At 49.1% G+C, this 71,093-nt stretch overlaps 3 protein-coding genes across 7 annotated transcripts; 1 reads left to right on the top strand and 2 right to left on the bottom strand.

Annotated features, from left to right (window-relative positions):
* Positions 1 to 10,910: 10,910 nt before the first annotated feature.
* LOC112891449 (stress-response A/B barrel domain-containing protein HS1) lies at positions 10,911 to 12,149 on the top strand. The gene is made up of 2 exons (XM_025958312.1): positions 10,911 to 11,116; positions 11,658 to 12,149. Exons 1-2 carry the CDS (start codon positions 10,971 to 10,973, stop codon positions 11,842 to 11,844), a joined length of 333 nt encoding a protein of 110 aa, XP_025814097.1. The 5' UTR covers positions 10,911 to 10,970; the 3' UTR covers positions 11,845 to 12,149.
* Positions 12,150 to 13,267: 1,118 nt separating this feature from the next.
* On the bottom strand, positions 13,268 to 23,317 carry LOC112895630 (UDP-N-acetylglucosamine--N-acetylmuramyl-(pentapeptide) pyrophosphoryl-undecaprenol N-acetylglucosamine transferase). 5 transcript variants are annotated; one of them, XR_003229240.1, is made up of 6 exons: positions 22,296 to 23,317; positions 21,420 to 21,528; positions 20,407 to 20,542; positions 14,397 to 14,689; positions 13,999 to 14,056; positions 13,268 to 13,918 (listed from the first exon to the last, which is right to left on the bottom strand). XR_003229240.1 is itself a non-coding variant. In XM_025963608.1 (4 exons), exons 1-4 carry the CDS (start codon positions 23,246 to 23,248, stop codon positions 14,571 to 14,573), a joined length of 1,317 nt encoding a protein of 438 aa, XP_025819393.1. In that variant the 5' UTR covers positions 23,249 to 23,317; the 3' UTR covers positions 14,206 to 14,570. The 5 variants fall into 5 exon arrangements, 1 of the variants encoding a protein (XP_025819393.1); XR_003229242.1 differs by adding an exon at positions 21,232 to 21,299 and having other exon boundaries at positions 13,268 to 14,056; XR_003229241.1 differs by lacking the exon at positions 13,999 to 14,056.
* A 2,822-nt stretch (positions 23,318 to 26,139) lies between these two features.
* LOC112893634 (ABC transporter G family member 53-like) lies at positions 26,140 to 34,895 on the bottom strand. The gene is given in 20 exon segments (XM_025961064.1): positions 26,140 to 26,748; positions 26,820 to 27,010; positions 27,173 to 27,264; positions 27,428 to 27,655; positions 28,105 to 28,139; positions 28,141 to 28,239; positions 28,337 to 28,420; positions 28,505 to 28,795; positions 29,021 to 29,108; positions 29,110 to 29,351; positions 29,466 to 29,674; positions 29,761 to 29,917; positions 29,992 to 30,095; positions 30,178 to 30,338; positions 31,079 to 31,389; positions 32,020 to 32,301; positions 32,385 to 32,686; positions 33,016 to 33,106; positions 33,311 to 33,366; positions 34,556 to 34,895. Coding segments are annotated over 19 exon segments (3,231 nt in total). The 5' UTR covers positions 33,317 to 33,366; positions 34,556 to 34,895; the 3' UTR covers positions 26,140 to 26,490.
* Between the last annotated feature and the right edge of the window lie 36,198 nt (positions 34,896 to 71,093).

Below are 71,093 nucleotides of genomic sequence, written 5' to 3' on the forward strand. Positions count from 1 at the left end.
GCCATATGCAGAGTTTTCATATAACAACAGTTATCAAGCCAGTCTGAAGAAGTCTCCTTTCGAGGCCTTGTACGGTCGAAAGTGCAGGACTCCGCTGTATTGGGATCAGATTGGCGAGAGATAGGTATTTGGCCCAGACATTGTTGACGAGGCCGAACAGCTGGTGCAGCAGGTGCGCGAGAACCTGAGGGTCGCACAGACTCGTCAGAAGAGCTATGCGGATGTTCGTCGCCGAGATTTGACCTTCGCAGTGGGTGACCATGTGTACCTGAAGGTCTCGCCGATGAGAGGAATCCGCAGGTTTAACGTAAGAGGAAAGTTGGCTCCTCGATACGTTGGTCCGTTCAAAGTGTTGGAACGGAAAGGTGAAGTGGCATACCGTTTGGAGTTGCCTCCCAATCACTCGGGAGTGCACGATGTGTTTCACGTGTCCCAGCTGAAGAAGTGCTTGAGGGTGCCAGAAGAGCAAGCACCGTTAGAAGGGTTGGATGTACAGGAAGATCTGACTTACATCGAGCATCCGGTGAAAATTCTGGAGACGTTCGAGAGAGTTACCAGGAACAAGAAGATCAAGATGTGCCGTGTTCAGTGGAGTCATCACACGGAAGACGAGGCTACTTGGGAGCGAGAAGATGAGTTGAGAAAGACATACCCCGATCTCTTTGCTAGCTAGCCTATTCGAATCTCGGGACGAGATTCCTGTAAGGGGGGTAGGTTTGTAACACCCTAAGGTAATTTCCTTAAATTTTAAGGAATTTGTTTGGGCTTAAATAAATTTTCCAGGGTTTTCTCTAATTTTTGTGGCATTTAAAGCAAATTATAACACAAGAAAATAAAATTAATTATAAGGTCAACATGTTTGTGCATTCATGCTGGAGCATTGTTTTTCTTGTGTTGAGTTTATAGGATCTGAATTCAAACTTATTTGAATTCACATAGTTTTGTTTGAATGTTTGAGTGTAGAAAAGAAAAGGAAAGAAGAAAAGGAAAAGAAAGGGCAGCCCATTTCCTTCTCTCAGCCCGGCCCACCTCCTTTCCCTCTTCTTCTCCCGCATGGGCCACCCGAGGCCCAGCACCCCTCTTCTCTCCCCTCCCAGCGTGGGCCGCGCCCCGGCCCCGTTTCCCCCAGCCCCGTGCCTCTCTCTTCTCTCTCTTTTCCCTCAGCCCAGCACGCACCAAACCATTCCCCTCTGCTCCCCCGCCCGAGCGCCCTCTACTCCCTTCTCCCTCTGCCAGGCCGGTCCCACCGGTCAGACGCTCCTTCCTCCCAGCGCCCGATTCCCCCTCCCCTGTTTCTTCCCCGCCGGCCGGCCGCTCGGCCACTGGCCGTGGCCCCGTCCCCGCCGAGCCTCTGGGCCCCCTTTCCGAGCCGTACGCCGGACCCACCCCCACTGGACCCTTCTAGAAGCCCGGCCGCGATGGGATGTGGACGAGCCGCAACGGCCGCGGGAGGTACGGGATCCGTTGCCAGCGACCCGCACGCCAAGGCCGCTTCACCCCTTTTTCTTAGCCGCGTCCGCTCTCTCGTGTTCTCGCCCAGCCGCCACTGCTCATCCCAATCTTCCCCGTGCCCTGGCGCTCGCCGGATTTGGGCCCGAACCGTCGCCGCCGGTGAGTCGCCTCCGAGCAATTGCCGGCCACCGGTGTCCCTCGAGCCGTGCTGACCTCCCCATCCCCTCCGCAGGACCTTTCCGAGCAGCACCGTGGAGTCAGGAGCCTTGGGCCGCTCCCAGCGACCTTCTTCCCCGACGCCGTCCGTGCGCCGTCGCGCGTCTTCGACTCCGGCCGTCCTGCGCCACTTCTCCGGCCTATTCGAGCCTGGGTGAGCAACAGCTCGGACCCCTCCTTCTTTTGTGTTAGAAGTCGTGCACTTTGGTCGATCCCGAGGCTGGGACGCCGCTCGCCGGTGGGCCGAGCCGTGCGGAACCGCCGTCGCCCGTGGACTAGCCACACAGAGCCCCGACGAGCCCGGCTGAAACCCTAGGTGGGTTACTCGTGTTGAGCCGCGCCGCCCTGCCCCCTTTCCCGCCCGGATTCCAGCCCGGAGGGCCGAGATTGGCCAGCTCCGGCGAGCTGCCGCCGCGGGAGCGGCACTTCCGGTGACCTCCGCTGCCGGCCGCTGCCCGATCGCCCGTAGACGTCCGATCCAAAGTGGGCGGCCGAGATTAGATCATGCTGGGCACGAGTCAGAGCCACTGGATCGTGATCCGGTGGACGGAATTCACGCGTACCCCTTCGCCCTGCGATTGAATCTGAGCCGTCCATCTTCGATCCAGTGCACCGTATTAGATCCAAGGGAAGTGAGAGTCGGGAGCGTAGGATCGAGATCCAACTGGTGAGAACCGCGCGTACCCTTTCGTGTAATAGATCTAATCTGAGCCGTTAGATGGAGATCCAAAGGCTCAGATTTGGAGATACCCCTTCAGCCGTTCCTTTTTGCTAAAGAGCCCCTGCCCTTTTGAGGAATCAACCCGCGGTCCACCCTTAGTTCAAAAGTATTTGCAGTCAAGTCCTATTTTACTCGTTTAGACCCCTGAGCTTTCCAGTTATTGAACTCGCCGTCCATGCCGTGAGTTTTAGCGCGTTAGACCCCGAGTCTATGCTTTAATTACGTTTAGGTCCCTGGTTTTGCCCAGAACCCCCTGTAGTCCAGTTTTTCTCGCAGATAGGTCCCTGGATCTTGTTTCAAGCGTAGATTTCGCATCTTAGCTCCGTTTTAGGTGTTCTTTATATCCACGCGATCGTTGTGACGCGTAGAATAGTTCTAGGCCAGTTTTGTGTGCTGTTCTATTGTATTGGTGTACTGTTTTCTTATAGTTTGCTATGGTTTGTGCATGTGTGTATGTGTGGACTATGCTTGATGATCGTGAGTAGACGCGGAGCCTTTGGACGAGTACCAGGAGCAGCCATCTTCCGAGCAGTTCGAGCAGCAGCCGGGAGAGTACGAGGAAGGCAAGTATAACATGAATCTCCTATCACTTTTAATACAATTTCATACTGCATTTCAATACTGTACGCCTATAAGGACTTCCCTAGCCACTTTATATCCTATATATATCCTTTGGGTTGCATTTTGAGTTAGTCGTGCTAGCTTGCTGCACTATAACAAATTTGGTCCTTTTTAATTAATTTGATTAATGGTATATGCAACTTGATTCTGAGAGTGGCCCTCTGTGCTGTGTGCTTGAGTGGCTCACGTCTCCTTAAAAGATGTTTCGTTAGAAACATGGTTTAGGGGGCCAGTACGGTGCTTAGTGCTTGGTTGGCTACTCTCCATAAGGACCGGTTCATAGAGCGACAACCTGGGACAACCGCGCAACCACAAGACTGGAATGGGACGGTCTTGACTTACTAATTAGGTCGTGTTGGTTCGGGAGTAACTTACCTGCGTGGGCAAGAGGGGTGGTAAGTTTCAATGGTCCCTGCTCCTCCGGCTTGGTCTGTGCTGTGTGTCTTGTATCCCCGGAGGTGGGCCCCATCGTTGCTGATCCAGAATCCTTAGCGGTTACACCTTACCAACGTGATCCTTTGTAACGGTCTCGTAGTGTGCTTGCTAGCCATCTCACCTAAGGAAGTGTGATGAACAACTAGCGTAGCTCACGACTTGTGGGTAAAGTTGTGCAACCTCTCGAGAGTGTAAAACTGATATATCAGCTGTGCTCACAGTCATGAGCGGCCTAGATACTCCTTTTGATTAGTGGGGTTATCAACCTTTGATTAGGGAGATTTCCCCGGGTGGTTTTGGTTTGGTTGGTTTCTCAGTAGTTCTTAATTAATATTGATTAATTTCTTATGCAATATGGGTTTATGGTAATTCATCCACTTATAGTAAATAGTTTTAATAAAATTTGCCAAGATTAAAAGCTACTGCAGTTGAGTCAGCTAACCTAGAGCCTCATAGTTTGTGTTATACTTGTTGAGTACTAGTTTGTACTCACACTTGCCTCTCTACTCTTCTGTTCTCTTGGATATCTTGGACTGCTGCTCAGTGCCCGGCAACGTGGAGGACTACGTCAGTGGCTTCGACGACTTCTAGGCGTTTGTCTCCCAGTCGACGTCCCTGTGGCGCCCTACTCTTCATGTATTTATTTTACGCTTCCGCATTCCTTGAACTGATTCTTGATTCAGTTGTAATAAGAACATTCCTTTTATAATTTATACGCTTTTATTCGTGACATGTGTTGTGATATCTTGATAATCTGTTGTATATATGCGTGACTTGATTCTGGCGCATATATGATTGCTCGATTTACGTTGTTATAAATCGGGTGTGACACTTTGTATCCAAATTATCAGTATTCTACTTATAATACAGAGTTGATTCATGGTTATCTTACTATCCTAATAGTATGCTATACCATGTCTTATGCTCCCTCAAGTTATATAACTATGTTTAGTTTAGTTTTAAGTCTCAGCATCGGTTGGTGTGCTTTCGGGCTTGATCTAGTTCTATGCCTGTCGATCATCATGGTCAGGGTTCCAGAGGGGCTAGAGTAGTGATCATGTGCACGGGCGTGGTGCCTAGGGCACGTAGGATCCATCGAATATGACTGCATCCCATGGTTTGTCGGGGTAGGTGGCAGGTGGTGATAACCCTGTCCGCCCCTTGTAGTCCCCCCCACTTTCAGATGTGGTGTATGAGTCTAAAGTGCTATTCCAGGTTGCTGGCAGACCAGTACTAGGTAGTCTCCCCGTAATATTGAACGCTTAATGCTAGTCCCTAACCATATGTTGTATAACCCTTGCTAACTTGAGTAGGTATCACTAGGACAACCTTGTATGCGTATGCTCCCACTAACCTTTAGTTTATTTGTTATTCTTTATTCATGAGATTGGCTTGTGTGTGTATCACATTACACTTATACATCATTTATCATAACTTAACCCTGTTTGAAATACAGTCTCTAGCTTAATCATATTGTCCGAATTATGTACCTTGTAAACTCTTTTACACCATGCCTTTGGGAAAATATAAATAACGACACCCTAATATCTCCAGGTGAAATGCTACAACGGTATATCCGAGCACTTGTGGGTTTATCTATGAACGTTAAAAAATACCAACAGGTACTCGGAAGAAACATTCTAGGTAGTAGAACTTGAAGATGACTTCAGAAGTACTCGGAAGCCTACCGCTATTCGGCCACAAAGAGTTCAGGGGCTTACCAGATCTGGGGCCACAGGATAGCTTACATGGCACAGATCTGAACGGAATAAGGGATGGGGCATGTCCCATACCCTAACTCCTAACCTGTTGTAATGTACTCGGATCCGAGTAGAACTAGTCGGTACGGAGGGAAACTATTCGGATAGTGTCCGAATAGGACTCCTAGGCTCGTATCAGGCTACGATTCTATATAACCCTATCTCCAAGACTATATAAGGGCAGGCAGGGACTCCTCCAAAGCATAACCGATCTCAGGCAATACAAACCACCAAACAGAACGTAGGGTATTATGCAACTCGTGACCCCAACGTGTCTAAACCTTGTGTTGCTCGCCTGATCTCGGCAACACCCTACCTACAAATCAACCACCTCGGGATATCCTTGATGGGCTTGGCGGTAAAACACCGACAAATCCATCTCCAATATATACTCAGACTTTAAGTTTGGATGGATATGGTTCCTTATAATGTAGAAGGCACCATACTCGACTATATTCAGTATAGGCGGATCACCCATAATGGGTCCTAAAGGGTGTTGCCAGGAAAAATCCATGGGTCAACAAACTCACTTTGATGTTCGTAGCCCATTGCGGAAAATTATGCCCATCAAGAGCGAGAACCTTGAACTCTTTGGCGGCCATTTCTCCCACAAATTTAGACGCCAAATATGAATAATTTGGCAATAGACAATGCTTGTTGTATGTGAATTCAATAAACTTAAACTCTAGCAATAAATTCTCAATGCGAATTTAATAAACTTGAATTTCATCAATAAATTCTTAATGCGAATTCAATAAATATGAACTCTAGCAATAAATTCTCAATTAAATTGGAACAATTATGAAGGCAATCATCAAAATAAACTAGACCTTATAATTCAAAATTTAAGATTGGATGCACACGTTGAGGATAGTCACTGTATAACATAGTGTATAGTGTAGATCCCACAGTAGTATAAGAATACTACCTTACTTGTGAACAAATTGAAAATGAATCAAGGTAATCTCTAACATGATGTAGGCTCGTACGAATTTAAAATTTGAGATTGGATATGCACGTTGAGAATAATCATGGTATATGACACCGTGTAGATTCCACAGTGATATAGGAATATCACCCTGTGCATGATCAATATGAAAAATTGAACTCCTGGTAGTCACCAGAAATAGTGTAGCCCTTAGTCCAAATTCTGAGTTGGATAAGCACCCAGAAATAATCACTATATGAAAACATAGTGTAGATTCCGTAGAAGTATGTAAAATACTCGTGTATGACCAACGTCCAAGAAAATGGAACAAATCATTCCAAAATAGAGAATAAGTGAATTGCGCTAAATACTTACCAAACTTGAGTACAAACATATTTTTATAATAACGGATGACATCAGAGGTCATAATGTAAGAATATATGGACTCAGAACTCACTGATGAATTAGCAGTATAAAATAATGTAAAGCACAGGGGCTAAATTGTAAAAAATACTGCTAGAATTGTAAATAAACAAAAATGATAAATATAACTGGGTGGCGGGCCGGAAAATTTCGGATTTCGGCCCACCACCGCTCGGCCGCCAGCCCACAGAAGGGTACTGGACCGACCAGCAGAGCCAAGCCGCACCGGGCCGTCTTCACAGCGTCGGTCCGCGAGCGCCAGGCCGTGAGAGCAGCGACGACCCGCGAGCGCGCCAGGCTTGCGTGAGCGCCGGCATCCAGCTTCGGCCGCGCGCCAGCCCACGAGCGTGCTGGAAAGGGGGCAGGCGCCGGCCTGCTGCTTCGGCCAGCGAGCGCGGCACCGGCCTGCGGCCGCGCCAGCCCGCGAGGGGTAATGGCGGAGGTTTCGACCCGGCCAGCAACCGCATATACGGCCTGGTCGGGTGGGCAGTTATGCCTCACCCTCCCCCGGCCGCAGGAAACCACCGCCGCCCGAGCCGCTTCCCCTGTCGCCGCCGCTCCGCTTGCTCACCGTCACCCTCCAAATCAACCACTGCAGCAGCCCCACCTGTCCTCCCGAAGTCCGGCGGCCGGACCTCCCCTCCCCCCGACCAGATCCGCTCCCCCTTTCCCCCACCTCCAGAACCACTTCCTCGCTGCTTGCGACGCACGGGGGCTGGTGCCAGAACCGGCGCGGGTGGTGAAAATATGGAGGGTTCGGGTTTGTAGGATCCGGGCGAAAAATGCCCCGGTGTATGAAACCAAGAGGCGTCAAGGACGCTGCTCGACCGCCCCAAAACGACGGTGTGTCCGCGAAAACGGGCACAAATGCAGGGCGACGAATAAAATAGCAGAGCACGCCGGAGCCGAGAAAAATGAAGAATAAAGCCCACAATAGCATCAAGTGACGGTGAGCATCACGGCATTCTACCTCACATGGGGTGGAAGCCGATTTCCCATTGATGTAGAGTGACTCGTCCTGTTCTTCTCCACTGATTCTTCTCAATCGTCAAGAACAAGTGCTCCAATGGTTCTCGACTCCATCATGTGTGTGCGTGGGGTGAGGCCGTGAGGCAGAAATTGCCTTCGTCTTCACGCTCGGTGGTGAGCGAATATCAGTCCTGTGGCCGAACTCAATCAGAAATTTCGGTATTCGATATTGGATTCGCATACCTCATAAGCCTCAGTTCGCAGGCCTTTCAAAATATAATATTGAGCATTTGAATTCTTTCAATTTGAGGATTTCATCTCTATTTCTCTTATTTTCCTTTTCCTTTTCCTTTTCATTTCACATGCCTGGGGAATGTACGACTTTACCCTTGGCCTTATCCTTTTGCGAACGCCACCGTCTGTCCGTCAGGACCGTCACGACATACGCGCCCGCCGCTGGCGCCAACCTTGGCCAGTCGGCCTGGACTTCGACTTCCTCGAATGCGTCGTCGCCGACGTCTCCCTCTCCCTTGGCGATACCACCACCGCAACCCTCGACCCCGCCACCGTCTTCATCGCATCCGTCACCTCCCCGTCCCGCTCCCACCTTGCCGCCCGCCTGTCCAAGGACCCGCTCCGCAACTGCGCCAGCGTCGCCGCCACTGTCGCAGTCCGCGCACTCGGCGTCAACTCCCACGCTGTCTCCATCCAATTCACCAAGGGTCTGCCGCTCGGCTCAAGCCTTGGCTCCGCTGCAGCCTCCCCTGCCAATCCCGTTGACGCCCTCTTCGACTCGCTCACCGGCCTCGAATCCGAGAAGGCCACAGTGACTTCCACGCCGATAGCCCCATCCCGCTCGACTTCCTGCCCGCCCCCAGCCTCCACTTCATCCTCGTCACCCCGACTTCGAGGCGCCTATCAGCAAAATACGCTTCGCGCTGCTCAAGAGGTGGCCGTCCACCAGCACGTGCCCAGCTCCAGCACACAGCCCTTCCCGGCGAGCGCCTTCCCGGCGGCGCAGAGGATCTCGAGCACGGGGAGCATCTCCAGAGCGCCCCACAGCCTAGGATTGGTGAGCAATGTCTGAGGCGGCAGTCCAGGCCTTGCATTCTCGCGGTGAGAGATGAGAGAATGGATAAGCGAGAGACCCTGAAAGGAACGAGCAAGATAAGACCGATGGGATCTAGTCAGCAATTAGTGCAAAAGGATAAGATTAGGGGTAAAATCGTCCATTTACCAGGCCAGTAATATGAAAAGGAAAAATAAAGTAAGCGAAATAGAGAAAAGGAGATGAAATTTTCAAATTGAAAGAATTCGCACGCTTACACTCAGTATCATATTTTGAAAGGTCTCTAAATTAAGGGGTTAAAAGAAGTGAGGCATGAGAATTCGATGTCAAATATCAAAATTTCTCGAACACCATGTGTTCAAGCAAAACGTGGTTCAATGAGACACAAATGATAAGAGTGGAATCAATCCCTATATTGATTGTCTGTGCATATATATACATAAGGAAGGGGTGCAATAAAGGGATACCGGTAGAGAGACACGGGATACCAGTAAAGAGACACCGTGTGGATGAAATCACATCAGTTATTTCTAATAGCGGATACCCTAATGTTACCGAGACCGAGTTGTTACAAAGCGGGGGTGGCCGAGAGGCCAAGCTGAGCAATAGAACAAAGCAAACAAGTGTTCCTACCAACCACGACCGAATCGATAGGAGAGTATATAGTTGGTCATCCGGCCTGAAACCCATATGCCGGCCCACAGCACGACCTTTTGGCCCAGCATGGCACGAAGTTAATCAGCCCAGGCCCGGCCCAGCACGGGCCTCGTGCCGTGCCTGGGCTGACGCCTCGGTACGTGGGCAGACCCGGCACGGCACAGATAAGTTCGGGCCCGACCAGGTACCACAGGCTGGCCCGAGCATGGGAGGCCCGATTAACATCCGGCCTAAATAAAAAAAAGCACCCACACTAGCCCACATATATATACTTCAATTCCTCCAAACCCTAGCGGCTACCTCTCCCTGCGCCGCCGCCACTCCATCCTTCTCTCCTCACGCGACAGCTGATGTCGTACCTCCACCACGCCGCGGTCGCTGGTCCCCTCCCCTCGGAGCCGCGCGGCGAAGAGCGTCGCCCCCTTGTCCGCACCGCCGCCCGTGGCTCCCTTCTCCCTCCCTGCTTCAGGCTCCCAACTTGCAGCGCGTGAGCACAGACCGGCGGCGAGGCGCGGCCTGGCATGCGGAGGACGGTGATGAGGCGCGGCCGCGCGCGGGCGGAGGATGGCGGCAAGGTGCACCACGCGGGTGGAGGATGGCGCCGCGGCACGACCGAGCTAGACGGGCTGTCCAAACGAGCCGTCACGGCACGCACAAAGCACATTCGAGCCATGCCGGGGCCGACAGGTCAGCCCGTGGGCTGGCACGGCACGCCCGTTTAGGAACCGTGCCTTAGCGGGCCTGTGCCGGGCCGCCTGTTTGGCCATCTATAGGAGAGCGGAATCCTATACATCTTTCGGAAGATTTTTTCTTCCCCACCTTCCACTGTTTGAGATTCGTGCAAACATGTACAACCATTGGATCAACATACTCGAACCCTAACCCTCACACTCTCTCACCTACACCTTCCTCCCGTGCCCGGGCCACCGCCCCAACGCGGGCCGACGCTGCCGCCATGCCGCACCACTGCCAGCCCTCCCCTACCCGCGTTGCCACCGCGGCTACCACGCCGCCGCACCGCACCACCTCCGGCCCTCCCCTGCCCGCGCTGCTGCTCCCGCGGCCTGCCGGCGCGCCCCGTAGTGCCGCCGCCGTCCGTGCCGGCCCTGCACGCCACCGCCTGTGCCGGCCCCATGCCACCTGCCGACGCCGGAGAAGAAGGTGGGGAAAAAATGTTGAGATTCAACATTTTGTGTTGGTTCAACATTTTTTTCAGTAAAATGTTGAATAAGGGCCTGTTTAGTTCGGCGCCTGTAAACGCAAAAAAATTTTGCGCAAAGGAATCTTACCAATTTGAAGTACTAAATGAAGTCTATTTACAAAACTTTTTGCATGGATGGGTTGTAAATCGCGAGACGAATCTAATGATGCTAATTAATCCATGATTAAGCAATAATTAGCGGATGGTTACTGTAGCATCACTGTTGCAAAATATGGATTAAGTAGGCTCATTAGATTCGTCTCGCGATTTACAGCCTATCCATGCAAAAAATTTTGTAAATAGACTTCATTTAGTACTTTAAATTAGCAAGTTTCTTTCAAAAATTTTGCGTTTACATCTTTTTTGCGTTTTTGCGCTGGGAACTGAACAGGGCCTAAGCCATCAGATGGGCGTTGGTGGGTTTCATAGGTGAGTTACTTAACCATGCGCCACAAGAGATATATAGGAGCCCCATAGGAGAGTAGGTGGGGGCGTCGGCAGAGAAGCAGCGAGGAAGGATGGCGGCTGGCGGCGGCGGCGGCGTGGTGAAACACATCCTGCTGGCGCGCTTCAAGGAGGAGGTGACGCCGGAGCGCCTGGACCAGCTCATCCGGGGCTACGCGGCGCTCGTCGACGCCGTCCCCTCCATGAAGGTCTTCCACTGGTAACGCCCGCAGCTACTAGCCTACTAGCTAGACTTTGATAAGATTCGAATCCATGCCAACTGTTGCCTATGCCTCCTTGCCTGTGCGGGACTGGTAGCTACCTGATCAGGTGTCGTCTCCGTGCTGTGAGTGAGGACGGTGATGACGCGCCCCAGATGCTCGACGAATTGGGTGCCGGGCTTTTGGATTGGGTTCCCCGTGTCCCATCACTGACCAGGATTGTTAGCCTTGTGATTTCTCTTAGATTTCGGATCCAGGATCCACAGCGGATTTAAGAGAACTATGTAACTGCTACCACTATTTCTCTTTTAGGACACAGTACATGATCTTGGAGCATAAGGCATGGTCGATGTGTTCTAGGGTGATTTTCCCAGCAGCCTTAAATGTATCCGTTCGTCAAATCCTAGAAATTTTAGTGCATCGGCAAGATCATGTGAAACCGTCAAAAAGTTTCAGTAGTGCTTTTTCTGTCAAATCTTTGATGCAAAGTTTCTACTTGTTTCTGACTGTCGGTTTCTTTATGTGTCCATCGATCTGCAGGGGAACTGATGTGAGCATCGAAAACATGCATCAAGGGTTCACCCATGTGTTTGAGTCCACATTTGAAAGCACAGAAGGAGTCAAGGAGTACATCGAGCACCCAGCGCATGTTGAATTCGCAAATGTATTCTTGCCTCTATCAGAAAAGGTCCTCATAATCGACTACAAACCGACTTCTGTCAATTGAATACGAAGGACCTGATGGATCTTTCCTCAGTTCTCATGGCCAATAATTGTTCCTACTGTTTGTTGGAGAATTTCGTTTTCAGTTATCCTATGTAAGCTTTGTGCTGAATAAATTCTGATGCTAGGTTTGGTTGTTGGGCATTAACTTTGGGTTCTCTGTAACTGCAGTTGTAGTAACTCTGCACCTCTTTTGTTGGTATCAGAATTGCGTTCCCAAAGTCTGCTTTGCTCTCCATACAAGTTCTGTTGCAAATATGTGTTTTCTTTTTATCCTTTGAGAATCATGATTGATATAAAGAGTGCTAATTATAATTTCTGAAATAGAATGCTACTCCCTCCATCCCAAATTGTTAGTTGTTTTGGTCTTTTTAAATTTATAGGTTTTGCTATGCATCTACATATATAATTTGGGCTATGTAGGCAAAATACTAGATGCATAGCAAAATCTATGAATCTAGAAAAAATCCAAAACGACTAATAATTTAGAACGGAGAGAGTACTTGTGTAAGAATCCTCCATGATTATTCTCATCAGCTTGATCTGGATCATAATAATTTGTTGTGTACATCATTATTGAATTATGTCTCTATTTACTTATGCCAGTTTCAGTGCACAGTCTTAGGGGTACAGGGTGATTGTTAAATTCTAGAGAATCCAGAGCACAAAGTAAGCGTCAGGGAAGTATTGTATGGTCATCATATACTGTGTCCACGCCACTGTCAAATGGATTACTGCTGAATAACCATGGATCATATTCTACCATCTATCAGTGTTGCTGCAAAACAGGTCCTTTGTAAATATTCTATCTTAGATAAACTGTATCCAACAGGAAATGTATACACTGTTAAGCATCACAACATAAATCAGTGATGATGTGTTTGGGACATTGTATATGATACAGAATTAGCTTTATAACTTTGGTGCCTCGTTGAACTGTTTGATTGTTGAACAAGTGCATTTCTGAAGTATATATGTCTGCACAATGATCAGCAACCTCAATTTGTTGACACCTTCATGATTTGTTTATGTCACAACTTGTGAGGTCTCAAAATAGGAAAACTTTCATGGTACCACCCTCTGGCCTTTGCATGCCATTTATCAAGAAAACTAAATTTTACAATAACCAATCAACAGCAATAGCTCAACATTGTTGCTAAAGTAAACATGATCATTTCACAGCCAAAAAGAAATAAGCAAACATCATAATTTGCATCGCCGTTTTGTAGCTCAAACTTATTATCTTTGTAGCTCAAACTTGTTTGGAAAAGTTATTTATCAATGACTATAACATTGTCAAGTTGTACGCTTTCATGCTGGTTAGCAAGGACCATATTTCATACGATGCCACTACCGAGACATCAATTTGGGAAACATAAATTTAATACATGATTTAAAGATTCCTGCAGGCATAACTCATGTGACACTACTTCAAAAAATACCACCTTTCCATATTTATACTCTTTTTTTCTCAAACACGCAGTAGAGCTGCGTATCAATATATTAAGAAGAGAAAAGGTGTAAAGAAACCCAAAAGTACAGCACAGGTTTTTGTTTTGGGTAAACCTGTACAAAAATCCCCTATACTATCAGAAATATAAGCCTTTTTCTAAAGCACCAAGACCTAAAACTAGACCAAGGACTCCAACTGCTCTTGTGAGGGCACTAGGACGAGGAGATAAGAAATTCCTCGAGCCCCGGCTAAATTCCATAAACGCAGCTCCTCTCTGATCACATTAGAAACTCCATTCAAGTAAGGTGGACCTCCATCGAATACACAACGGTTGTGATGGTTCCAAACTGACCATGCCCCTAGAATGATGACAGAATTTAGCCCTTTTCTGACCTGTCCTGATACTCTCTCACTCACCTTTTCCCACCAATCATCAAAGGAAGTTTCGTCAGGTTGCGGGGCTAGAATCTGCAAGCCCACACTTTGTAGCAACCTGAACCAAACTTGCCGGGTGAAGACGCAAGAAACGAGCAAGTGATAAATTGTTTCATCCATTTGGTCGCAAAGAGGGCAGCGTTCCGGATGTGGGAGACCCCTTCTGTTAAGTCCATCGGCTGTCCAACACCTGTTGCGTGCAACCAACCACATGAAGAATTTGCACTCCAACCACATGCAATTCTGTCAATAATTGGTTGTATTTGGGACCTTGTAAGCTTGCGTAAGGAGAGTGGCACTCCAAGATATTTGCAAGGAAATCCAGCAGCTGACAGGGGAGATGTTCATTTATTACTTCCTTGTCTTCCTCTAAACATTGAATAGGTAAAACACTACTCTTTTGAACATTTTATACTCAAGCTAATTCAACCTAACTTTAGGAAATAGTTGTTCTGTTTCAGAGTGGAGGAACTTACATTGAGGAAAATGCAAAAGATCTTAAGTTGATCATTTATTCAGCAAAAGTATCGGAGTATACAAAGGGATCATTCAGGACCAAGATCATTTTGAAAGTTGGCAGGAGGCAGCTTCTGCCTTCTAGCACTCATTTATGAAACCTTTACGTAAATAAAAAAGAATATTGTAGATCAGAGACAGGAGAAAGCTACCTGAGGCACTATTTCCCGATCTTTTTGGGCCCAAATCACTTTGTCATCATTCAAGTGAATTATGAAATGTATCACATCTTCATTTCCACATCAAGAACAAGATGCCATTCTGCTGTGTCTCAACCAACAATACAGAATGTAGTCATGGCATGAATTGTAGTGTCTAAATAAGTTTCATGTTGGGTATGGTGCACCAATCAGGGAACAGATGTGACGAATTATATCAGCCGAAGCATTTGGTCGGGCTGCAGTTAGTGCCTTCTGAGACATGTCGGCCATCAATTTCTCATCACCTGTAAAATGGAATTGGATCAGGAATAACTTACAGAAGTGAGAGAGATGATAGCCAGGATGAGCGCATTTATAAGAACAAAAACAAGAACAGGATTCATATAAACCAGAAAAAGGTAACAGGATTCATATAAACCAGAAAAAGGTAACAGCAATCTACTTAGTCATGGTCCCATCATGGTATTCCAATATAAACTCAATTATTAGCTAGATTCTCAAGTAGTTCTATTACATAAGCTCTCTTTCAGTTGCATTATTAGCTATGAATTTAACTTCAAGTAAGGCATATTTCTTACTAGCTGTAATGTACGGGCATACGTACACGAGGCGTCGCAGAGCGCGTGATGTGCGGCGTGCGGCCGAGCGTGCAGCGCGCACAGCACCGACGCAAGAAGAGTCCAAGATTGTGACTGATTAGGAATCAGGGAATAGCTTTCTATTTTTATTCCTCAATTATAGGATCTAGTGCTCTGGGGTTGTTGCATGGCCAAGGGCCTTATATTCCCTGTAACAGCACGTTGATGGGTTAAGCAAGAATTATTCCGTCTAATCTCCTACCCTCTCTCTCTCAAACCACGAGCCAGGGGGCATAACCCGGCGAGTGCGTCGCGACGTAGGGGAACAACCTCGCCGTAGCTATCACGGAGCGCGGCTACGAGCTCCGTAGTCGAGGTCCGGCGACCTTGCCGCACACGGCCCTTGACAACCTGGTATCTCAGTCACGTCGATCTTCCGCTTCCGCTGCTTCATCTGCCGCCGCATCAACCTCTACTGCGCCGCCACAAGCCTCCCCACCACCCTCCCCACCATCCACCAGCTCCTCCACCTCACCCATGTCTGATCCAACCAACGCAGAGATTGCCAAGATGAACGGCGATCTGGCCAAGGCCATCGAGGGGCTCACGAGCTCGGTGGCGGCCCTCCAGGCTGACGTCGCCTCGCTGAGGCGGGAGAAGTCTGCCTCCTCGGGGAGCTCCGGCGGCGGGGATGGTCAACACCACAGCGACCGCCCTCCCCGGTTTCAGAAGATGGATTTCCCGCGCTATGACGGCAAGTCCGATCCGCTGATCTTCATCAACCGATGCGAGTCGTACTTCCGTCAGCAGCGGGTCATGGAGGAGGAAAAGGTATGGATGGCTTCGTATAATTTGGAGGAGGGCGCCCAGATGTGGTATATCCAGGTCCAGGATGATGAGGGCACCCCGCGCTGGAGCCGCTTCAAGGATCTCCTCCACCTTCGCTTCGGTCCGCCCCTGCGCTCCGCCCCGCTGTTCGAACTCGCTGCGTGCAGGCGCACGGGCTCCGTCGAGGAGTACCAAGATCGCTTTCAAGCTCTCCTCCCACGCGCCGGGCCTCTGGATGAGCACCAGCGGGTTCAGCTTTTCACGGGGGGGCTCCTTCCGCCGCTCAGCCACGCCGTCCGGATCCACAACCCCGGGTCCCTGGCGGCCGCCATGAGTCTGGCACGGCAGCTAGAGCTGATGGAGCTCGACAAGCCTGCCCCACCGACGGCTCGCCCAGCCGCCCGCATTGGGCCTCCACCGCCCGCTCGGCCGGCACTGCCAGCCCAACCTCCGGTCCTCCCCCTTCCCGCGCCGCCACGTCCTCCGGGGGCCCCAGCAGAGGCGCGTCTCCCACGGCGGCTCACGCCGGCCGAGATGGCGGAGCGCCGGCAGCAGGGCAAGTGCTACAACTGCGAGGAGCAGTACTCGCGGGGGCACAACCGCGTCTGCAAACGCATCTTCTTCATCGATGGCGTGGTGTTCGACGATGATGCCGTGGCCGACGAGGACGCCCCGGTGTTCTCGCTCCACGCGGTGACTGGAATTCCGGCCGGCAACACGCTCCAGCTCCGGGTCTCCGTGGGTGCTGCCTCCTCCGTCGCTCTCGTCGACACCGGCTCCACCCACAACTTCATCGGTGAGGCGGGGGCACAGCGGACGGGTTTGCCCATTGAACCACGCCCCGGGCTCTCGGCAACGGTGGCCAACGGCGAGCGGGTGGCTTGTCCAGGGGTCATCCGCCAAGCCCCGGTGATCATCGACGGCATCACGTTCCACGTCGACCTTTACGTGATGCCCCTGGCCGGCTTCGATGTGGTCTTGGGCACCCATTGGATGGCCACGCTGGGGCCCATCATCTGGGACCTTGCTGCTCCGTCCATGTCCTTCCAGCGGGACGGGCGCACCGTGCTGTGGTCCGGCGTGCCTCCACCTCGGTCTCCGCGCCTCCAGGCCACGGTGGCTGGACCAGGGGGTGACCTCCTTGACGGGCTCCTGGGGGCCTTCGTCGACATCTTCGCAGAGCCGACGGGGCTGCCTCCGTCTCGCAGCCACGACCATCGCATCACTCTCAAGCCAGGTGCGGCTCCGGTGGCGGTACGGCCATACAAGTACCCTATGGCGCACAAAGATGAGTTGGAGCGGCAGTGCGCCGCAATGCTCGAGCAAGGCATCATCCGGCGCAGTGACTCCGCGTTCTCGTCCCCGGTCCTCCTCGTCAAGAAGCCGGACGGGTCGTGGCGTTTCTGCGTCGACTACCGGGCGCTCAACGCGCTCACCGTCAAGGACGCGTTCCCCATTCCCGTCGTCGACGAGCTGCTGGACGAGCTCCACGGGGCGCGCTTCTTCACCAAGCTAGACCTCCGTTCGGGCTATCACCAAGTCCGCATGCGCCCGGCAGACATCCACAAGACGGCGTTCAGGACTCATGACGGACTGTACGAGTTCTTGGTCATGGCTTTCGGGCTGTGCAACGCCCCCGCCACGTTCCAAGCACTGATGAACGACGTTCTTCGTCCCTTCTTACGCCGCTTTGTGCTTGTGTTTTTTGACGACATTCTGATTTACAGTCGCTCGTGGACGGATCACCTACGCCACCTGCGTGCCGTGTTCGGGGCGCTCCAACAGCACCAGCTCTTCGTGAAGCGCTCCAAGTGCGCGTTCGCGACGCCCTCCGTCGCGTACCTCGGCCACGTGGTGTCGGCCGCGGGCGTCGCCATGGACCCGGCCAAGGTGCAGGCTGTGCGGGACTGGCCGCAGCCTCGGTCCGCGCGAGCCATGCGCGGCTTCCTGGGACTTGCCGGGTACTATCGGAAGTTCGTGCACAACTACGGCATCCTCGCCGCGCCGCTCACCGCCCTGCTCAAGAAGGAGGGGTTCGCCTGGTCGCCCGACGCGGCAGCTGCTTTCACCGCGCTGAAGGAGGCGGTCACCTCGGCGCCGGTGCTCGCCATGCCGGATTTCTCCAAGACATTCGTTGTCGAGTGCGACGCGTCCTCGCACGGCTTTGGGGCGGTGCTGGTCCAGGACAGCCACCCGGTGGCTTTCTTCAGCCGACCTGTCGCCCCCCGGCACCGCGCTCTCGCCGCGTACGAACGCGAGCTGATCGGCCTCGTCCAGGCCGTGCGCCACTGGCGGCCATACCTATGGGGGCGGCACTTCGAGGTCAAGACGGATCACTACAGCCTTAAGTACTTGTTGGATCAGAGGCTGTCCACGATCCCCCAACATCATTGGGTTGGGAAACTCCTCGGCTTCGATTTTACGGTGGAGTACAAGCCGGGGCATACCAATGCCGTGGCAGACGCTCTGTCGCGCCGCGACACTCCGGCGGAGGGCTTGGTGTTGGTGCTGTCCGGGCCGCGCTTCGACTTCCTCGACCGCCTTCGCCAAGCTCATGCATCCGACCCGGCGCTGGTCGCCCTTCGGGACGCCATCAGCAGCGGTTCCAAGTCGCCGCCATGGGCCCTCACCGACGGGCTGGTCCACTACGGCGGACGGTTGTACCTGCCCCCAGACTCGCCGCTGTTGCCGGAGCTGCTGCGGGCGGTCCATGAGGAGGGCCATGAGGGCGTTCAGCGCACGCTACATCGCCTCCGACGCGATTTCCACTTCCCTAACATGAAAACTGTGGTGCAGGACCTTGTTCGTAAGTGTACAGTGTGCCAGCGCAACAAGCCGGAGCACCTCCACCCGGCAGGACTGTTACTGCCACTTCCGGTGCCACAGGGTGTTTGGTCGGACATAGCCATGGATTTCGTCGAGGCGCTGCCGCGCGTCCGGGGCAAGTCCGTCATCTTGACGGTGGTCGACTGTTTCAGCAAGTACGCGCATTTCATTCCGCTGGCGCACCCGTACTCGGCGGAGTCCGTGGCTCAATCATTCTTCGCCGAGATCGTCCGGCTGCACGGCATGCCGCAGTCCATCGTCTCCGACCGCGACACGGTGTTCACCTCCAACTTCTGGTGCGAGCTGATGCGCTTGAGTGGCACCAAGCTGCAGATGACGACGGCGTTTCACCCTCAGTCGGACGGGCAGTCGGAGGCAGCTAACAAAGTCATCATCATGTACCTTCGTTGCTTGACAGGTGATCGTCCACGCGACTGGCTCCGTTGGCTGCCATGGGCGGAGTACGTCTTCAACACCGCCTTCCAGTCATCGCTGCGCGACACGCCGTTCCGCGTCGTCTACGGCCGCGAGCCGCCTTCCCTGCGCACCTATGCGCACGGTGACTCCCGGGTGCCGGCGGTGGCCCGCACGCTTGCCGAGCGCGCCGAGTTCCTGGAGGATATCAGGCATCGCCTCGAGCAGGCCCAGGCCGTCCAGAAGCACCACTACGACCGTCTTCATCGCGAGGTCACCTTCCAGGCAGGAGACTGGGTCCTGCTGCGACTTCGTCAACGTCCTTCTGCATCCTTGACCCAAGTTTCGGTTGGCAAGCTCAAGCCTCGCTTCTATGGGCCCTACCGCGTCGTCGAACTCATCAACAACGTCGCAGTCCGCCTGGCTCTTCCACCTCACGCTCGCCTCCACGACGTCTTCCATGTTGGGCTGCTCAAGAAGTTCTACGGTGCCCCGCCGCAGGATCCGCCAGCCCTTCCTCCGGTTCGCCATGGCGCGATCGTTCCTGAGCCTCAGCGGGCGGTTAAGTCCCGCATGGCGCGCGGCGTGCGCCAGGTCCTCATTCAGTGGAAGGGGGCGTCGCCAGCGTCCTCCACCTGGGAGGATGTCGACTCGTTCCGCGCCACGTATCCTCAGTTTCAGCTCGAGGACGAGCTGCCTCTCGAGGGGGGGAGAGATGTAATGTACGGGCATATGTACACGAGGCGTCGCAGAGCGCGTGATGTGCGGCGTGCGGCCGAGCGTGCAGCGCGCACAGCACCGACGCAAGAAGAGTCCAAGATTGTGACTGATTAGGAATCAGGGAATAGCTTTCTATTTTTATTCCTCAATTATAGGATCTAGTGCTCTGGGGTTGTTGCATGGCCAAGGGCCTTATATTCCCTGTAACAGCACGTTGATGGGTTAAGCAAGAATTATTCCGTCTAATCTCCTACCCTCTCTCTCTCAAACCACGAGCCAGGGGGCATAACCCGGCGAGTGCGTCGCGACGTAGGGGAACAACCTCGCCGTAGCTATCACGGAGCGCGGCTACGAGCTCCGTAGTCGAGGTCCGGCGACCTTGCCGCACACGGCCCTTGACACTAGCCCAGGATGTAAGTGAGAAACCATGTTCGCAGCATGATGAGCAGGAATGGTCATTGGCAGACAAACATTATTCTGGTAGGAAGTACAAATAAAATGAGACAGTTGAAACATATGCATATATTCGCAACACTCATCTTATATATTCAGTTCAGATCTTGTTGTGTCCGTATAAGCGGTTAATTTGGAATGTCCGCCAATAGCACGAGAAACTGAATTTAGATGAGACATACCAAAAATTTCATCAATTGCAGATGTCAGACTGCTAGAATCAAGTTCATCTTCGGTGATGACCTTTGCTCCCATGATATCAGCCATGATATATGCATTTCTCGTTTGGTGGTGATCCAGAATTGTTGGCAAGGGTATCTGAAAGACATAAAATGGTGAAGAGACTCAGCAAAAAGACCAAAACTTGTATAGAAGGATGACTACTACAAATATTTGCACATAAATCCACTAAATGAATGTTTAAAGAAACGACATGGAAGGGGCAGCCCACCCCCACCCCCTTTATTTAAGAACACAGGTACCAGACAGGAGGTCTTTTATGGTGCACAATACTGGTCTATACTAGTGTTCAAAAAGGACTAGTATAGAAACATATAGATCTCCTCTATACTACATCCCACTAAGTGGTGGTATTGTGTACCATAAAAGACCTCACCACAAAGTACCAGAATGAAAACTTATTTCACAATAATAGCTGATAGATGCTGAAGTTCACTGTGTGAAGGGGCCTATGATAATAAACTTAAGAAATGCTGCAACAGGGATTGCAAGCATCCAACTTAGTATCAGAAGGACTAACAAAAATCAAGTTTGATGGAAATTAAGAGAGCAAAGCTTAGGTGTATGTGGCGTAATGAGTAATGAATCATAGATTGTAACCATGAAACTTGATCCCCTTGCTGACATTTCTTCTATAATGTTTCATTGTGATATTATGATTAAGATTTCTCATAAGGTTAATCCCAATTGAAGTCCTTTACTAATTTTCGAACACAATGAAAAGCTTTTAGTTTCAAAACATTCTAGTTATCATAAGAAGAACATACAGTTTGCACTCTGGACCATTGCAACGGTTTATAAGACCACCTCCTTTTCCAGATAAAAGGTACACAACCTAAGTATGCCATTGAAAACAGGTAGAATTACATCCTCATAAGACCCAATTTTAATCAAGCAAAAAAATCAAATTATTAAATTGGAATGAATGAAAATAGCTCCATGGGATGTATCATACCAGAATTGATGGTTTCCCAGTGGCCAATATCTCAGTGCATGTCATTGCACCAGCTCGAGAAATTACAACATCAGAAGCAGCATATGCCATTTCCAGTTCATGCAAGAATCTTCACAAGAAGATACATTTAAACTGTCAGAATCACTATGGTACACAGAGTATTAAAGAGATGCAATGCAGAAGTACATGGCATTGAGCCATTGACATGCCTCAGAATTGTTTATCATGTTGGAATCATAGCACGAAACCTAGAACATCCAATGCAGACTAGAACAAATTACATGTGGCGTATAATCAATTGAATGTTTCGAGAACAGTATAAAGTTATCAGAATAAACAAAAACTAGAACTATTTGAGACCGGGATAAAGTTATCAGAACAAACAAAAACCAGAACTGTTTGCTCCTTGTACAATGAACAAAGGATGCCATATCTATCTCTTTTCTAACTACCATTCATAAATAGCCCTTCAGGTACAACATTCCTAGTAGCTCACTGAATCCTTCTCATACCTCTACACTAGCTCTCACTCAGAGTGCAGCCTTCTTTCAAGAGTATGCAAAAGCTTTGGGTGCCTGCATCATTAACTAAAATGGAGAAACATGACAGAACTAACTCTCGTGCAACCAGCTAGCCCTGCTGCTGAGCAAACAGCGAACAAGTGAGGGAAAGAAAGTAACAAACAATTATAGTACCAATGAAGTGGGGTCCTAAAAATAAAATGATGAACAATATTAACTGCATTGCTAAGTATCAAAAACTGGCTAGTAGGACAGCCGACAGCATGCCATCAGAAGTTCATGACGATTTCATGAATCCCTATCATCCTTTGCACTTGCAATCAAAAGGAAGGTGAACCGAATGAAGAGAACTCACGGAGTAAGAAAAAGCCGGCGATGGCCCCTGACGAGACTCTCCATCTCGCAGAAAGTCTCCGTCCCCGTCTGCCATATTATGTACCGATCCTTCCTCTTCCTGAGCATCTCATAGTAGACATTGAGCACGGCGACATTGATCTCGGGCGACCCCTCCGCTCCTCCAAGCACGAGCAGGACCTGTGCCTCCTGTTCACTCAACCACCCTGCCCTCGGGAAGAAGCGCGACAACGCCTCGGCCTTGGACACCCGGCACTTGAGGATGGACATGCGGACGGGGTTCCCGTAGACGGCGCACTTGCGCTTGGGGAGGAGGCGCACGGGGGCGTTGAAGGCGAGGAAGACGCGGAGGGCAAAGGGGGCAAGGAGGCGGGTGGCGGGCGCGGGGGATGCGTCCTGGTCCTGGATCACGAAGGGGAGGCCGAGGAGCAGCGCGCCCAGGCAGGCTGGCAGCGCGGGTGCGCCCCCCGTGGCGACAAGGACGTGCGGGCGGAAGCGGCGTAGGTGCAGTGCCGCGGCGAGGATCCCGCGCGGGAGGCAGCGCGGCGGCACGGGCGCGAACGGGTAGGATGCCGCTGCGGCGGCGGAGGATTCGAGGGACGGGGCGGGCGCGCCGAGGATGAGGGAGCGGGAGGACGGCAGCGAGGCGTGGAGCTCGTCGGCGAGCGCGATGGCGGAGTAGACACGGCCGCCCGCGCCAGCGCCGCCGCACGCGAAGGCGAAGCGCAGGGAATCTTCGGGATCGGGGTCCGGGTCGGGGTCGGGGTCGGAGGTGGTGGACCTCGGGGTTGGAGTGGAGTCAATGGAGTGGGAGAGGTGGCAGCGGAGGCGCGCGCGGGTGGGCACCGCGGCGCGTGTGCGGAAGGGGAGGTTTGGGGTCTGGGTGTCGCGGAGGCTGATAAAGCGGATGGTGGAGCGAGCGGGCGAGGCGCGCAGGCCGGCGGTGTCCGCCATTTTTGTTCGCTCTACGGGCGCCGGAGGAACAGGCAGATCGGGGAGGATGGCATTGTCAGACCGCTGCTGATCTCACCCATTGCTGCTTGGTAGTTGGTAGCCAGCTTGGCGCTCCTAGCAAGGACAGTTGACTTTTCAGTTTAAGAGGTTGTCAGTAGTATTTCGTAGATATGAGTATTTTTCGGGTCTGTTTGGATCCATCCAGCTAATTTATTAGCGAATTAGCTGGAATTAACTAAGTTGAACCAGCTAATTGGATAATTGATATTTAGCTTGTTACAAAAGGTTTAGCTATGTATTAGCTGGTTCCGTTTGGATCCATCATAGCTAAAATTAGCTACTTACCAATTACTTGCGCATTAGTAGGTCGATAAAAACCTCAAGATTTTTCAAATTTAAAATTAGTTCCAAAGTCCATCCAACAATTGTATTGGGCCGACAAATTCTGATTCAAATCAGACTAGATAGATTTAGGAGAGAGGAGTGACGTATAAATCAATTTTGCGTATAGTGAATGTGGGTCCACCCACGCATTTTCTCGGAGCTCAATGAGTGTCCCAAACTTCTTCTCCATGAAGACCAAGTGAGAAATTCTCCATCAGCATCGTGGTTACGGTTTCCACACCCATTTCTTAAAGACGACTCTCAATCACCTCACGTAGGGATCCCTTTCTTTCCTCGTTCCACGTCGATCTCCCGCACCATCACTGGCGATGGCAGCCGCATTGCTGCTGCCGGATGACGAGCGCGTGCCCTTGGACGCACGCGATGTGGAGGTCCACTTACAGCCGCGCAACAGTAGCCCCACACGTAGCAGGGCCTGCAAAACGCCGCGCCGCGCAGGCCCCCACCGTGGGCGCCGCCGTCAGGGCGTGGCCCGGGTGCAACGTGCAAGTCGCGGCACGCCGTCTGCGGCAGCCGCAGGTGCAAAGCGAACCCTTAGGACGCGCAGCGGTAGAGGAAAGCGCCAGCGGGGACACCCTCGCGGCATATGTCGCTGCACGAGGCGACGGCGACGGCGCCGGTGCGGGAGAGGCGGAGAGCGTGAGGTTGTGCCACGGGCGCGCGAAGAAAGAGTGCAGCATCTCCGGGTACCTGGCGCAGTCCTCGTGCATGCTGAAGCAGCGGCGGCGGGGTGGGCGAAGTGAGCTACGGACCTTGCTGCCATATGACCGTGGTCAGCGGTTCGCTGTCTGCCACTTGTACTTGTACTTGTTGGGGCTGATCGGTTGCCCGCACGGGGGCCCAGCCAGGCTGCCTGGATGCAGGGAGCCGTGTGTTTGGATGGCTGCGTCAGCTTGAGAGCCAGGCTCAGTAGATGCAAAAGGGAGGTCCGAGCCTGGCTCGCTAGGAACGCAGCGAGCGGCCGTTTCGCACGGGCCTGGTTCGCATGGTGTATTGATTTGCACTGCTAATGATATAATTAGTAGATATTAAGTGATATTAAGGTATGTTAAAGAATATTAAGCTATGATAGAATGAATTAAGGATTATAGGAGTATAATCTTGCAAAATAAATACCATGACGATGATCATTTAATAATTTTTATCCTATGCAATATATCTTCGTGCGGCCAACCAAACAACATCTTCCTTCAACTTGGTTGGAACGAGCCGCAACCAAACAAGCAAATCTTGCATGAGCAGAGCCTGGCCATGGGGAGCCTCGTTCTTTGATGCGAGCCAGGCTCGCTAGGGAAGATAACTAATCACACCCTAATAGATGATAAGTTTTGCTCCTCCGCTTTGACTGTAGTAAGGATCAGGTGAAAATGGCAATTCAATCAACAAAAGCATCTCTAGAAGTTTCAATATAAATATGCAAATTCAAATAATTCAAATATGTAGAGAAACTAATCTTTATCTTTTTTGTTACATATTCCTAAAACATGCAAGTTTCCACCAGAGATCTAGGTTGGTTCCAACATGTATCACCGACGGTGGACCCGAAAGGTATAATAATATCTGAACAACAACACTATATTGCACAAACGGACTCGAATACAATGAAAATATAACAAAATCCGTATTAAAAAATTATCGTAGAAAAAAACTCAGCCGTGACCCACACCTGCCTTTGAACATCTTTGTGCCTAGACCCCATGTGATTCTTTCCCGGCTCCCACTGGCCGCATCACGTGCATGGGTTGGCGATGGCACGGCTAGGGTGCTACATGGCCCTGCTGGGTCTTTAATCAGGGTGTTAGCTCACACGCCGATAACATAACAAGGGTTGATAAGGTGTGTGGTCGTACAATATTTACAATGTATAAGATCTTCGACCGTAGCAACATATGAATATATATATTTGCTAGTGTGTACAAACTTGCGGAATTTCAAGACTTGAAGTCCATTTTGTTGCAACATAATTGGAAAAACATGAATTGAAGACAGAGATAAGATTATCAGGATGTAGTGCACGTTCCATTTCTATCGAAGTCTCTTTTATGGTTTCTAAATTTCGTACCTTATAAAACGAAATTTAATCTGAAGTTGAAATTTATATTGTACGGAGTATGCAAGGGTTGGTGTCAGTCAATAATATCATGGGAAAGAAAAGCTGAACGGCACGCCAAGATTATTGGCAGATGAGAAGGTATGCTTATTCTTACGTAAGCGCATTACAATGGAGGACTGGTGGGTATAATGCACATTACAATGAAATAAATATGTCTACCGCCTGAGTTTTACGACCAAGCTACCATGAGCTAACCGTGGCATCATGGTGAAAAGGGAAGGTTTGTACTTCCTCCGTTTCAATGGTAGGTTGTTTTGACAAATTTAGATACATAGATTTTGCTATGCATCTAGATATATATTATATCTACGTACATAGCAAAATTTATATATATTGATTTGCCAAAACGAACTACAATTTGGAATGAATTTGGAACGAAGTGTGTATGCAACTTGTATTTACTTTGGTCTCAGTTGACCACAACATATTTTCTGTCCCTCATAATATGTGACCGAGCAATGCCACACAACCCTTCCACAATTTACAATTCTTGCTAAAGCAAATACCGGAAACAAGAACGTCAGACTAGCCTTTGGTGGCCTCTCCCAGTATCGTAAAAATTCAACAAATAGATCAGTCGTTCAAACTAAAACCACTACTATCAAACATAAGGGAGACTCGCAGATAACCTAGCAGAGGATCTGTCTTTTTCTAAATTATAAGCCTCAAGGACATGACCCGCCTATCCTTGAGGCGATAACCTTGCCTCCAGGAATTGCCCCCATCATCTCCTTTGGAAGTTGATGTACTTCACAGAAAGGCCAAAAAAGAACGCAAACGCTATAGCGTATGCCATAGTCACCGCAGCAACCACTCCCAAATATTCATGCCTAAAGCCATAGTAGCTCCTCAGAAACTCTGTCACAGTCTCACCAGTTTCCATTTTATCCATGATATCCCCAAACTGCGAGGCACACAGACCATACAAGGTCCAAGCAACGGGGCATATCCAGTAGAACCACCTTGACCAGATAGGAATTCTCTGAATTGAAACAGCAACGTGTAAATGCATAAACATAAATGATCAGTTACTAGAATGCAGAGAAAACTCACATGTAAAGGGATAAGAAATCCGGAGAAAAGGTTCCACAAGCCATAGAAACCGGAGGAGACAATTGCTGCTATACTGCCATCAGGCGCAAGCCCCACAGCCAGCATTCCAAAGAATGTGAAATACAGGAGTGTGAAGTACATAAAGAATAGGTACCAGAAGAATTTGGTTGCTGTCCATTCGAATCCTATCACTGTGTACACCAAAACGCCATAAATCAGAGTCTGAATGAATATGTAAGGGAGTTCAATGGCAACCTGCAATCAATCATAGATAAGATTCCATCAAGTTTTACATTATATAATGCGAAAGTAAATATATTACACAGTGTGTATCATTGACATCGATTAATTACCTGTGCAAATGTGTAAGGTAGAGCTGAATACATTCCAGCAGCTCTCTCCTTGTAGAACACTATCCTTTCCATAGCAACCACCGGATGGATACCTGATGCGTTTTGTATGCCAAGCATTAAAACAGCAGTGTACATTGAACCCATAGAATTGAACAGATCTTGCTGTTTTGTTCTGTAAGGCGTAGGGATACATATTACAATTTGGACCCAGGAAAACAAAAGAATACATTCCTTAATGACAACTGAAAGCTCTACCTTTTCATGCCAAGGTTCCAGAATGCCGTACCAAAGAGCAATGCGATCATTATGGTGATAAAGTATCTACCACCTGTGTAATGAATATTTCTCCAATATGACAGATTTTGCTTCCACAAGCATATTAAGCATTGCTTGAAGAAAGGCTGTGAATATTTATTATCAAAATGGAGATCGGTGGAACCAGTAGGAGGCCTTCTTAGATCTCTTATCACATCTTCGTTCCTCCTGAATCAATGAATACAATTTTGCATGAGTATTACACATTACAATGCAATAATGCAAAACAAAATGATTCAGTTTGGGCAAAGATAGCCTAAGCAGCAGAAAAGCAGCTGAGAACAGTGAATTCCAACATCAAGTTATGACATTCAAGCTATTTATAAGATTTGACAACAATAGTTCAAATTTGAAGTAAGGGTTTGGACCCTAGCCTAATCTCCCAAGTCCCAATTGAAATGGATCCTAAGGGCATGCTTTTGCCTAACCATGCTCAGCAAGGCTAGGAAGGACCAAAGGAGCAAGCATGTTTGGTTCCTTCTGTTGAGGATTTTGCATCACCGGAAAGGTTCCCTTTGCCCACAATTTCCTAATTAGGTCATGTAAAGGAAGTAAACATGCCCTAGGTATAGAAGTTATTGTAATACTCGAAACCTTTCAAACGGTAATGGACTTACTGGTACAGCTCTGAGTGTTTGTATATTTCAGAAAAGACTAATCCCAAGCATCTGCTCTTGTACAGTTGACGTCACCTCCAACATCCATGTCGCAGGGTTATATCCATCTGTTATCTTATTAACACCTTCAATTCCCTGAATACACCGAGTGCAAAGAAAAATTTATTCCATGGGCTTGTCAAACAGAATCTACAGAGCAGTAAAAGTGTTTTTGTACTTTTAGTTGGCCAACCTCAAAGTATTTGATCAGCTTTGAAGCATGGTTTCCTAATGGACCAACATATATCTCTTCCCCTCCTCGATTTAGTAAAAGAAGCTGTAATTCATTGACCATACCATGAGAGAGATACAGACTAAACATTACAGGTTCTCAGAAAAAGTAAAAAAAAGCTTTGTTTACCTCATCGAAAGTTTCGAAATTATCGATGCTTGGCTGGTGAATGGTACATAAAACAGTTTTACCAGTATCCACAAGGTTCCTTACAGTCCTCATCACGATTGCTGCAGCCCGAGCATCAAGCCCTGAGGTTGGTTCGTCCATGAAAATGATGGAAGGATTAGCTACAAGCTCCACTGCAATGGTTAGCCTCTTCCGTTGCTCACATGAGAGGCCATTGACTCCAGTAAGTCCCACATGTGAACCATGCAATGATGTGAGCTCCCAGAGCTCCATCAAATCCTCAACAAACATCTGCATTCAAAAGTTGAGATGGGAATCAACTTTAGTATAGCAATTAGATCACTATTATTATGGGTTCTATAGTATCCAGGAACATACATTCAGATATCAGAGTCCAATGTGAGAAAGCAAAAATATTAAAACTGGAAGATTCTTTATTTGATCTTCCTCTCAATTTTTCACAGAAATCAATACCACGACATATTACTAATCTTTCTTATCTTTTCATCCACTGACCTTTCTTGTTATTGAGTCAATCTCTGAGGGTAAGCGGAGCCATGCAGAGAACAGAAGTGATTCAAGAACAGTCAAATGTTGAGAATGTGTCTGACTGCTCACAATATCCAAATACACGAGAAAATGTTTCTTGCTTCTTTGGGTAGCCTGAGACAGTTATTGTCCCTTCAGTGTAGCCTCCGGTTTTCCTTCCTGCTAACACATCCATGAGTGTTGTCTTGCCAGCACCACTTATGCCCATCAAGGCAGTCAGCACACCAGGCCTGAAGGAACCACTCACACCCTTTAGTATCTCGAAACGATCATTCATCTCACCATGTGATTTCTTTGCCTGAAAATTTATGTCATCTGATAATTAACAAGCAAGTAATTTTGAAGGAAAGGAAACAAACAAACTCTTTTATGCTTAAAATTTGTTCTTATATAAAAAGAGATATGTCTTCACCTTCGGCATATCTACTGAATACCTTATGTTCTCAAAGGTAAGTGAGAGTGGCACAAATGGAAGAGTTGCCCTCCTATTGTTGAGAGTACTTGAAGATTCGTCTGTTACTATTTTCTGATGGAATCTCTTTGATGGAGCATCATTTCTCAACTTCTCTAGTTTTATGTCTTGAGCATTTCTGGGTACAGACGAATAGGTTCTACCAGGTGCTGCATTGCAATTATTCACCTCAGAATGTGTTTGATCATAAACAACTCTACATAGTATGCAGTGCACATGAAAAATGTGAACTCACATTTGAAGTACGCAAATGCTGCTGTGCAGAGGCCATTGAAGAGAAATATATATCCAACCAGTGCACCTAAGCCAATCCAGTACCACTTTGCTTCAAAAAATAGCCCACGAGATTTCAGGACAGTTGTTCCCAGTGATTCTGTTGATCCAGGAACTATCTGAAAAGGCAAATACAAACTTCGTCAACTGTACTCTATTCTAGAAAGTCTGAAATTTTCTGGTTTGCGAGTACTTTATTCCAGCGATGAGCTGTAAACTCAGTTGTCGATATGGCATTTTGTGCATACATAAGTGGTGAGATCCAATAGCCAAGCATCCAAAACTTGTTCAGATTATCTGAAGTAGAAAGAAATGTGATTAGAAAATGAAAATGAGGGAAAATATGAACACTGCAAGTGATTACTAGCTGCATATTTACCGCTTGAAATTATAAATCCACTTAAAAGCACAAGGATAAGCATCAAGAATACTGAAAATACATTCGCTATGAACATGTTTCTTGTGACTCCAGCAATCAAACGGAAGAGGGAAGATGACATCTGACCAACTGCTATCAGCAAAAAGTAATGTTTGAAGAGCCTGAAACGAATCAGGATATTATTTTCTTATTAAGATGTATAAAATGGGCACAAAGTGAACCTGATAAGCATTACATATAGTGAAATTGCAAAGTACATCTCTATGCAGAAATTACCGTTTGATGACATTTAGAAGTGAAACACCATACAATGATGATAGTACCTCTATTCTATTTTACTTGATGTTTTGGACATGACATGGTGTCCAACACATTTCTATGACCACTTTTCCTAAGCAATTTTGGTTGAGATATATTGGAAATATAGTCATTTGAAAATATTAGTTGCAACAATATTCCATGTTAAAAAAATTAATAGTTTTATGTATACTTGTGCCAACATTTATAAAATTTGACTTCGTGCATCCCTAAGTGTCATTTATTTAACTTCAGAAGAATAAACTATTAACTGTAGTATTGTCATTCAGAGATCTAAAGCAAGATGTTTAAGCAAAGAGCAAAACAAAGACAGGTAGGTCTGTAAATTATGTTATGAACATTGAAACATAGCATCAATCTCATTTCCTTCTCTATAAACTATTTAAAGGAAATGAAAGAATGAGATGAGATAATAAAGACCATGATATGATCTCTTCAACATAAATAACAAGCGTCAAAGTTAAAGCTAGTTTTTGGCACCTTCATACAGATATATGAGCATTGCGATTGTATATTCGATTAATGAACTAGGTATATTGTACGTATACTTTAACCAACATGGCTAATCATTTCAAATCCCCACCTGCCAACATTTGGGTCCAATCCAACTGCATAGTATGTCATAGCAACCCAGATTGTAACTCCAATGAATGTGATGGGAATCTTAATAATCCATGTAGACAATGTGTAGGCCCATACTGGATAGAAAACATCTCTTTGCTTGAAGAAAAGTAGCAACTTCATGACAGCAGCACCAAGATCACCTAATGAACTGAACATGGTTTCACTCACAGAGAAGAACAAGCCCAGGTATATCCCTCCATCAGTAACTGAATCATGGCGCATCTTGCTATGCCAGAAAATGCTTGATGCAACGAACGCTTTCACAATCATCTGTCACAAGCGAATAAGAATTATAAAGGGTGGTTATTTCATACAATTCATCTGTGAACAGTATGCCCTACAGGTCTGTACAGTTTTATGGTATCTAAAAGAAGTGTTGCAAAGTTTCAAATTACACAAATAAGCCATGATTTTATTGTCTTCTCACATATTTCCTTTGCACACAAATATAAGTCTGTATGGACATTGACACAGTTTCCAATGTATGACTTTGAGCCTTTGACTGCTAATATTTATAAAAATATATTATATTGAATATAAAGAGTTAAATATTATGAAATGTTTTTCATAATGAATCTATATCAACCTTATATTGTCAATCTATAAGAGTTTTTATACATTACCACATTTGTGGTCAAAACTGTAAAAATTTGTCTAAGGATAACCCTAGATGGACTTATATTTGTGATCCTAGGAAGAGAAAATGGTGGTACATGTGCACTAGTGGGGTTACCAGTGATCTTGATGGTAGGAAACTGTGTACAGTTCCCCTCCCATGTTTGCAGCTCGAATTCAGGTATCTTTTTTTTTCTAATACAGTGATACCTTGTTGCTTTTAGGCATTCTTGTTGTTTAGGTTGCAGAGATTTCTTGAACTATACAAAAGGTGTACCAACTCACATGTGTAAAATTAACTATGTTGCGGGATGGGCTCCTCCACATAAACAGGACTTCTCTAGCAAATACGGCTTTGAACAACTCCCTTTTCCTCAAACCATGTTTTGAAGTGGTAAGAGCAGCAATGGAAGTCAGGTTCTGGTCAAATGGCACTTCAAGAACCTTCTTAACGATTTGGCCAGCACGAAATGTTGGAAAGGCATCTGAAAATTGCTCAACTGTGAAGTACTGATAAGGTTCACAATCCCATGACCAATACTGCTTCTGATCTTTCCTTGAAGTCACCTTTTAATAAAGACATGCTAGTGTGAAACTCATGCCACTGTTAAGAAATTTCATAATATATCTGAAGCAAAGAGTTAACCTACTTCTAACAAGAAGTCAGCAATAGCTTTTCTGTGAGGACAGTTGAAGCCTAGTGACTCAAAGAACTCAACCACTTCCTCTTTGGGGCCTTGGTACATGACATGACCCTCTGAGAGGAGGAGGACATCGTCGAAAAGGACATATGTCTCCGGTGCTGGTTGCAGCAGAGAGATGAGAGCAGTCCCCCCAAGCACATGGAGTAACTGCCTCAGATAATTCACAATCTGGAATGCAGTTGAGCTATCAAGACCATTTGAAATCTCATCCATTAATAGAACTTTTGCGGGACAAACAAGCATTTCTCCTGTAACAAGTAAGATATGCTAAAATAGATATCTGGTCTGTTACTATCAAATATCATAGATACAACCTCGCAAAAAAAAAACAATAGATACAAAGCTACCAATTGGACAGGAGATTGTTTGGAAGATGGCAAAAGTTTTTCAGAGTCTGAATAATAAATCATTGCTTGTAAACTGACAAAAACATTTAAGTAGTTTTAACCATAATGATCCATGTTCTGAATAATAATCATTGCTTGTAAACTGACAATAACATTTAAGTAGTTTTAACCATAATGATCCATGTTCTTAGAAGTTTGAATATGGTCAGAGCTCTATGTAACAGGCATACCTATAGTGACACGCTTCCTTTGCCCACCAGATATGCCTCTTGCCATATCATTTCCGACCATTGTATCTGCACAGAGCTGAAGTCCTAGGATCTGCAGTGACGGTAGACTTACAAGTAGTTGAAGGTGTTCTTAACACGCATAATGAAAGTTTACTTGTGATATTTCCAAGAACTGTGCTCAAACCAAAAGTGCAAGAATCAAACATGCATCAGCTGTGTTCTTAACATGCATAATTAAAGTTTAATTGTGACATTTCAAAGAACTGTGCTCAAACCAAAATTGCAAGAATCAAACCTGCATCACATAGTTTGTAACTACATCTCTCCTGCCACCATTTGCAAGAATCAAACCTGCAAGATTGAAACTACCGGTTTAATAAACATGACAACAGTTGAACTGTTTTCACAATACCGAAGCATTATTAGTGTGTGGGACTGACATTATGCCAGATGCCCCCACAGGCCACAGCAAGGATGAGAGATTCATGGGCATGAGGAATAGAGCCAATTAGGGATAAGCGTCTACATATCTTGGTGTTTTCCTTAATATTTGTATTGCATTGATTAGCTTCAAAGATATTCCTAAAGGTTTGTTTCCTTTGCTAGCTGCAATGAGGGAAGACAACCAATTGGGAGAATCGAACAAAAACTAGCTTTAATTCTCCATCCAACGCACACTCTGTCTCCTTCCACATTCCACACAATGGTACCCAGCGAGGACTGACCACGCATCTTAATCAGTTATGTACTGCGCCTTACCCAAGTAATGTGACAATTGGAAACTATATTCATCCCACTACAGCACCGGCAAGAATGACACTAAATTTGCCATTCCAACTGAAATATTTATTAAAAGCAAAATGCATCGAAGTTTTTTCTCGAATAAACTACATCGAAGTGTTGAGCTAATAAAGCACACAATGTTTTGCCAGAATCCTGACTTGATATTTGGAAATGTTACATGTTAGCTCACCTCATAATGACAGGATAAAAGGTGAAATCCATGATAAACAAAAAGGTGAAATCAAACATGCTCGGGCAACCTTATAAAAAAAATGCTCAGGAAAAAAGTTTGATGCATTGACAAAGTGAATGTTCAACTGGCACGAAATCTAGTAGTACAGGAGATCTCTAAGCTACTCATAGGAATAAGAGGGCACTAAGAATAGTGTCCCAAATTGATAAGTCCTTCTTTTACTTCGGTTTTTATTTTGTTTATTTCACTTCCATAAGCACTAAGCAACTGACCATAGTAGACACTGACTACCATTACTAGCATCCAGTAGCATGGGAACACTTGCCCCCAATGTCTTCTCAAAGAGACTAAAACTAGCTCTAAGCTATCATCAACCTTCTTGGTCTCTCCTTATTTTTTATAAACTGCCTCTATTTATTAGTCCCACAAATAAAAAGCCCAAGAAACCTTTATCAATCAAGAATTAAAAACACTGCAACGACAACAAAGAATAAATTTCCTCAGCCTACGTCAGCCCTCAGAAACAAATGCTTGTGCCGCCGAACTAGAGCAGCCAGAGCTCACCATGACCTCTCCGACCAGGAGGGCTCCACGCGGCGGCAGTTCCGCATCTCCAAGGAGATCACTTTTCAGCCTGTGGGTCGCCTTGCTCTGGTTGTCTCATCGACGCCGAAGGTGTCTTAGCTCCACTGGCGACCGGCTATAAACTACGATGCTCATTCACTGCACCGGTCTGCATCAAGCCTCTGCCACGAGCGCCCGTGCCAAGCTTTGGGTCCCGGGGGCAGAACCATGGCGCAGCAGAGGACGGGGAGAGGAGAGGCCGGGGTCGGCGCCGGGCATGGCGGGGTTCGCCGCGGCAGCCTTCCCGTCCTCCCCCATTTCATCTGGACCTTGTAGATCTCATAGGAACCTTTTATTTCCTTTTAACATCTCATCTCAAGACTCATAGGGTAATTATTAATTTACAATTGAAAACAAACTTAAGTATCGGATCAGCTAACTTGAATTACAGTCAACAAATTCTTGCCTCGAAAGATGACTCCGAAATTTGGGGAATATGTTCAAAACGTTTAAGCATAGATGTATCCGGAATTTAGTTGTCAAAGCCTTTTGTTTTCAAGGTTTTCAAACTCACTAAGAAATTTTGTACGGTTTTTTAATTTACATTTAATATAAATTTAAACTAAAAAGTGGACCATGTTCGTCATATCCTCGTGAAAACTCAATATTTTGTGTTAACAGCCTTTTTATCCTCAAATTAATATTTTATATCCTTAGAAAAAAATTTCACACCTAAAATGTGCTCTTGCAACTATGCTCGGTAAAAGGGAGCAATATTACAAATCATTTCCTTTTTAATCAAATATTACAAATCATTTCTACCGGTGATAAACTTGCCCCGCACGCTGGACAGGTTTCCTCTACGGTGATGAGGGATTGTGTGGATGATAAGTAAGTCTGTTCGCCAACTAGAGCTATTTCTGAGCCATCGAAGTCCCTCTGCAATAAGTAGGGTTGAAAATGATCAAGATCGATGCCTGACTGATTTTATTTCCTTTATTACGATATTGTTTCTGATCGTTTGTATTTTTGGAAAGCATAAAAGTTATCATTTTCAACTAATTCTATAATAATCTTTTATCATCTTTGTATTTATTCATTTGATAAAATATGAAAAAAATACTGATAGTTTTCATTTTCTATATTATGTTACCATTTTTTATGTTTTCGGCTATTTTCATCCCTGGCTATTTTCATCCCTAGCAGTAACTACAGACAAACCCTTTCTCCCACATCCAAATAGGCACAAGGCCCCTTGCGTATTGTATATTAAACTTAATTTCTTTTGTAAATAAAACATTATCATTATTTCTCTTATTGCCGCAATGTACATGAAAAGAAACAAGTCACAATATATATGGAAAAATATCAATATATAATTGATGTTATCAGGATATAAAATCGATGATTAATTGGAGTCTGCAAAAAGGAAAAAGGATAATTGATTGGCGACCTAATTGGTGATTAGGATGCTTGATTGGCGACCTAATTGGCGATCAGGATGCTTGATTGGCCGACAGAAGGGAAATGGAAACTTGATTGGCAGATATTTAAGGAAAGGAGAAGTCAGGTATACTGGATGGGTTGGGTGAAAATTTATTTGAATTTTTGATAGAATATTTTAGATTCACTAAAAATATGAGTCTCCATCCTTTGTCAAACCTTGTCTCCACCCAGCTCGGGACAGGTGGGTGAAGTGGGTTGTGTGCTTTCTTGTCCTTAGTCTGCAAAGCAAATTCATTGTGTCTAGCGGACTGCCCATGTATGTCCGCCTGATCCGGAAAAGAAACTAACGGAGATGCCATATGTTGATTGGCTTGTACTATATATTTTTTTAAGAAATGTAGTATAGACGTAGGTGCTCATATACGCGCATGCACAATCATTCTTATGAATACACATATGCAACCTCACTCTTATGAGCACCTGCGAGAGACTGAACCGGCGGATCCTCGAAAGTAATAAAGTCACCACAGGCGCCTCGTGACGACGGGCACGTCACCTATCACTTAACGAATAGCACCGATTAAATCATGAAATAAATCCAAGAAAATACAAGTACTCGTGCACAATCAATAACTCAAACCTAGTGGGCACGTTCCACTATAAAAAACCTTACCAGCTGAGCTATGCTCGGTTCACGGACGGCACTAGGAGCAATTACACAGCACTTGAGATGTCAAAATTGGCATCCATCGCCTGAAGTAGCCCAATGACGGTCTTCTTCCTCTCACTCCGCCTGTGCTTCCAACTGCCGCCGCCGGAACTGTCGGTGTTTTACCGCCACGCCCACTGAGGGATACCCCCGACATGTTGAGTTTGTAGGTAGGGTGTTGCCGAGATCAGGAACTCGAAGGTGCAAGGAACACAAAGTTTAATAGGTTTGGGCCGCCGAGAGCGTAATACCCTACGTCCTGTGTGTTGTTTGTATTGCCTTAGGTGTAGATTGGGGTGATCTTAGGTGATCCTGTGTCACACCCGATTTATAAGAACATAAATCGAGCAATCATATATGCGCCAGGATCAAGTCACGCATATATACAACAGATTATCAGGATATCACAACACATGTCACGAATAAAAACGTATAAATTATAAAATGAATTTCTTTATTACAACTGAATCAAGAATCAGTTCAAGGAATGCGGAAGCGTAAAATAAATACATGAAGAGTGGGGCGCCACAGCGACGTCAACTGGGAGACAATGCCTAGAAATCATCGAGTCCGCTGATGTAGTCCTCCACGTCGCCTGGTACTGAGCAGCAGTCGAAGATGTCCCAAAGAGAACAGAAGAGATGAAGAGGCAAGTGTGAGTACAAACTCGTACTCAACAAGTATAACACAACTATGAGGCTCTAGGCTAGCTGACTCAACTGCATTAGCTTTTAGTCTTGGCAAATTTTATTAAAACTATTTACTATAAGTGGATGAATTACCATAAACCCAAATTACATAAGAAATCAATCAATATTAATTAAGAGCTACTGAGAACCATCCAAACCAAAACCACCCGGGGAATCTTTCTAATCAAAGGTTGATAACCCCACTAATCAGACGGAGGATTTGGGCCGCTCATGACTGTGAGCACAGCTGATATATCAGTTTTACACTCTCGAGAGGTTGCACAACTTTACCCACAAGTCGTGAGCTACGCTAGTTGTTCATCACACTTCCTTAGGTGAAATGGCTAGCAAGCACACTACGAGACCGTTACAAAGGATCACGTTGGTAAGGTGTAACCGCTAAGGATTCTGGATCAGCGATGATGGGGCCCACCTCCGGGGTACAAGACACACAGCACAGACCAAGCTGGAGGAGCAGGGACCATTGAAGCTTACCACCCCTCTTGCCCACGCAGGTAAGTTACTCCCGAACCAACACGACCTAATTAGTAAGTCAAGGCCGTCCCATTCCAGTCTCGTGGTTGCGCGGTTGTCCCAGGTTGTCGCTCTATGAACCGGTCCTTATGGAGAGTGGCCAACCAAGCACTAAGCACCGTGCTGGCCCCCTAAACCAAGTTTCTAACAAAACATATTTTTAAGGAGACGTGAGCCGCTCAAGCACACAGCACAGAGGGCCACTCTCAGAGTTAAGTTGCATATAACCATTAATTAAATTTAATTAAAAAGGATCAAGTGTGTTATAGCGCAGCAACCTAGCACAACTAACCAAAATGCAACCCAAAAGATATGTATAAAGGATATAAAGTGGCTAGAAAATCCTTATAGGCATACAGAATTAAAATGCAGTATGAAATTGCGTTAAAAAGTGATAGGAGGTTCATGTTATACTTGCCTTCCTCGAAACTCTCCTGCTGCTGCTCAAACTGCTCAGAAGACGGCGGCTCCTGGTACTGGTCCAAAGGCTCCGCGTCTACTCACGATCATCAAGCATGGTCCACACATACACGTATGCACAAACAATAGCAAACTATAAGAAAACAGTACACCAATACAATAGAACAGCATACAAAACTAGTCTAAAGCTACTCTACGCGTTACAACGATCGCGTGGACATAAAGAACACCTAAAACGGAGTTAAGACGCGAAAACTACGCTTGAAACAAGATCCAGGGACCTATTTGCGAGAAAAAACAGAACTTCCAGGGGGTTCTGTGCGAAAACTGGGGACCTAAACGTAATTAAAGCATAGACTCGGGGTCTAACGCGCTAAAACTCATGGCATGGACGGCGGGTTCAATTTTGAACAACTCCAGGGGGCCGAACAGAAGAAACAGGACTAAAACGTAAATACTTGTGAACTAAAGAGGACTGCGGGTTGATTCTTGAAAAAGCCGAGGTCTCTTTAGAAAGATCACCATGCCGAACCGGTACGTTTTAATCTGGGCCGCCGGATCTAGCATCTATGGCCCAGATTAGATCCTAACAGCGAAGGGGTACGCGCGCACGGTGACCCTCAGATCTGGATCCAACGCTCCTGACTCTCACTTTCCTCGGATCTAACACGGTGCGCTGGATCGACGACGGACGGCTCAGATTTAAAACCCCGGACGAACCGGTACGCGTGGACTCCGTCCGTTGGATTTAGATCCCGCGGCTCGGATCCAACCCAACCGCGATCTAATCCTATGCGCTGAATATGGATCGGGCGGCTAGGAACAAAAGAGGCGCGGGCTGGCGGCGATCCCTCACCGGAGCTCAGCTCCCGCGGCGGTGCCTCGCCGGCGCTTCGTCGGAGCAGGCGATCTGGGCCGTCAGTGGGTCTTTTGGCCTGCGGTTTGGCCATAGAGCACAAGCGCGGGATGGGTAATCCACTGGTGGGCTCAGGAAGGGGCGGCATCGGCCGGAGGGAGAGGCTCGCGGGGAGAGGCGGCTCAGGGCGACGAACATCGCCGGCGTGCGCGCGTTCCGGCCTCGGGTGGTGCCTATGATCTACGATATCTGGCGCATCGTGACCAGGGGGACGCGTGGTGCTCACCTAGGGGTTGTGGGGGCCGGAGCTGCGGCGGACGGAGGAGAACGACGACGACCGGCGGCGGAAGGGCTCGGCTCTCGCGGAGGAAGGTGATGCCGGGGTACCCCAGGCGTCTGGATCCCACGGTCGGCTCGGGGTTGACTTGTGAAGCTGGCAGAGGGGTCAGGGAGGCGTGGGGCTCACCGGCGGCGAGCAATTTCGGCGGCGGTGGACTTACCCGTGGCGGTGTTCCGGGAGAAATTCGGACCGAGGAACGGGCCGAGGTCGCGGGTGAAGGGCGCTGGAGCTCCTGGGTGGTGAGGCGGTGCTGAGGCGCAAGCTCTCGCGGGCCGTGGCGCGGTGGAACGGCGTGCCCACGGTGGCGCAGAGGAGGTGGTGCAGCGGAGGAAAAGGGGGCGGCGGCGCTGGAGGTCCTCGGGCGACGCAAGAGCTAGGGTTAGGGTTCAGATGGTTGGGGCTGCTCTTTGTAGGGCGGCGGAGCCACACTGGCGAGCGGGCCCGAGGAGAGAAGGTCGCCTGCGATCTCGGGGCCGTTGCGCGCTGGGGAGGAAGAAGGAGGGGGAGAAGAAAGGCGCTGACCCGTGGGGCCGCTGAGTCAGAGAGAGAAAGGAAGGGAGGGGAGAGCGGGCGTGCGGCTCGGGCTGGGGAACGGGGCAAGCTGGGCCGGCGCGGCCCAAGCGGGGAGGGGAGAGGAGGGAGGGGGCCCGAGGGGGAAGAGGGGTAGCTGGGCCGCCGTGGCCCATTCGGGAGAAGGAGAGGGAAACGAGAGCTGGGCTGGGCCAAGGCTTTGGGTTGTTTTTCTCTCCTTCTTCTTTTCCTTTTCTTTTCTATACTCAACTAATTCAAACAAATCTAATTGAATTCAAAATACAATTTTGAATTCAAACCTATAAACTCAACACAATTAAAACAATGCTCCAGCATGAATGCACAAGCAAGTTGATCCCATGATAAATTTTAATTACTTGCGTTATAAAATTACTTTAAATGCGAGATAAATTAGAGAAAACCCTGGAAATTTTATTTAAGCCCAAATGAATTCATTAAAATTAGGGAAAATTACATTACGGTGTTACATCCTGTTTGGAGGGATCCCTGTCTGCCCTTATATAGTCTGGGGGGACAGGTTTACATGGAAGTCCTAGTCTGGTACAAGCCCAGGAGTCCTACCCGAGTACTTTTCGGGTAGTTTCCTACCGTGTCCGACTAGTTTCACTACTCATAAATGAGTAGTCTTACTATACTACGAATAGTTACAACAGATGTAGGGCATGGGCCATGTCCCATCCCTTAGCCTAGGAAAAGTACACCACGTGCACAGTCTCGTGTGTCTGGGTCTAACAAGCCCCCGGGCTCTTCGTAGTCGAGTACTACAGGCGTCCGAGTACTTCTGAAGGCATCTTCGAGTTCTCCCGAACTTCATCTTGAAGGTGTCCTCCGAGTACTTTCTTGGCTGCATCAAGGCTGTGAAGTGTTAATGCCCCGAATAGTTGTCAAGTCTTCTTTTATATGGGGTGCGATTAAACTCGCACTCCATATGGAGTAGCTCCGAGTCTTAAGTTGACTCGTAGAATTAGGCTGAGGGTCAATTTAATCTTGAGTCTTCTATCCTTATCTTCCAACAGATTTAAAAAATAAGTCGCTAATGACACGTGTCCCGTAGCCCTCGAGTCTTGAATCTAAATCCCCAAGGTTTGGAATAAAGGATCCAAAAAATCGTAGCATGCAATATGTGATAATAAAGGTTTGATGGTTAAGATGGGAAAATTGGTTCAGTAAATTCGAAAACCTCTTTCTTCGGGAAGAATTCCCTGAAAAATAGTTAAGCAAATAACTTCTCCAAAAATACCCGAAATTATATCTCAAATCAGATCTTGTTCCCTGAGTCAATGACTAAATAAGACATCAGAGTAATAATCTGAAAAAACCCTTTATTTCGGAATAAAATCCCTGAAATAATGGTTAACCATCATCTTCCCAAGATAAATCTTCAAAAGCCTCTTGAATTGGGAACTTCAGAATAGTTTTATAGCATTCAGCGTTAATGAATGAGAGCTGTCACTGAAAGCACACGCAGTGCCTTATCGCATCCAGCCCCCGAGCCGAGGAGCTAGATGAGTAGAATAATGTATACGTAGTAGTCGGTAGCGCCAGCCCCTGAGCCGAGGCAATGGCCAAGTTGCTACTAGATCTTGCATCGTTCGATGAAGCCGTCTAGCCGGAGTCGAATCCGGCTAAATTTGTAAGCGAGACGAGTAGTCGAAGTAGTCGAACAGGTGTAGAACTAGTCGTAAACTAGTAGAACGCCTTGTCATGGGAGCAAGACCCCTTTAGTAGCATAGGATACTAGTCGGGAACTAGTAATCTGTTACTGGAAGTATGGAAGCGAGGCCCTTTTAGCAAATTTGCACGTAATACTAGTCATAAACCAGTAAAATGGTGTTATACTGGAAGTATGAGCGCAAGGCCCCTTCAGTAACATAAGATACTAGTCGAAAACTAGTAATCTGTCACTGGAAGTATGGGAGTGAGACCTCTTCAGCAAACTTACGTGTAATACCAGTCGTAAACTAGTAAAACAGAGTTATACTGGAAGTATGAGCGCGAGGCCCCTTCTGCAAACTTGCACGTAATACCAGTTGTAAACTAGTAAAACGGAGTTATACTGGAAATATTGATTTCCAGGCACCGTCAAAAGATGTCTTGGTTGATTAAGGATAAAAATGGAGTAGATGCTCGATATTCCAGGAATTAGGAACCTCCTGGCCATCAGGGTACTGTAAGCGATACGACCCAGGGCCAGTAACCTTATGCATGATGAAAGGCCCTTCCCATCACGAGTTAAGCTTGTGTAACCTAGTGTCATCCTAGATTCCCCGAAGAACCATATCTCAAATATTGAAAGAGCGTCGTTGAATGTTCCGGTCGTGGTAACGACGAACTCCTTGTAAGTAGAGGGCCGACTGGAACAAAATGTTGCATCTGATTTTCTCAGCTGAGTCGAGCTCGAGATGTCTTGTGGTGTCAGTCTTGCCTTCTTCAAACATCTCCTGTTGAGGAGATTTCCACATCACGTAAGCTAGTAATATAGCTTTAGACCCGTATACGAGGAAGAAAGGTGACTGTCCTGTGGCTTTGCTTGGTTGTGTGTGAAGCCCCCAGACTACTGATGAAATCTCGTCGATCCACTTGCCGTCCTTTTTTCTATTCTCGTCATTGGCCCCCAGTCTTTTCTTCAATCCATCAAGAATCAAGCCATTGGCGCGCTTAACCTGGCCGTTGGCCCGCGGGTGAGCCACTGAAACATATTTGACTTCAATGGAACTGTGTTCATAGAAATCCCAGAACTGATGCGAGTGAAAATTAGATCCCAGGTCCGTGATGATGGTGTTGGGGAAGCCAAAATGATGTAGGATGTCGCAGATGAAGGTAACCATTCTATCAGCAGAGAGCATTGTGATTGGCTTGTACTCGATCCACTTGGTAAACTTGTTGATGGCCACCAACACGTGTAAAACCACCCGGTGCAGTGGTCAGGGGCCCTATCATATCCAGGCCCCAGCATGCAAACGGGCATGAAGGTGGATGGTTATGAGGTTGTGAGCCAGGACATGGGGCTATTTGCTGAAGAACTGGCAGTTTGTACACCGGCGAACGAGTGCTTCGGCATCTTCCAAAGCAGTCGGTTAGTAGAAACTAGATCTGAAAGCCTTGTCAACTAGTGTGCGGGAAGCCGCGTGGTTCCCGCACACGCCTTCATGAATCTCTTGGAGTATATCTCTACCCTCCTCAGTGTGGACACACTTCATGAGTATGCCTGACGCTAATCCATGCTTGTATAGGGTACCCCCAACTAGAACGTACCCTTTACTGCGTCTTAGGATGCGAGTAGCTTCAACGCTTTTTGGGTCGACATCAGGGGGTAGTTCGTTCTCCTGGATGTAGTCGATGAAGGTCACGCTCCAGTCGACCTCGATCATCAAGACTTCTCGGTCGGGTTCCTTTGGACCTTGAGTGATGGAACTTGAGTCTGGTGCCTTGATGGCAAGGTGATGCAACTCGTGAATGAAAACTTCCGGTGGGATGTTAGCTCGATCAGAACCCAGTTTGGAGAGCACATCCGCGCCCACGTTGTTGTTGCGAATCACATGGTGGATTTTCAACCCCGAGAACTTGTTCTCGAGCTTGCGTATCTCCATAGCGTATGCGTCTATGGTTGTCGGTGTTTAACCGGCTGCCCACCGAGGGATATACCCAAGGTGGTAAGTTTTGGGTGAGGAGACGCCGAGATCAAGAGATCGAAGGTGCAAGGAACACAAAGCTTAGACAGGTTCGGGCCGCAAGATGCGTAACACCCTACGTCCTGTATGGTGGTTTGTATTGCCTTTGGTGTAGAATGATCTAGAGATCGTGCTTTTGAGAGGGGTCCCTGACCTCCCTTATATATCCGAGAGGCCAGGGTTAAAAAGATACTAACCAACACCAGCTGAGGAATCGTACCAGAACGTATCTCGAGTAGATTCCCTCTGTATCGGTTAGCTCTATCTCCTATTTAAACGAGATAAATAAGAGATAAACGAGGTAAATAAGAGATAAAATGGACTTAATCTCTTAAACCTCTTTAAACTACGTCACGTACCCAGTCCCGTGGCCCCGGGTCTGACAAGTGTAACACCCTAAATTTTACAAAATGCAAAATTTAATAAAAGGATGGGTTAGAGGAGTCATTGGATTTTTTTGATAGACAAATTTTCTTAAAGTATAAAAATAAATATAGGCAAAGACATATGATTGTGCATCTCATGCTCTCTGCATCATTTCATTGTTTGCAATTTATTTGGATTTAAATTTGAATTCAATTTTCATGTTCAAATTCAAAAGCAATTGCTCTCCTTCTTTCTTTTTCCCTCCCTCTCTTTTCTCCCCTTTGGGCCCAGCCCAACCGGCTCTTTTCCCCTCTCTCTTTCTCCCCTTCTCTCCCTCCCCCTGCAGCCCGGCCCACGGCCTTTCTCCTCTTCTTCCTTCTCTCTCCCTCACGCGCGCGTGGCCCATTTCCCCGTTCCAGCCCAGCTCCTCCGCGCGCGGCCTCTCTCCTTCTTTCCCTCTGTTTTCTTCCCCCGCGCGCGCACGGCCCACCAGCCTCTCACCCGGCCCATCGGCGCGCCGCTTCCCCCGCTCCTTTCTCTCTCTCTCCCTGGCACGTGGGTCCCGCTGGTCGGACCTTCCTTCCCCGCGCCCAACCGGGACTCCGCCCCGAGTCCGACTCCCCCGCGTGATCCCCGCCGCCGCATCCGCCTCGGGCCCGCTCGCCCAGGCGTCCTCGGCCGCCCCTACTTAAGCCGCCGCACCCCCGCGCCTTGTCCCCAAGCCGCAGCCGCCTTGCGCCCTAACCCTAGCCACCGCATCCTCCGCCGCCGCCTTGGCCGCTCGCGTCTCGGGCCGCCGCCGCACCTCCGCTCCTTTGCTCCCCGTCGTCGCACAACCACCGCCGGAGCACCACGTCGTGGTGAGGATGTCTCCCGGCCCTCTCCCTCTCTCCCTCCCGCTCTCCCGCGCCCGCACGGCCTCGCCGGAGTTTCCGAGCCGCCGCTCGCCGCCGCACGGCCGCTCCAGCCAAGTTCGCCGCCTCTAAACCCTCTAGATCGATTCCTCGCGTCGCGTTCTATCTTCCCAACCAAACCCCGCTCGAAACCGAGGCCGGGAACGCGTTATCGCGTTTCCCCGGTGAAGTCCGGCCAAGCGCCGTCGTTCGGGCCACCGGCGGCGTGCCCCGCCGCCGCCCGTCGTTTTCCTCCCCCGCGTCCCCACCGTCGGATCGGCATCCGACGGCCCAGAATAGATCTAACCCGCGAGTCAATCAGACCCAGTACCGGTCAACCGTGGCAACTTTGCAGTTGGGCCCTTAAGTTTTCCCGAAATCAACCCGCCGTCCTTTCCAGTTCAAAAGTATTCGCGTTTAGGTCCTATTTCTTCTGTTTAGGCCCCTGTAGTTTTTCAAAATCGAATCCGCCGTCCTATATTCCTCGGTTTAGCATTCTAACCCCTCTGTCTAGGGTTTATTTATGATCTAGCCCCTGGTTTCTTTGTTTTAGTCCTTTTATATCCAAATCTTCGCACATAAGCCCCTGAAACCCTGTTTTAGCCCTAACTTCTCCGTTTTTACTCCGATTTTATCGATTCTTGCGCTCACGCGATCCTTACGACTTATACAATGTTTCTAAGCTATTATTTTTGTCCTGTTTTCATTGATTGGTGTACTGTTCTTATTTTATTGTGTTTGTTTATTGGTATGTGCTCGTGTGTTGCGATAGACGGTGCGCAGTTCGAGGATTCGCAGGGTCAAGACTTTGAAGAATTTCCTGAGCAGCAGCAGTTTGCTAACGAAGGCAAGTGGTTCTTGATCATGTTTTCGGTCCTATTACTATCACAATCACACCTTTACTTTATATGCATGCATGTGTCTAGAATATGCCGGAATCCCAACTAAGGATATGACTAGATTCTATTTAACTTCCTTGTTTAAACCTGGGTTATTTCATTTATGTTGTAGCTACGCTTATTGCTTCTGCATAGATTTAGGTTGGATAACTTGGATATCAATGATGATGTTTTACCTTTTCTGGAATGCTGTTTGGTGATAATTAAGAATATTGAATCAATTGGAACATGGAGAACCACCCAGGAAAACAGTACAACCACAGTACTATATGGCTCTGGTGTTGGCTAATTAATTAAAAACTTTAGCTTATGATGATCTTACCGAAAGGGCAAGAGGGGTTGCATCGACGGGGTATAGCTCGGTCCTTTTGAGGCACATGGCTATGTGGTCCTTGGCTAAGGCATTTCCTCATTAGGGAGGGTTATGACTGCTTTGGCTTGAAACCTTAGCAGATTGTCATAAGTTAGGGAATCTTTGTAAAGGCCTCGTAGTGAATCCCTGCCACTCACCTCGGAAGTGTTTAAGGGCCTTGCAAACCCGGGCATCAAGGGAAACACGAGCTGTGGGTAAAGTGTACAACCTCTGCAGAGTGAAAACTGATATATCAGCCGTGCTCACGGTTAAGAGCGGCTTGGACCCTCACATGATAATTGAACTTAAAGATGACTTAAGCTGATGTTCTTTATTTGTTGATGTTGCTTATTTACTCAGTCTTTTATATAAGGGTTGGTATAAACCTAAACCTAGCTAATGCTTGCTAAATAAAATTTGACCAACTAAAATGTTTATCGCAGTCCAACCATGTCAGCTTATCCTTGCTTTGGCCTTGCATGTCATATTATTCCCTCCACTTGCTGAGTACCAACCATAAGTGTACTCACGCTTGCTTTATTAAAACAATGCTGCTCAGAACAAGATAACTTTCCGGAGTTTCCTGAAGATATTGGAGAATTCTAGGCGAGTGTCTCCCAGTCAACTGCCTGTGAAGTTGAAGTCCGCTGCTTTTTATCGATGTTTGTTTATTCATTTAAGATTAAGACTTTCGGTCATGTAATAAAGTACTATTATACTCTTTATCGTTAATGCATTGCTTCGGATATTCGCTTGTGACGTCTACTGTATGTGCGGAACTGGATCTTGACGCACATATGGGATGCATTCGGTTACCTATCCTAAACCGGGTGTGACAGAAGTGGTATCAGAGCAGGTTGACTGTAGGACGTTAGCCTAGCTAGTAATGGTCGAATTTTAAGTTTTATCTTACTTAGAAACCAAGCTTCTGCCTGCTTACTTTTGAAAACTGCTTATTTCTTTATTAGATCACTATCTTTTTCTCCTTGAACTCATGCTTGTCTCCCAAGTGTGTTGATGTTTTACAAGAAAATGTATTCTTGCTTTAAGGTCACTCATAGCCTTCTTCTAAATGTCCTCGATCTTGCGTTGCCCTTACTTCTGTTGCAGATGGTCAGGACTAGGCAGACTGCCCGTAAGAGCACCCGTGGACCACCGCATCCGATTCATCACTTGCAGGAGGTGTCTGACCCAGAGGAAGACCACCACTACGATCTTTCCAATGGTGTATGGGTGGACACCGACACTGAAGAGGAGCCCATGGAGTTGCCAGACGACCATCCAAAGGTCTCAAGTGGCAGCAATGAGGGCCCTGCAGGAGGAATGGTGGTGATTCAGGTGCCGCAGATGGAGACAAGGATGAGGGTGGTGATGATGACTCCGATGCACCAGGAGATGACCACGACGATCCAGATGATGATCCAGAACCAGCTGTCGCCACAAACCCACCACCACCTGAGCCTCGCTATGAGAAGCAGATACTTCACTTGGACTCTGCTGAGGGTCCATTCCCTGCGCTTCTCTGGAGGGCCATGGAGAGGATTGGTTTTCCGCGGAAGCCGCACTATGAGGCCCACTTGTTCAGGAATGCTCAGCAGGAGGAAGAGTGGTTGGTGTCAGTATTGATCTGTGTCCCAGATGAGAGACCTGGCTGCTGGGTAGAGTACTCCAAGCACTTTGACGAGGTGCCCAGGAGGACCTTGGAGGCAGGGACTAGTGAAGCCGCCAGGAGGGCACTCTACTATCTCTGCCACGCTTACAAGCATGATCTTCAGGGCACGGAGTTTCAGCAGTTCCCACGGCGCAAGAGAGGAGCTACTTGCGCGCAGATTCCTGCCCCACCCTCTGGGGAAGGGAGCCTGCTCATGGATACCACGCAGGAGCTGGTCGCTGCACTCAGCACGGATCTAGACGCAGTCGGGACAGAGATCCTGGAGGTCAAGGAAAAGCTGCTGAAGACTATCAGGGAGAAGGCAATTCTGGTGGCTCGGCTGAGAGGAGATACCGTGTTACCCCCGGAGTACGACAGTGACGAGCCGAGGGAATACCTGCCTGAGTCACCCCCTCGCAAGCGCGTTCACTACGGAGAGCCCGGCTACCCTACCAGCTATCGTTAGAGGATAGATTTAGGAATTAAGATAGGAGTGTGTTTCTTTCTAGGAAGGAGTTTCTAAGAGTCTTTTGTAATCGCTAGTATGAACGATCTTAATAGTGTGCTAAATTAGAGGTGTGCTTGGTTTTGTGACAATGATATGATTTGGATCTTTGTAATGATTGCGATAGGTTGTGGAGTGATGACCACAACCATATCAAGCTATTAATACAAATATATAGTTTAGTAAAAATTTTGGGGATGTCTATTTCCTTGCTATCTTTATCTTACCCATGTTCCTGTCCTTTTTCCATGATTGAATTCATGAGTCTCCTTTTTCTAACCCAATCAGATGGTGAACACCAGGTCCGGATCAGGAGTTGATCAGCCTGCAGTGCCGCGACAGAGGGCATGCAACAACACCAACCCCGACCCGCAAGCAAGTCAACCACACCAGACGCCACCCGCAGGGATGGAACAGTTTCTAGCTGCCCAGACTCAACTGCTGACCAACATGGCGAACACCATCGCCAACATGCAGGCTCAGATGAATCAAGCTCCACCACCTCCACCACCACCAACAAGGGACAGACACAGGGAGTTCATGAGTCACAAGCCTCCCACATTCTCTCACTCACCGGATCCACTTCAAGCTGATGACTGGATCAAGACTGTGGAGAAGATGCTCAACCTCGCCCAGTGCACCGATAGGGAGAAGGTCCTTTACGCCTCAGGCAGACTAGAAGGGACTGCCGCAGATTGGTGGGATGCTTACACCGCAGCTCATGACAATCCCGACACCATCAACTGGCAGGAGTTCAGAAGCAGGTTCAGGGAGCAACACATACCCAAGGGCCTGATGAAGCTCAAGAAACAAGAGTTCCTTGCACTAAAACAAGGGACAATGTCCGTGAGTGAGTATCGGGACAAGTTCATCCAATTGTCTCCTTACGCCCCTGCAGATGTCGCAGATGATGAGGAGAAGCAGGATCACTTCAGAGAGGATCTGATTGGTCCTATCAAGTATCAATTAATGGTGCACACTTTTGATAGTTTCCAGAAGATGGTGGACAAGGCCATCATGGTGGAGCATGCTCGCAAGGAGATGGGTGAGCAGAAAAGAAAATACGAGTCATCAACGCAGTCCAGCAGCAATGCACGTCCTCGCTTCAACGCTCCGCAGGGAACACCCTTCCGCCCAGGAGGACAAAATGTCAACTTTGGGCAAAGTCAGTACCAGTGCTTCAACCAACAGGGTCAACAGCAACAGCAAGGTCAGTACGTAGGTCAGTCAGTGCAGCGCTCCAACTTTCAGCAGAATCGCCAGGGTACTCCTGCGGGCACACCGGTGAGAAACAACGCCACTGTTCCCGCCAGTGGTAATACTTGCTTCAGATGTGGTGAAGCGGGACATTATGCCAATGGGTGTCCCAAGAAAAATACTCAGAACACTTCAGGCCAGTTCAACAACAGCGGACAGAGGCAGACTCCGCAGCAGCAGCAACAACCCCGAAACAACACGCAGACGCCCCAGAGCTACCGGGGTCAGCAAAACTACGTCCGCAGGCGTGTGAATCATGTGGCCGCGGAGACCGCTCAGGAGGCTTAGGACGTTGTGTTCGGTATGTTTCTTGTTAACTCAGCCCCTGCATCAGTTTTATTCGATTCTGGAGCATCGCATACATTCATCTCTGCTGAGTACGTTGTTAAGTACTCCATTCCCCTATGCACCATGCCTAGTTCCATGTTAGTAAATTCACCTGGGGGAAATATGAGGGCTGTGTATCGATGTCTTGGGGTGAAGATACAGATCATGGGCAAGGAATTCTGTGCAAACCCGATAGTCTTGCCATCAAGTGGTATTGATATTATCCTCGGAATGGGATGGTTGACAAAATATGACGCAGTGATTCATTGTTCCAAGCGATCAGTGGTTCTCACTAGCCCAAAAGGTGAAAGGTTCGTGTTCATTGCAACACTCCCGTCAGCAGCAGATTGTGCAGTGAACCAGTTGAAGGCAAATTCGATGGAGGATCTCAGAGTTGTCTGTGAATACCCGGATGTCTTCCCTGATGATTTGCCAGGTATGCCACCTGAACGTGACATTGAATTTATTATAGATCTTTTACCTGGTACTGCACCTATTGCCAAGAGGCCATATAGAATGTCAGTTGGTGAATTAGAGGAACTTAAGAAACAACTGAAGGAATTGCTAGATAAGGGGTACATTCGTCCTAGCTCTTCACCTTGGGGAGCACCCATAATATTCGTTGAAAAGAAGGATGGTACACAGCGAATGTGTGTTGACTACAGGGCCTTGAATGAGGTGACTATCAAGAACAAGTATCCATTGCCGCGTATAGAAGATTTGTTTGATCAATTGAAGGGAGCCAAGGTATTCTCAAAGATTGATTTGAGGTCAGGTTATCATCAGCTAAGGATACGACCCTCGGATATTGCCAAGACAGCATTTACTACCAGATATGGGCTATATGAATATACGGTGATGTCATTCGGATTGACTAATGCTCTAGCTTACTTTATGTACCTGATGAATAAAGTGTTCATGGAGTATCTCGACAAGTTTGTGGTGGTATTCATTGATGATATTCTGTTGTACTCCAAAAATGAGGAGGAACATGAGGAACATTTGAGGCTTGTTCTGCAGAAACTCAGGGACAATCAGCTGTATGCCAAGTTCAGTAAGTGTGAGTTCTGGTTGAATGAGGTCTCATTTCTGGGTCATGTCATCACAGACGGAGGAATTGCAGTGGATCCAGGGAAAGTAAAAGATGTGTTGAAATGGGAGCCACCAACGACAGTTTCGGAAATCCGGAGTTTCCTAGGACTTGCGGGATACTACAGGAGATTTATTGAAGGCTTCTCTAAGATAGTGAAACCCCTTACATCACTGCTAGAGAAGGACAAGAAATTTATATGGTCAACGGCATGTCAGGACAGTTTCGAGGAGCTGAAAAAGAGGTTGACAACTGCACCAGTGTTGGCTATGCCTGACATTTACAAAGGATTCAATATCTACTGTGACGCATCTAAGCAGGGTCTTGGTTGTGTATTGATGCAAGAGGGACATGTGATTGCATATGCGTCCCGTCAATTGCGGAAGCATGAACAGAACTACCCCACGCATGATCTGGAGTTGGTAGCAGTGGTACATGCTCTGAAAATTTGGAGGCACTACTTGTTGGGTCACCGATGCCAGATATACACCGATCATAAGAGTTTGAAGTACATTTTCACTCAGAATGATCTCAATTTAAGGCAGCGAAGGTGGTTAGAGCTTATCAAGGACTATGATCTGGAGATACACTATCATCCAGGGAAGGCAAATGTGGTTGCTGATGCCTTGAGCTGCAAGAGCTATGTGAACGCGACGATGATTAGCCAGATGCCTCGGGAATTGTACAAGGAATTTGAATGACTCAACCTAGGGTTCGTCGCTCATACGGAAGGAATCACTATAGAGGTGGAGCCGACCCTCGACCAAGACATACAAAAGGGTCAGCTTGAGGATCCCAAGATTCAGGAGATAAAGGAGATGATAGAAGCAGGCAAGGCACCAGATTTTACTGAAGATGAACATGGGACAGTATGGTTCAGAAAGAGGATATGTGTACCAGATGTGGACCGCCTTCGGGAGAAAATTTTGCAAGAAGCTCATGACTCGGCTTTTTCTATCCATCCTGGCAGTACTAAGATGTATCAGGATTTGAAGGAAAGGTATTGGTGGTATGGCATGAAACGTGACGTTGCAGCTCACGTGGCATTATGTGATGTGTGTCAGAGAGTTAAGGCAGAACATCAGAGTCCAGCCGGATTATTACAGCCATTGAAGGTACCGGAGTGGAAATGGGAAGAAATCGGTATGGATTTCATTGTGGGGTTGCCACGTACTCGAGATGGTTACGATTCTATATGGGTTATAGTGGACCGACTCACCAAGGTGGCTCACTTTATACCAGTGAAGACCACATATACAGGAGCACGATTGGCAGAGTTGTACATCTCACGAATTGTGTGCTTGCACGGGGTACCTAAGAAAATAGTATCAGACAGAGGTACTCAGTTCACGTCTCGATTCTGGCAAAAGTTGCATGAGTCAATGGATACGAAGTTGAACTTCAGCTCCGCTTATCATCCGCAGACTGATGGGCAGACCAAAAGGATAAATCAGGTGTTAGAGGATATGCTCAGAGCTTGTGCATTGAAACATGGAGGTAGTTGGGATAAGAGTTTGCCGTTTGCAGAGTTCTCTTATAACAACAGTTATCAGGCCAGTCTAAAGATGGCACCGTTTGAGGCACTGTATGGCAGAAGGTGCAGGACTCCGTTGTATTGGAGTGAGACAGGTGAAAGTCAGTTGTTTGGGCCTGAGGTTATTAAAGAGGCCGAAAGGCAGGTACAGGTTGTTCGTGAGAACCTGAAGGTGGCTCAGTCGAGGCAGAAAAGCTACGCAGATACTCGACGGCGAGAGTTGACCTTCGAGGAAGGTGACTACGTATATCTGAAGGTGTCACCCATCAGAGGTCTGCGTAGGTTCAAGGTGAAAGGGAAATTGTCACCTCGTTACATTGGTCCGTTCAAGATTCTAGAACGGAAAGGCGAGGTAGCTCACCAACTAGAGTTACCTGCACGGTTGTCAGACGTGCACAATGTGTTTCATATCTCTCAGTTAAAAAAATGTTTGAGGGTACCCGAGGAGCAGTTGCCACTGGAAGAACTGGATGTGCAGGAGGACTTGACTTATGAGGAGCACCCGATCAAAATACTGGACACGGCAGAGAGAATTACCCGGAGTAAGAGAATTCGGATGTGCAGGGTTCCGTGGAGTCACCATTCAGAGGATGAGGCTACCTGGGAACGAGAGGATGAGTTACAAGCAGATTTTCCCCAGCTCTTTGCTAGCCCGGCCGAATCTCGAGGACGAGATTCCTTTTAAGGGGGGTAGGTTTGTAACACCCTAAATTTTACAAAATGCAAAATTTAATAAAAGGATGGGTTAGAGGAGTCATTGGATTTTTTGATAGACAAATTTTCTTAAAGTATAAAAATAAATATAGGCAAAGACATATGATTGTGCATCTCATGCTCTCTGCATCATTTCATTGTTTGCAATTTATTTGGATTTAAATTTGAATTCAATTTTCATGTTCAAATTCAAAAGCAATTGCTCTCCTTCTTTCTTTTTCCCTCCCTCTCTTTTCTCCCCTTTGGGCCCAGCCCAACCGGCTCTTTTCCCCTCTCTCTTTCTCCCCTTCTCTCCCTCCCCCTGCAGCCCGGCCCACGGCCTTTCTCCTCTTCTTCCTTCTCTCTCCCTCACGCGCGCGTGGCCCATTTCCCCGTTCCAGCCCAGCTCCTCCGCGCGCGGCCTCTCTCCTTCTTTCCCTTTGTTTTCTTCCCCCGCGCGCGCACGGCCCACCAGCCTCTCCCCCGGTCCATCGGCGCGCCGCTTCCCCCGCTCCTTTCTCTCTCTCTCTCTCTCCCTGGCGCATGGGTCCCGCTGGTCGGACCTTCCTTCCCCGCGCCTGACCGGGACTCCGCCCCGAGTCCGGCTTCCCCGCGTGATCCCCGCCGCCGCATCCGCCTCGGGCCCGCTCGCCCAGGCGCCCTCGGCCGCCCCTACTTAAGCCGCCGCACCCCCGCGCCTTGTCCCCAAGCCGCAGCCACCTTGTCCCCAAGCCGCAGCCGCCTTGTGCCCTAACCCTAGCCACCGCATCCGCCGCCGCCGCCTTGGCCGCTCGCGTCTCGGGCCGTCGCCGCACCTCCGCTCCTTTGCTCCCCGTCGTCGCACAACCACCGCCGGAGCACCACGTCGTGGTGAGGATGTCTCCCGGCCCTCTCCCTCTCTCCCTCCCGCTCTCCCGCGCCCGCACGGCCTCGCCGGAGTTTCCGAGCCGCCGCTCGCCGCCGCACGGCCGCTCCGGCCAAGTTCGCCGACTCTAAACCCTCTAGATCGATTCCTCGCGTCGCGTTCTATCTTCCCAACCAAACCCCGCTCGAAACCGAGGCCGGGAACACGTTATCGCGTTTCCCCGGCGAAGTCCGGCCAAGCGCCGCCGTTCGGGCCGCCGGCGGCGTGCCCCGCCGCCGCCCGTCGTTTTCCTCCCCCGCGTCCCCACCGTCGGATCGGCATCCGATGGCCCAGAACAGATCTAACCCGCGAGTCAATCAGACCCAATACCGGTCAACCGTGGCAACTTTGCAGTTGGGCCCTTAAGTTTTCCCGAAATCAACCCGCCGTCCTTTCCAGTTCAAAAGTATTCGCGTTTAGGTCCTATTTCTTCTGTTTAGGCCCCTGTAGTTTTTCAAAATCGAACCCGCCGTCCTATATTCCTCGGTTTAGCGTTCTAACCCCTCTATCTAGGGTTTATTTACGATCTAGCCCCTGGTTTCTTTGTTTTAGTCCTTTTATATCCAAATCTTCGCAGATAAGCCCTTGAAACCCTGTTTTAGCCCTAACTTCTCCGTTTTAACTCCGATTTTATCGATTCTTGCGCTCACGCGATCCTTACGACTTATACAATGTTTCTAAGCTATTATTTTTGTCCTGTTTTCATTGATTGGTGTACTGTTCTTATTTTATTGTGTTTGTTTGTTGGTATGTGCTCGTGTGTCGCGATAGACGGTGCGCAGTTCGAGGATTCGCAGGGTCAAGACTTTGAAGAGTTTCCTGAGCAGCAGCAGTTTGCTAACGAAGGCAAGTGGTCCTTGATCATGTTTTCGGTCCTATTAATATCACAATCACACCTTTACTTTATATGCATGCATGTGTCTAGAATATTCCGGAATCCCAACTAAGGATATGACTAGATTCTATTTAACTTCCTTGTTTAAACCTGGGTTATTTCATTTATGTTGTAGCTACGCTTATTGCTTCTGCATAGATTTAGGTTGGATAACTTGGATATCAATGATGATGTTTTACCTTTTCTGGAATGCTGTTTGGTGATAATTAAGAATATTGAATCAATTGGAACATGGAGAACCACCCGGGAAAATAGTACAACCACAGTACTATATGGCTCTGGTCTTGGCTAATTAATTAGAAACTTTAGCTTATGATGATCTTACCGAAAGGGCAAGAGGGGTTGCATCGACGGGGTATAGCTCGGTCCTTTTGAGGCACATGGCTATGTGGTCCTTGGCTTAGGCATTTCCTCATTAGGGAGGGTTATGACCGCTTTGGCTTGAAACCTTAGCGGATTGTCATAAGTTAGGGAATCTTTGTAAAGGCCTCGTAGTGAATCCCTGCCACTCACCTCGGAAGTGTTTAAGGGCCTTGCAAACCCGGGCATCAAGGGAAACACGAGCTGTGGGTAAAGTGTACAACCTCTGCAGAGTGAAAACTGATATATCAGCCGTGCTCACGGTTAAGAGCGGCTTGGACCCTCACATGATAATTGAACTTAAAGATGACTTAAGCTGATGTTCTTTATTTGTTGATGTTGCTTATTTACTCAGTCTTTTATATAAGGGTTGGTATAAACTTAAACCTAGCTAATGCTTGCTAAATAAAATTTGACCAACTAAAATGCTTATCGCAGTCCAACCATGTCAGCTTATCCTTACTTTGGCCTTGCATGTCATATTATTCCCTCCACTTGCTGAGTACCAACCATAAGTGTACTCACGCTTGCTTTATTAAAACAATGCTGCTCAGAACAAGATAACTTTCCGGAGTTTCCTGAAGATATTGGAGAATTCTAGGCGAGTGTCTCCCAATCAACTGCCTGTGAAGTTGAAGTCCGCTGCTATTTATCGATGTTTGTTTATTCGTTTAAGATTAAGACTGTCGGTCATGTAATAAAGTACTATTATACTCTTTATCGTTAATGCATTGCTTCGGATATTCGCTTGTGACGTCTACTGTATGTGCGGAACTGGATCCTGGCGCACAGTAAGTGCTCCCTCAACCATCTGAACAACCTAGTTTCCGAGGAGTTGCTGCAAGAGAAGAACCTTGTCAACTGGCGCCCCTCTTACCGTGAACCTTTTCCCATGAAAATTTTTGACGAAATCATCACATTTCTCCATTTTGCCAAACGGGGATTGGCCCTCCCCTCTTGTTCCTTCTTCCGAGGCCTTCTGTATTACTACGGGCTTGAGCTTCATCATCTCAACCCCAATTCTATCTGCCACATTTCAATTTTTATCTATTTCTGCGAAGCTTTCCTTGGAATCGAACCCCACTGGGATCTTTTCCGCTTCCTCTTCCGCCTCAAACCACAGCCTACATCCAAGAATCCTTCTGTTGTGGGGGGCGCCGGCATCCAACTGCGTCAGCAGGCCGGCGACAAATATCTCACATACAAATTCCCCTCCAACCTTCCTGGATGGAAAAACCATTGGTTTTATATCGGGAACCATGCTCCCCATCTCCCAACGAAATCAAACAGACCACCTGTAGTGAGGCCCGAGTGGAATCTTGAACCCTCCGGCGGGGAGATGGATCAGGTCAAGGAGCTGCTGGACATCATAGAGGCACAGAAGAAGGGAGTGACCGGTGCCTCCGTCATGTTCGCATTTTTCAAGCGCCGCGTCCAACCAATCCAGCAGCGCCATCGCCTGGGATTCGAGTACACAGGCCCCGCTGATCCTTCTCGCATGTGCGCAGAGGAATTGCCAGATGAAGCCGCGCTTCAGCGAGTCCAGCGGGTGCTGCTAGACGTGGACGCCGTGCTGTACGTGCCCACATTATTTTCCGCACGAAATCCGCCCAAACCAGTAAGTATTCGACTTCTTTTTTGCTGAAAATATCCTCGTTTACTCCAATATTGAACTGAAGGACCTTCTGCAGGGACATACAGAGCTGTACCGCAACTACCCACCGCGGCCTGACGTCCCCCGGCCGGACCACCTCCTCCCCAGTGCCGCTGTTGAGGCAAAGAGGGCTCGCATCGCTGCGGCCCTGCGCAGCAGCGGATCCACCGAGGATGTGAGCTCCCGATCGGAGGAGGGGGCTGAAGGAGAAGCGCGTCGGGCCAACTCCTCCGACCAAAGCGTGGAGTTGACCAGCACGTTGCCGTTGGTGCCGCAAGGCCGTCGGTTGGTGCGCAAGCGAAAGGCGCAAGAACTTGAGTCTGCCGGGTAAGAGCTTACTGCTTTGTTGCATTGCTATATGTTGAGATTATGCCATGCTCACAATGTCGTCCTGTAGTCCTTCCGCTTCCTCCTCCCGGGCCGAGCCCGAAGAAGAAAGAACAGGCCCATCGGCCGCCACGGCCGTCACCATCGCCGTGGCGGGGACCGTGCCACAGGCTGGTGAAACCCCACCGCCAGCGACGGGGGCGCCGCGTCAGGACGTGCGGATAAAAAGGGCCATTAAGAAGAAATCTGTACTGTAAGTCTGCCTCTGGTTGCACAGCAAATATTTTGATCTTTCGACTTATGTGTTGACTAACTTCGACTTCATTAGTGCTGCCAGTGTCGCGGACCTCCAGCTGACACCAGCTTCGACTACCCTAGCCCCCGGGTCGTCGACCCAAGAGGAATCATCAAGCGCTGGGCCAGTCACGGCTGCGTCAGCCCCCGAGCCATTGGCCCCGGAAGGGTCAACGCCCACGGAGCAAGCCCCTGGGGCAGACGCGATGCTGCCCGACCTGCCGCCTCCCGGGCCCCGACAAGTCGAGGTCGGGGCCGGTGGCGAGAAACAAGTCGAGGCCCCTAGCACCGCTCCTACGGATGGCGCAGGTGAGCATCTGACCGCCCCGGCTAGGTACCGGGATCCGCATGCAGTACGCTGAGAACATTTGTGATTGCAGGTGCGCAGCAGCTGACTACTGAAGAAGTCGCGGGAACCTCCAGGAGACCCGTTGAGCTGCTGCTGGCCGGGTCCGGTTGTCAGGATGCTGTCGCCACCGATCTGGCGGGTGAACTGCTGCTGACGGATGGCAACATAGAGAACCTCAAGAAGGCGCATGACTTTGCCATGGTAAGACCTGAGAACCTTTCTGCCAGTGGAGAGGGGTTGGACGGAGCCGAGGGTTCCGTCAAAAAATGAAGTCAATAAGGTATGAACGTGGCGGTAGCCTCCGTAACATTCACGACAAGAAGTCGATTTATATAATGTTTGCACGTGGCCGCGGCCATCGTGCGCCAATGAAGTAACGTACAACCCGAATCTTGTGGCACATAGCCTCCAAATTGATTCGAGGAAAAGAGACCTTCCAAGCCCCCGGGGATTCAGCTATCACTAGGCATCTCCTTATGGGTAGAACTTGCGCAAGTTCTGAATGTTCCAGGAGTTCGGGACATGCTGACCCTCGGGATATTGTAGCCGATATGATCCGGGCCTAGTGACCTGCGTGACGACGAACGGGCCCTCCCACCTTGAGTTGAGCTTGTGTAGGCTGGATATGTCCTGGATGCGACGCAAGACCAAGTCACCAATGCTGAATGACCACTCCCTCACGTTGCGATCATGATATCGCCGGATCCCTTGCAGGTATCAGGCTAACTGAACAAGAGCGGTGCAGTGAGCCTCTTCGACAGAATCGAGCTCTAACTGCCTCGCCTCGTCTGCCTCGCCTTCGTTGTACATTTCGACCCTTGGAGACTTCCACATGATATCGGCCGGTAAAATAGCTTCCGATCCATATACAAGGAAGAAAGGCGTTTGTCCTGTGGCTTTGGACGGCTAAGTCCGGAGCCCCCAGACGACATGTGGCAGCTCGTGCACCCATTTGCCTCCCTTCTTGCTGTTTTCATCATAAAGTCTCTTCTTGAGGCCGTCAATTATCAAGCCGTTCGCCCTTTCGACTTGTCCATTGGCCCTTGGGTGTGCGACCGAGACATACTTAACTTCGATGCAAGCATTCTTGCAGAACTCCCAGAACTGGTTGGCCGTGAAATTTGATCCCAAGTCCGTGATGATGGTGTTGGGGAAGCCGAAGCGGTGCAAAATGTCTGAGATGAAGTCGACGACCCGATCTGGCGTGAGCTTGGCTATCGGCTTGTACTCAATCCACTTAGTAAACTTGTCAATAGCCACCAGAACATGGGTGAAACCGCCTGGCGCCGTTGTGAAGGGCCCAATCATGTCGAGGCTCCAACAAGTAAAAGTCCAGGATGGCGGTATGGTGATGAGGCTGTGGGCTAGAACATGAGTTTGTTTGCCGAAGAACCGACAATTTTGGCATCTGCGCACAAGATTCTCTGCGTCGGTCACTGCAGTGGGCCACCAGAAACTGGCCCTGTATTCTTTCCCCACCAGCGTTCTTGAAGCCGCATGGTTTCCGCAGACACCCTCGTGGATCTCCCGCAGTATGTCGTAGCCATTTTCTTTTGTGACGCACTTCATGAGAACTCCTGACCAAGCGCCGCGCCGGTAGAACTTGCCGTTGACCAGGACAAAACCCTTGCTTCTGCGCAGGACGCGTGCCGCCTCTGCGCTCCTGGCGTCAATTCCTGCTGGTAGCCTTTGATCATGGATGAAGTCAATAAAAGCCTCTCGCCAGTCCTCCCCCAACACCATAACCTCTCGATCGGGTTGTTGGGAACCCGCGTCGATGGTTACCTGCGGAGAAGGCTTGATGGATGGCTGCTTGAGCTCCTAGATGAAAACTCCCGATGGGACCTGAGCACGTGTTGACCCCAATTTGGACAGGATATCCGCACCAACATTGTGCTCCCGTAACACATGGTGAACCTCCAAGCTAGAAAATTTGCTTTCCAACTTGCGCACCTCCTGTACATAGGCATCCATCGTCTCTTTGTTACAGTCCCATTCTTTGTTAAGTTGTTGAATGACAAGAAGAGAATCGCCATACACAAGTAGTCGCTTGATCCCTAGTGATATCGCCAAACGAAGCCCGTGAAGCAAGGCTTCATACTCGGCTTCATTATTGGATACCGCCCACAGGATCTGAAGGACATATTTCAATTGTTCACCTCGTGGAGAAATAAGCAGAACATCAGTGCCGCCGCCATTGAGCTTGAGAGACCCATCAAAGTACATGGTCCAGTGCTCTGGCTTGTCTACTGGAGTTGGGACTTGATTCTCCCTCCATTCAGCCATGAAGTCGACTAGAGCCTGTGACTTGATTGCAGCGCGTGGCTTGAAGTCGATTGACAAAGACCCCAGTTCCACTACCCACTTGGATATGCATCCCGTGGCATCTTGATTATGAAGAATATCCGCCAGCGGGAAATCCGTGGTCACAGTGATCTTGTATTCGTCGAAGTAATGGCATAGTTTTCTTGATGTGATTAAGATTGCATATAGAAGCTTTTGAACAGCTGGATACCGTACCTTGGATTCGGAGAGGACTTCATTGACGAAGTAGACAGGCCTCTGCACTCCAAACGCATGGCCGTCCTCGCCTCGCTCCACTACGATAGCACTGCTGACAACATGAGTTGTTGCCACGATATAGAGTAGTAGATCCTCCCCTGGCAACGGTGCTGTAAGGATCGGAGGTGACTGAAGATGATGTTTCAGATCCTGCAGGGCCCGCTCGGCCTCCTCCGTCCATTGGAACTTATCTTGGCGCTTCAGGAGCTTGAAGAAAGGTAGTCCTCTCTCCCCGAGTCAGGAGATGAACCTGTTCAGGGCCGCCATACAACCTGTTAACTTCTTCACATCCTTGATTGTGGCCGGAGCCTCCATATCAGTGATGGCTGTGATTTTTACAGGTTTGGCTTTGATGCCCCGGTTGCTAACGATGAACCCGAGCAATTTCCCGGAAGGTACTCCAAAAACGCACTTGGTAGGATTGAGTTTCCACCGAAATCTACGCAGACTGCTAAATGTTTCCTCCAAATCTGCAATCAAGTCGCTGGACTCCCTGGTCTTGATGACCACGTCATCCACATAAGCTTCCACATTCCAGTGCAGCTGATCCGTGAAACACATCTGGATCGCATGTTGATAGGTTGCTCCTGCATTCTTCAACCCGAAGGACATGGTTTTGTAGGCATAAGTCCCGTACGGGGTGATGAATGCAGTCTTGATTTGGTCCTCCTCCTTGAGCGCGATCTGATGATAACCTGAGTAACAATCAAGAAAACAGAGAAGGACACAACCAGCCGTCGAATCGACAACTTGGTCAATGCGCGGTAGCCCAAAATGGTCCTTTGGGCAGTGCTTGTTGAGATCAGTGTAGTCGACACACGTTCTCCATTCATTGTTCTTTTTCTTTACAAGAATGGGATTTGTTACCCACTCTGGATGGATTACTTCTTTAATGAACCCAGCCGCGAGGAGTTTAGCAATCTCCCGTTTGATGGCCTCACGCTTATCGTGGGCAAACCTTCGCAGGCGTTGCTTTTTAGGTGTAGCCATCGGGTGTACATTCAAAGCATGCTCGATCAACTCCTTGGGCACCTCTGGCATATCCGCTGGTTTCCATACGAATATATCTCGGTTAGCCCGAAGAAAGCTGACGAGCGCGAGTTCCTATTTGTCACCTAAGCCCGCGCCGATGATAGCGGTCTTAGATGAATCTCCCTCCTGGAGCTGGATCGTCTTGAGGGCCACATCATCAGTTGACTGGATGCTCGACTTGCTGGCCTTCTTGGAGGGGATCTCCAGCCTGGACTGGGAAAGCTGCTGCGCGGCCGTGAGTACTTCTCCCGAAGCATCTGGCACGCGAGTAGTCGAAGTATACTGGATCGCCTCCTGATTGCAGTCGTACGACTTCTTCAAATCGCCACGGAGAGTGAGTACTCCACTGAGTCCTAGCATCTTGAGAAGCAGATAAACGTAATGCGGCACTGCCATGAACTTGGCGAGTGCCGGACGACCCAATATTGCATGATAGGAAGATTCGAAATTAGCCACTTCGAACTTGATAAACTCAGTACGATAGTTCTCCCGCATGCCGAAGGTGACTGGAAGGACTACCGTACCAAGCGGGTGTGCCGCGTTACCCAGAACGATGCCGTAGAAGGGGGACTTGCTGGGAACCAGCATGTCCTTGAAATCCAGTCCCATTTTCTTCAGAGTGCTGACGAAGATGAGATTGAGCCCGCTCCCGCCATCGATAAGGACCTTGGTGAGCCTGACCTCCGCCACCACATGATCCAAGACCAAGGGGAACTTACCGGGCTCCGAAAAACTCGTCCACTGGTCATCGCGAGAGAACGAGATGGGGACCTCCGACCAACGGAGTGGTCGTGGTACCGCCGGCTCGACGGACAAAATCTCCCGGAGAAGCAGCTTCTGGTCCCGCCTGGAACCAAAATCCTCATCTTCCCCGAAGATGACATTGACGACCTTCGAGGCATCTTGAAACTTCGGGTTGCGCCCGTGGTCCTCTTGATCATTGTCCTCGGGTTCTTTGTCCGCGGGCTTCTTGTTCTTCCTACCACCGGCGTTGCTGAACGTTCTCCGAAGATGGTAGCAGTCGATGGCGGCATGATTGGCACCTGGATGCCACGGGCACTTCTTCTGCAGGAGCTTCTCAAACTCCTCCTGTGTCATCGACTTCTTGCCTCGTGAAGGACGATCGATAGCCGCGATGATATCATCTGTCTTTCGTTTCCGGGGTGGACCCAAAAAGTCCCGCTGGCCTTTGTCATTGCGGCTGTCGTTTGGGTGCCTCAGATTGCTATCTTGACACCGCGGGAACCGCTCCCGCATCTTCTCCTCCTGTTCGGACCAATCGTGCATCATATCATGAAGGCCCACAATAGTCTTTGGCCTGTTCCGCCCGAAATCCCTGTAGATGCCCGGGTCGGTGATGCCGTTGTAGAAACAATCGATGATGTCGTCCTCCGAGATGTTCACGATGGTGGCGCGGACGTCGAAGAAGCGACGTGTGTAGGACCGCAGTAGCTCGTTACGTTCCTTCTTACACTGAGCAAGATCATGTCGAGTACTTGCGCGAGCAATCGTTCCCTGGAAGTTGTCAATGAAGACCGTCTTGAGGCGCTCCCAGGAGTCGATCGAGTTGTTGCTGAGGCTCTCCAACCAAGTGAGCAGCGCTGGGTCCAAAGCCATCGGGAAGTAGATGACTTTGGTGATATTCGACCCCCCTGCGACCTCAATGGCCGTGGAGTAGCAACGGAGCCACTGCTGAGGGGCTTGCTTGCCGTTGTACTTGGTGATGCCGATCGGTTTGAAGCCCTCCGGGTACTTGTAGCTGCTGAAACGTGCAGAAAAAGCAGGGAATCGGTCGCTACAGTCAGTACCTTCAGTTTTGACTTCTTCGCGGACCTTGCGCCTGGAGGAGATCACGGTCCGCGCGTTGTGACCTTCATTGATGTGCTGACGCAGGTCGTCTGGAGGAAGTCGATGATTGGCCTGCCACAGATGACCCACTTGTGGTGCCTGCTGCCTCCCGCCAGGGGCCTGGCCCCCGCGAGCATTGTTATTGCTGAGCTGATGTCGAGGACAGCCGCCAGCCGTTCGGCTGTGAGCCTGGCTCCGACTCTCATCCACACGCTCCTCCCTGACGGTGGATACCGGGTTGTGCTGATCCAACTGGATCCAAGCCCTCTGCGCGTAAAGGAGTGCTTGACGCATGTCTGGATCATGTCTGTGCTCGAGGATGGCCGTCACCCTAGCGATGTTGGCCACCAGAGTCCTGAAACCTCGTTCGCTTACAGCAGCAAACTCTGGGTCAAGCTCGCGATGCATAGATCGCCTACGCTCGTTGGCCCTCCTCCGCCGGATTGTGCGGGCCCTGTTCCTGGCCCTCCGCGCCTCCCGATCAGCGTCGTTCTCATTGCCGGTGTTGGCCGTGATCTCATCTTCGAAGATCGCTTCAAAGTCGACGATAGGAAGATCCCCATCGTCCTCGCCTTCTTCCGCCATTAGCACCTGACGGGAGGAAAGCTCATGAGAGCTTGCGTCGACTAGTTCAGTCGACCCCTCCGCCGCGGTAGCCAATGGCCTGCCCTCTTGAAAGGGCAAGGGCTCGAGGTGAGCCACAAGTCGATCCTCTACCTCGAGCAGATCAGAGATCACCATGCCCTTCCAATGCACGATGCGCCCCTCCGGCAAAGAGGTGATCACCAGATCGCTGGTGCCAGAACAACCCGAAGCCCCCCGACACGCGGTGGCTTCTGGCTTTCCATCCTGGAGCAGAAAGTCCAGGTCCTTCTCCAACATGAAGGGGGACCCAGAGACGTTGGCCTCCTGGAGATCAGTGGCCGGTTTGTATGAGCCGGGTTGGGATCGGCTATGCAAATCCCTAGATTGGAACAAGTCCAACCCAGGGGAAGTTACCGCAACACTAGAAGAAGTCGAGCCTGGAGCAGACTCCATCTCAATCTGTGTTACGGAAGCATGGAGCGGCAAGCTGTCGAGCCCGTCAACGAACTTGTCGAGGTCGCTGCGAGGATCCGCAGCGAAGGTCTTCGGCCTCATGTCGACGAGGAATCACCGAAAATCACCCACACCATCTGCGATGCAGACCCACGAGCCAAAAATGAATGTCGTGCCCTGAGAGGGAACTGGCCTGGAGAATTTGAAAGTCGCCATCGAGCTCGCCAATGGATCTTCGACGCGTGCCCCTACCTGGCGTGCCAACTGGCGGTGTTTAACCGGCTGCCCACCGAGGGATATACCCAAGGTGGTAAGTTTTGGGTGAGGAGACGCCGAGATCAAGAGCTCGAAGGTGCAAGGAACACAAAGCTTAGACAGGTTCGGGCCGCAAGATGCGTAACACCCTACGTTCTGTATGGTGGTTTGTATTGCCTTTTGGTGTAGAATGATCTAGAGATCGTGCTTTTGAGAGGGGTCCCTGACCTCCCTTATATATCCGAGAGGCCAGGGTTACAAAGATAATAACTAACACCAGCTGAGGAATCATACCAGAACGTATCTCGAGTAGATTCCCTCTGTATCGGTTAGCTCTATCTCCTATTTAAACGAGATAAATAAGAGATAAACGAGGTAAATAAGTGATAAGACGGACTTAATCTCTTAAACCTCTTTAAACTACGTCACGTACCTAGTCCCGTGGCCCCGGGTCTGACAATGGTGTCCTTGTTGATGTCCCACTCCTTGTTGAATTATTGGACCACCAGTAAGAAGTCACCGTAGACAAGTAGTCGCTTGATGCCCAGAGAGACTGCCAGGCGTAGCCCGTGCAGTAGTGCCTCATACTCGGCTTCGTTGTTAGAGACCTCAAATAGTATTTGGAACACGTACTTGAGTTGTTTTCTTCTCAAACTAATGAAAAGTACTCCCGTGCCACCACCACCGAGCTTGAGTGAACCATCAAATTACATGACCCAATGCTCTAGTTGGCTGGCTGGGGCTTCCACTTGGTTTTCTCGCCACTCCGCCATGAAATCGACTAGTGCCTGCGACTTGATGGCCGTCAGGGGCTAAGTCGAGGGTGAGGGCCCTCAGTTCCACTACCCACTTAGAGATGCGCCTGGTGGCATCCTAATTATGGAGGATATCCGCCAATGGGAAGTCGGTGACCACCAAGATGTTGTATGCGTCAAAATAATGGTGAAGCTTCCTAGAGGTGATGAGTATACCGTAAAGTAGTTTCTGAATTGTCGGGTAATGAACCTTGGATTCAGAAAAGACTTTGCTGATGAAGTAGACTGGTCGCTGCACCCTGAACGCGTGGTCTTCCTCCTGGCATTCCACCACGATTGTCGTAGTGATGACGTGAGTAGTCACGGTGATGTAGAGTAGTAGGTTCTCACCTGGTTGGGGAGCCGTCAGGATAGGGGCGACTGCAAATGATGCTTAAGATCTTATAGCGTCTACTTTGCCTCCTCAGTCCACTGGAACTTGTCGTGTTGCTTGAGCAATTTGAAGAAGGGTAATTCCCATTCTCCAAGTCGGGAGATGAATCTGTTTAAGGCCGCTATGCAGCCAGTGAGCTTCTGGACATTCTTGATCATTCGTGGAGCATCCATGGCTGTGATGGCAGTGATCTTCTCTAGGTTTGCTTCAATTCCTCGGTGACTAATGATGAAATCAAGTAGTTTTCCTTGGGCATGCCGAAGATGCACTTCGTTAGGTTAAGCTTCCATCAAAACTTCCGCAAGCTGTTGAATGTTTTCTCGAGATTAGGGATGAACTCATCGTGGGATCTGGTCTTGATGACCACGTCGTCCGCATAAGCTTCAACGTTGCGATGTAGCTGGTCCGCAAGGCACAGTTGGATGGCCCGTTGATAGGTGGCTCTTGCGTTCTTCAACCCGAATGATATTGTTGTGTATGCATATGCTCCAAAAGAGGTGATGAACGCTGTTTTGATCTGATCTTCTTCCTTGAGAGCTATCTTGTGGTAGCCTGAGTAGCAGTCGAGGAAGTAGAGCAGGATGCAGCCAGCCGTAGAGTCGATGACCTGGTCGATGCGTGGGAGCGTGAAGGGATCTTTCGGGCAATGTTTGTTGAGATCAGTATAATCCACACACATCCTCCATTCATTATTATTCTTTTTCAAGACTAGTATAGGGTTACCTATCCACTCGGGGTGGTACACTTCTTTAACAAAACCAGCCGTGAGTAGTCTTGCTAGCTTCTTCTTGATAGCCTCCCTCTTGTCGGGGGCAAAGTGTCATAGTTGTTGCTTTTTTGGAGTGGCTTTAGGGTCAACTTTTAGGTAATACTCAATCAACTCCTTGGACACCCTGGTATATCCGCTGGCTTCCACGCGAATATGTGTCGGTTAGCCCTAAGGAAGCTGATGAGCGCGCTTTCCTATTTATCACTCAAGCAGCCTCCAATCAAAGCAGTCTTGGACGGGTCGCCTTCTTGTAACTAGATGGCCTTGATGCCGACGTTGCTGGGGTTGGGTTTAACCCTCGACTGGCTAGGCCACTGGCTAGAGATCTCTATCTCTAAGTCGGTGAGCTTCTGCGCGGCCACGAGTACTTCTGCAGACGGCTCTGGTACGCGTGATGTTGTGGCATACTCAATCGCCTCTTGGTCACAGTCGTAGGACTTCTTCAAGTCGCCATGGAGCGTGAGTACGCCTGTCTTGCCTAGCATCTTGAGTACTAGGTAGACATAGTGGGGCACGGCCATGAACTTGGCCAGTGCCGGTTTGCCGAGGATGGCATGGTATGACGAGTCGAAGTCGGCCACCTCGAACTTGATGTACGTGGTGCGGTAGTTATCCTTCGTCCCAAAGGTAACTGGTAGAACCACTGAGCCAAGTGGTGTAGCCGCATTTTCGGGGATGATGCCGTAGAAGGAAGCTCTGCTAGGAGTGAGCATCTTGGAGATGTCCAGGCCCATCTTCTTAAGAGTACTCGTGAAAAGCAGGTTGAGGCCGCTCCTGCTATCGATGAGTACTCGGGTCAGCTGTGAGCCCTCCATGACAGGATCTAGGATGAGCGGGAATTTTCCCAGCTCGGAGAAGCTGGTCCATTGATCATCCCTAGAGAAGGAGATCGAGACCTCGCAGTGTCTCAGAGGCTTTTGCGTGGCCGGCTCTATAGAGAGGATTTCGCGTAGGTTCAACTTTTGCGCGCGTTTGGAGGGGAATCTGTCGTCGCCGCGGAAGATGATGTTGACAACATTCTTCGGATCCTGGAAGTCCTGAGCCCCCGACTTGTCGCCCTAGTCGCCTTCCTCCTGGTTCTTTCACTTTCCTGCTTGGAGAAGGGGTGGGGCATTGAGAGACTTGCGGAGGCTGACGCACTCGAAGAGCATGTGTCGCGACTTTGGGTGCATCGGGCATTATTTGTGTGCTCAACGGCCGTGATTTCTTGGTTTGGCTTGCGCTTTTAGGGGTTCCCTGAGTGGTTCCTCTGGTCCTTGTCGAAGTGGCTGTTGCCATTGCCTTGCTTGTTGCTGTGGCGATTGGGGAAGTAGTCGTTCTCCTCGTCCTCCTGGTTAGCCCACCGTGCCATCATATCACATAGTTCCACGACAGTAGTCGGGTGTTGCGTTCGAAGTCATGGTATGTGTGCTTCGATAAGAGCCCATTCTGGAAGCAATGGATGACGTCCTCGTTGGTGATGTGATGTGGCATGCATCCGAAGAATCGCCCGGTGTAGGACGTCAAGCTCTCATTCATCTCTTGCTTCACCTGGGACAGATCGTGGTGAGTGCCCGCTCTGATCATGGATCCTTGGAAGTTGTTGATGAAGGCCCGCTTGAGGTCCTCCCAGGAGTCAATGGAGTTTGGCTTGAGGCTTTCCAGCCAAGTGAGTGGTGTGGACTCCAAAGCTACTGGGAAGTAGAGAGCTTTGGTAGAGTTGGATCCCCCTGAAACCTCGATGGCAACGGAGTAGCATCGGATCCACTGGCGTGGGTCCTGCTTGCCGTCTTACTTGGGGATTTCGACTGGTTTGAGCTCCTTGGGATAGGATCTTTCGATGATGTTGGAAGTGAAGGCAGGGAAGCGGTCGTTGTCATCGTCATCGTGGTACCTGTCCGTACGGTCCCTTCTCCTTGCTTTTATAACACGCCATGCATCATGGCCATCATTGATCTTCTGCCTGAGGTTGATCATGGGAGCGTCGTGAAGGCTGGCCTCAAGTGGAGCTTGGCCTTGAGGCCTTGCACCATGCTGGTTGCGAGGTTGGTGAGTAGATTGTTGTACTTCTTGTTCATTGTTGCCATGCGCGGACGGGTGGCCTTTGTTGCACTGGCGACTGTTGTTCCTCCGATTCCTAGGGCCTCCTCCGGGGGTGTGACTGATCAACGCGGTTTTGCCATGGTGCTCAGACCTCGAGGGCAGATTTCGAGTGGAAGACACTGGATGTTGCCCATCGAGTTGCACGAGCGCGCGTTGGGTTAGATACTGCAGCCTTTATATCTGAGGGTTGGGTGGTAGTTGTTGCGCTAGTAGAGCTGCTTCTGCTATGGCGCTAATCGGTGTACGGTACTTCTGATCCGCGGCTGCTGCAAAAGCGTTGTTGAGGTTCCTTTGGTACATTGGATTGCGAGCGCGATTTTTCGCGTTCCGCCTGCGTTGGGCACGCTTGGTGTTCTTCACCCGCTCCTTGTTCTCGTCTTGGGGGTGTCAGCTGTGGGCTCATCAGCAGAGACGTCCGCGAGTTGCTCGTCGTCGTACTTGGGACCCAGCTCGTCATCATCCGCGTTGCGTAGGAAGGCCATGTAGACTTGATGATCCGGCGAGTTGTTAGCCGTATGGCTGTACTCAAGTAGCTATATGCTACTGTCTCCCTCTTCTGCGATGGGAGAGAGAGGTTTGCCCTCCTGAAAGGGCAGTTCTTGGGTGAAGGCCACAAGGCAGGACTCGTAGTCGAGTAGTTCGGAGGGCTCTAAGCTTTTCCAGTACACAAAATGGCCTTACACGTAGATGTTATGGTTAAACCTAGATGGTTGCTCAAAAATGATTTGGGGTAGCCATTGGGTTGCGAGTGGTTTTCAAGAGTGTGGGCCCCCCGATGGGTGGTGGCTCCCTCGTCTCCGAGTTCTCCTTGGCTTTGGCTTGAAGGTGTAGTACTAAGCCACGAGTACTCTTTGTTGGAGTCGGAGTAGTTGTCGAAAATGGGGGCCGCCCGGCAAGTGGTGGCTCCACGTCCTTGAACTTGAGCAGCAGATCTAAGTCCTCCTCCAAGTCGGAGAGTGACTTAGAGTGTTTGGTCCCCTCAAATCGGTTTGAGTCCGATCCGACTAGTTTTGGTGCATCACGAGTGGAAGTCGCGTTGAAAATGAACATCTTTTTGATCTATAGGGCCAGATCGTGGAGCAGCAACTCATTGAGGTTGTCGATGAACTCATCGAGATCGCTGCTTCGAGTTGATCCGGAGGTCTCCGGCTTCCTGGGGTTGACTAAGTGGCTGTTGAAGTCACCCAAGCTGTTGGTGGCGCAGATCCAGGAGCCGAAGATGAAAGTTGTGTCGTCGTCGAGCACGACACTAGTGAAGTTGAATGACGCCATCGAGTTCTCCAGTGGATGCTCGATGAACCCCCTACCTAGCGCGCCAGCTGTCGGTGTTTTACTGCCACGCCCACCGAGGTATACCCCCGAGGTGGTGAGTTTGTAGGTAGAGTGTTGCCAAGATCAGAAACTTGAAGGTGCAAGGAACACAAAGTTTAAACAGGTTCTGGCCACCGAGAGCGTAATACCCTACATCCTGTGTGTGGTTTGCATTGCCTTAGGTGTTGATCGGGGTGATCTTGGGTGATCCTGTTTGGGGTCCCTATCCGCCTTTATATAGTCTGGGGGGACAGGTTTACATGGAAGTCCTAGTCTGGTACAAGCCCAGAAGTCCTACCCGAGTATTTTTGGGTAGTTTCCTACCGTGTCTAACTAGTTTCACTACTGTATGAGTAGTTCTACTATACTACAAGTAGTTACAACAGATGTAGGGCATGGGCCATGTCCCATCCCTTATCCTAGTAAAAGTACGTCACGTGCACAGTCCCGTGTGCCTGGGTCTGACAGGAACTGCTAGCCCCCGCGCTGCCCTCCACCTTCATTTTCGACGGTAGAAGCCGTCAGATTTGCCGCCGTCGCCGGATCTGTTTGCCACCGCCGGAATCGCTCGCCATTGCGCCGTAGCCTAGCTCCATCGACGCAGAGAGCTCGCCGTGACACCCGCACCGTTTCCTCGGGCCACTAGATATCCTCCACGGCCCGCGGTTCGCGGAGTCCGCCGTCTCGCCGCCCCGCCCACAACTCGTAGCCACCGCCCGCTACCTTGCCACCGACGGCCTCCCTCTATGGCTGAGCACACTAGAGACAACCCGGTCCCAGCAACTCGAAGCCCCGAACCCGAACCCCCGAAGCCCCAATGACCTGAGGAAGATGACCGGAGGAGGAAGAAGACCATCGTGAGCTGCGGAAATGGAATATGGGCCGA

The sequence above is a fragment of the Panicum hallii genome, chromosome 5, assembly GCF_002211085.1.
Source record: "Panicum hallii strain FIL2 chromosome 5, PHallii_v3.1, whole genome shotgun sequence".
Taxonomy (NCBI): domain Eukaryota; kingdom Viridiplantae; phylum Streptophyta; class Magnoliopsida; order Poales; family Poaceae; genus Panicum; species Panicum hallii.

Coding starts and splice junctions, on each gene's coding strand:
- LOC112891449 (XM_025958312.1), top strand. CDS start 10,971: ATGGCGGCTGGCGGCGGCGGCGGCGTGGTGAAACACATCCTGCTGGCG. Junction 11,117..11,657: donor TCCATGAAGGTCTTCCACTG/GTAACGCCCGCA, acceptor ATCGATCTGCAG/GGGAACTGATGTGAGCATCG.
- LOC112895630 (XM_025963608.1), bottom strand. CDS start 23,248: ATGGCGGACACCGCCGGCCTGCGCGCCTCGCCCGCTCGCTCCACCATC. Junction 20,543..21,419: donor CTGGGAAACCATCAATTCTG/GTATGATACATC, acceptor TATGTCTTTCAG/ATACCCTTGCCAACAATTCT. Junction 14,690..20,406: donor TGCAATTGATGAAATTTTTG/GTATGTCTCATC, acceptor TCCATTTTACAG/GTGATGAGAAATTGATGGCC.